This window comes from Lepidothrix coronata, unplaced genomic scaffold, assembly GCF_001604755.1.
Source record: "Lepidothrix coronata isolate B3197 unplaced genomic scaffold, Lepidothrix_coronata-1.0 Scaffold46, whole genome shotgun sequence".
NCBI lineage: Eukaryota > Metazoa > Chordata > Aves > Passeriformes > Pipridae > Lepidothrix > Lepidothrix coronata.
The window spans coordinates 3,335,692-3,405,551 of NW_016690226.1; the positions used below are offsets into that span (position 1 = coordinate 3,335,692).

The following is a 69,860-nucleotide window of genomic DNA, read 5'->3' on the forward strand; positions in this document are numbered from 1 at the left end:
TTTCAGGAGACAACAAAGAAAACAAAAGGGACTTCAGAAAAATTGTTTCAAGAAAAAACAAAACCACTTGTTTCAGTCTCCAAAACAAAATTTAAGGAGGAACATACACATTAAAAAAAAAAACAAACAAATTCACACCCCTTTGTGGGAAGTTTTGGAGCACTTTAGCACCTAAGAAATATTGATACTGACAATTATCTCTGAAAATAACTCAGCAAGTTATTATCCAATATTTTCTTTGGATGACTTCCATTAAATAAGAAAGATCACACAAACTGGAGGATAAAATAAAAGTTGTAAAGACTGTATAAAAACAAATACAGAGATATAGCAGGCAGAACATGGAAAAAGCAACTTAAATCATAGCATTTGTAAACTTTCATCCAGCTGACGTTACAAGGTAAACAACCTTGTAATGAGACCTTACATTTTTGTAAGAATGTAAGAAAATCACATTTATCTTCTGTGTGTAAAATGCAACCTGACCAAAATACAATCCTGTGGACCTCATTTATATGAAAACTTAAGCAACCAAATTTGGAATTAGGGTTCCTCAAACTACCAGGTTTCTGAACTTCTACATAGGTTTCACCAGATAGCCTTTAACTATGATTTTCATAGGCACATAAGAAAAACTCACAGAAGCTTGCCAGACAACTATCAATACCTGTTTCTTTTTAAAATTTCAGCCTATCTTGCAAGATGCATCCAGTGATACAGCTTCCAAAGATGCAGCAATTAATTCTCATATTAAAAAAACCCAAACAACAAAACCCCACAGAAACAAATACCACACTGAAATACATGACAGAAGTATTACAACTCAAATTATAAATATTTGTGAAGGATAGTACGAAACAGGAGTAGAGAAACATGAGAATATGATACCATCAGTTTTGCTACCACAAAGCCCTTTTGGTCTTTATTAGTGAGCTGTCTTCTGGGAGCATCATATGCCTGTTCTCAAACCACAGTGAGTATTCCCGGTACAATTTATGTTATGAAAAGAAAACAGAACACAGAGGCTATCCAAATGAAATTTTAAAGAAATTTAAACAATTTAAAAACTTTTTAAACAAATCTGAATAAATGCAGAATAATGGGAAGTATTAAAAGTTAAACTTGTAGGACTAATCAAGGCTATGGAGTGAACTGGTCCCCATACATGCAGACATAATGGGTAAATCAGAGACATATTTTGAAATGTAGCAATTAGTTAAGTAATACAGGAGTTCTTCTCTTAGACCGTAATCACCTTGTTCTCTTCCTGATAATTCCAGAATTTAAAAGGGAGGGCACGTTAGTATGAGAAAGCTTTTACAAGACATATGATGTTTGTTTCTCATATCTGAAGGTTAAGAAATCAAAACATCATGATTCCCAGAGTCTCACAAAACAAACTCACCTCTGTTTAACTTGGTCTTCTGTGAATGTCATCAACATGATATAAAACACACAAACCCCAGGTTTAGGTCTCCTTGGAAACTCTACCTTTGAATATTCTTACTTCATGCAAACAAAAAAAGCCACAGGATATGTACAGAACAAAATATACATTACCTGGGAATCCATGACAGATTCACTAAGGATGGAAAGCTGACTGGGAGGATCACATTTTTGTACAATGGGTCCTTGAGATGATTCTAGGTCACAGTTAGGAGCCATTGTTACATTAGGGAAACCTAAAGGAATTAGATAACACAGGGAAGAACACAGAGGACTTGGTCCATACTCATGTCTTGAGACTTGGTATGGAAATGTAAGTTCCTGTACTTTGCACAAAAAAGGTCACAGGGATGTTATGTCACTTTAAACAACGACCAAAGACCAACCATAGAGTTATCTTAACCCACTTGGCCATGTACCGGGCTTTTGTCCTCCTCACCTGTGTAAATACACTTGTGCAGAAGCAGCATGCAGGATTAAACAGTTATTAAGAACAAAAGAGAATGGCAGCCTACAGAGAAATATCCTTAAGATTTCGTGTGCAAACAGCCAGTCCTGCTTTCCAGCAGCACAAGGATTCACAAGCCAAGCTAAGAATAGGAAAAGCCTCAACCAGCAACTGCTGATAAATCTTTAACAATATCCAAGAGCAGGCAGTCAGTTCATGTAGCAATGAGAACCAGAACTAGTGTTCTGCATAGGCCAGCAGCTTGGCTGTCGAATGGTAAGTTTGAGGTGTTTCACACTATACGATGTGAAATTCCACAGTGGACCAGTACAGTGGAATAACCACCCATGGGTCACTCTGCCCTGCCATGGCAGGTGTTATCCTCATCTGTGTTCCATCCAACATGAACAGGATAAATTGTACTACATTAGATGATGAGATGAAAGCAGTTAGAAAGAATACTCTGCAAAGGAAGACTATTTATGAAAAGCAAGGAGATAACCTTAGAAATACTACCACGTAGAGATGAGATGATCTACCTGTTCGTGTGCGAGGAGCATCCCCAAACAAGTCTTTTGCCACAGCAATAACCTGATCAGATCGATCCAATACATCTTGCAAATGGTATTGATCAGACAGAATCTGAAATTATAGTGTATAAGGAAACACTTCACACTGAGCAGATTGATTTTTCCTTTTTTTTTTTGTGTATTGTTCTTCTAACAGTTATTGAGGGAACAGCTGACATGACAACATTTGCAATGTTGGTACTGTGTAATTAGATCCTAATTAAGATAGATCAGAAAACCATACTGCATTCTGAGTCACTAGAATTCACACTGTTTTTCTGAAAAATTAAACAGTTATTACTTCTGGGGTACTGACTCTTTCTCTTTAGAGCCAATTCTCTCATTCCCTTCTCCCTTCTCCTCCCAGCCTGACACAAACAAGAAACTGGGTGTTTATGATATGCTTATCAAAACATAGACATATCTGGCAATAAAAAAAAATAAATCAGTGTGCACTCTCAAATCATTTGATCTCAGTGTTGTTGAGTCATAGAGCACTTATCTACATCTGACATCCAAAAAAATGGATCATTAGAAACAAAGCAATTCAGGCAGACTTGTTTCATTCAGCCTTGACTCCTGAAAATCCTACCTAACACTTAAGCCATATACCACCCAAAAAGTTTCAACAGACATAAACACAGCTGACTGCATCTGGCATTGGAAGACATTTTGGGAATCTCCACACATTTCTCACAAGACACAGCTTCTGTATTCAAAGTCTCTCTCCCCCAGTGTCTGAAGTCCATCGCAACAGCTGAGTCCTAAGGAAGGAGGTCTTGAAGTGCAAAGCAAGAGGCATCCAGCTACTCTGAGCCAAATGGAGCTGACTGGGGATGTGGCTTCGTGAGCAGAACACAATTCAAAACTCCTCACTAACTCCTCAAGTTATTCACAAAGTGGAAATGGAAAACCAGTAAAATTATAACCCTCAACCTGCAGAGAAGATAGTTATTCCTAAACACCAGAGAGGAGACCAGATATATAAATGACCTCCACTTCATCATGGTTCATCAAATTGATCCAGGGAGACTGCAAGTACTTTAGAAGATCCCACAAAAAAGTCAGGCTCACATATGCCCTCCTACTCAAAATTTAAGAACTGAGTGACAATTTTTGCCCCTCCAGGAATCATAAGAGGGACTGTTTTGCACGAGTTTCAGAGCACCCGATGCCATTATCTCCACAGAGTTTCTTTCAGGGTTCATTGGTAAGTTTGCTGGCTTACATTCAGCCTCATACAAAAAATTCTAGGCAGTGGCATTTCACCTGTTTCTCCCCAACCCCTATTTTACTACACACTTTGTTATGTCAAGAAGTTTCCCTACATATCTGGTTTCCACATCTTTCTAGTTTTCTTTTGAGCTTGAATTACTTTGCAGTAAATTAGACTTCTCCTCATAATTTATTTAGCAAATTCATTTTTCAATCATCTCACATGATCTACTTTTCCAGATCACTATTCAGTTTTTACATTTGATACTAACTAAATCTAGTCTTTCCATTTAGCCATCTGATGTCAAAACAATGCAGGCTTTAGACAAAGCTATGCCAGACCTGCAGAAGAAAAAAAATATAGAAAGAAAAAAGGGAAGAAAGAGTTTATGTGATCCCTTTCCCTAAGGCAATTAAAACTAAATTGATGTGTATCATCAGAGAAAAATTACCCTGATTAATTTGTTTTCAACCTCCCTACATTAGAACCTTTTCAGCATCAGCAGGTTCCTAAGCTTTGCCCTCCTGCTGAACATGTTATGAACATTTCTAGAGCTTTGCTCCCAAGGTAGATTAGCTCGCCCTTGCTTGTGATCAGAAGAAAAAATGATATCAGCTTGTAAACCCCTCTAGGCCCATTTACATGCCCTCAACAATTTCACCAGATGGTGTACTTTGTTCCAGTTTGCTATCACCTATGAATTTTAGTAAAAATCATTTTTGCTCCTGTTTCAGATTGTTATCAAAGATAAATAAAATGGACTAATCCTAAAATCTCCCCACTACAATAATCCCTACTTTTTGGGATTATTGCACCACTACCCTTTGGTGCAATACACTGACATTATTTAAAAAATAAGTCGTTACAGGACCCATTAGTGTGGCACCTAAACATTCACAGCCCGCAGTTACAGAGGTGAACTTATTATTTTATCATTCAGATTTTCAGGCAGAAAAGTCATCAGAATAATAAAATTTTGCTTGTCCATTTTATAACTTTTGCTCTCTTTCTCTTCAACCTACAACTACAAGAGAAACCACACTAGTAGCAGCACTTTCATAGCTTTTGTCTCTGAGTCTTTGGCAGTTGAGCAGGATTCAAGGGGCTTGGGAAGTTACACTCACAGCAGTAACTAAAAAGATCACCAAGGAAACAGAGACAAGGAGATAATTCACAGTGGTTCTGCTCCACTGGGAGACACAGAGTCCCCCTAGTTACTCTGAATAACAGGATCTGGCAATTAACAAGATTTAAGCTAAGGACAGGTCAAAATGGTAACTCTCTTCCATCTGTTTTATTTTTCTCTACGCACAAGAAGCTGCCAGTGTTTCAAACAGCAACAGCCAGATGGTTTTCATCTTGCCTGGAATCATTTCCTTTTGTCTTCCTATCTGGAAGCATCTTTTCTCTAACTGAGAAGTAGACACAGTCTATATCGAATAAAGTAATCTTTTAAATTATAAAGGTAAAGCCATTCAGGAGGAATTGAGATTTGTGCACTCTCATCAGAAACAGCAACAAATATAGAAGACTATTTCCTAAACATGAGTTTCACAAAGCCACAGAATAGGTAGTCCAGCCAAATCTTAGAGAGGGTGGTGTAATGCATCTTTGTGATACATAATTTGTTTCTGCATGGAAGTCTTATTGAAACTAGCCTGCTATTACATGAGTGAAATTCATATAGAAGTCCACAGGTCTTTTGAATACTCTGCTGAAATGCATTTGGCAGGAAAGTATGAAAGTAACAAAAGTCAAAATTAAAGTTTGAGGTTTAATTAGCACAATATCCTTAACACAAAAATTCTACTGTGATTGGAGAGAAACAAGGGTCAAATAGGGAACCAGGCGGTGATCTTCAGTTCTAGGTACTTTGATTTGTTTCTATCTATGGCTGAATGTTCTCAGAGATCAGAAACAGACTTCTGAAAAATTACAGAAGATGAAACAAAGAGGAGGTTTGTGATGGTTAATCCACCGCACATTTACAGGACTACGAGATCATGTTTAACTGCTAGGCAAACATTGTTCATCATCATTCTTTACCTATAATTCTCAGTTTCTTCAGGTACAGAGGTCTGAAAGCTAATTTTCAGATTAGTTTTCATAACATATGGCAAAGAGTGACCTGCCATGTGAAACAAAGGAGATCTACCACTGAAATACCTTTTCGGACAATGACAGTTACTCACTCTGTTGGCTAGGCTTAAATTTACTGCTACAGTTCAATATTCAAAAGCAAATTAAATAATATATTTTCAGTCAGAGTGCTTTAGAATGCTGAGAGAACAAGCTTTTTGATTGTCAGATGACAAGCTTGTCAGTCATAGCTCCAATCACTACATGTGTGCAGCACAGTGTGTCTGCATACCTGACATCAAATTATCCAACAAGAGGAGCAAACGTTGCCGTATGTGCAAGAGCAGTTTTCCAATACTGCTGCAAATCACCCAGAGCAGGCTGCAAGTACAGATTTAGCTCTCACCTCACGCATCAGAGTCAATTTCATTTTCTCCAAGGAATCAGCATCCAGTTGCTTTTGCTTCTTCCATTTTCTGTTCAGTGCTTTCTCTTGCAGTTCCAGATGTGCCAGTGCTTTGTTTTTTGATTTGTGTATTTCACGGCGACGCAGCTACGCAAATATAAAGGAAACAATTTCAAGATCAAGAGACAACCTAAAGCAAAATTTGCAGGCTAATGCTAACAAGTTCCTCTTGATTTTAACATTTGTGCATGGAATATTATCTACGTTAGTTTCATGGTAATACTAAGGACAGTCTCATAAACATCCACAGGTGTAAAATGCCATCAGTACCAGCCAGACTTAGAGCAGCTCCAAAGGTGATCACCATTTCCATCTGCCTTACACCACTGACTCAGCAAGAGTTTCTTCAGCTGTAAAGGGAGGCAAAACCCAAACACTACAACCTATAACATGCATAAAAAGACATAAGGCATTTTCCTGTTTTAACGCTGTTGGGTCACCACAGATATTCTCTCTCTTCTAACAATGAAACATATAAAAAGATAACAGTCTAAATCCAAATTAGAGAAATTAAATGTGAGGTGCTTGCTAAAGTCTCTGGAAGCTACCAAGTCAAACATTTATAGAATCAAGTTTCTATTGTGCCCATCTGTCTTGACTTCCCTGCCAAAATTTATAAGCAACAATAGCTTATACTGCCTATTCCATCCTGGTAATTAATGCTATCAAGAAATATTAAATGTAATGCACATATTTTGCAATGAACAGATTCTTTAGCATAAAGAAATTATACTTAAATTGTTTAAATGAAAATTGTTTTCAGAATTGGAGAGACTCCTCAGATAAAGCACTTCTTTCAGTCCTTCCAGCAGAGACTTAACTTCAACCAGTCAACTGAGCTTTTACGTATTTACGTTTTTATGCATTTATGATAGCATACAGTTCACTGAAACAAAAACTATGGCTACTGCTTCCCAACGGGAATAGAAAACAGAAGAACACCAACTGCCAGACCTGGGGTTGCTTGATATCATAAAGAACTAACACTAAAGAGCCAACATGTTCAGAAGCTGAACATTCCTGTAAGTGTGGTAAACACTTATTTATGTCAGACAGGCAACTAAATGTCCTTGCAACAGGGAAAGAGAGGTGGTTGCTATCAAACTTACAATATCCTCAGGAGTTGCACGGTGCACTGTCAAGTCATGGACGGTACTCTGTGAACAGGAACCAGGGAATTCATCAAAAGTCATAACTGAGGACAAACCGTTTGGGTTTTAAGTTTCGTTAAAAAAAAATCCCCAAACAACCCAACGTCTAAATTACAATTTAATCGGCATAACACTATTCAGCGGTGCATCCCCATGGCGCTGGGGAGCATTCCACCCCCGGCGGGAGCCAGCCAGCACAAACGGCGTCGCCCCCAAGCCCCGGTGCGCTCTACCCCCTGGAGAGGGAGGAGGCCTGGCATTCAGCAGGGCCATGGAAGCCAGCGGGGACATGTCCCCCCCGCACACGGCGTGTCCGCCCGCCCAAACCCACACGCAGCCCGGGGATCTCCACGGGCGAGCCCCTACGAGGGCAGTGGCCCCCGGGGGCCCCCCCAGCCGTGGGGACGGAGGCTCCCCGGCCCTCCTCCCAGCCGAGGCCGCCGGCAGCAGGGAGCACTCACATCCCAGTCCCGCTTAGCCGCCGCCGCCTTCCTGGAGCCCTTCCTGCCGGCGGAGCGGGGCCGCGGCCCGCGCAGCACCGACATCACCGCCCAGGGAAGGGGCGGGAGCGGTGCCGCGGCCGGGTCCGGTTCTATTCCCCGTTCTCCCCGCCCCTCGGGAGGAGCGCGGCCTCCCCTCCGCCCTCCTCCGCCCTCCGTCCCTCGGGCCGCGCTCCCGCCGCCGGCCCCGCCACGCGAGGGGGGCAGTGCCCGTGCCCGCGGCTCCCTCTGTTCTCGGGCTTTCTGGGAGGAAGCAGCCTCTGCCCCCGCCCTCCCTCAGGGCTGCACACGGGTGTCCGCCCCGCCCTCTCGAAGTACGGGGCAGTGCCTTGGCAGCTCCAGCCAGCTCCGCAGGGAGATGCACGTGAGCTGCTCCTGGCATTGTCACTGCACGTGTCTTCCATCTCTCCTCGCCTTAATTTTTGCACTTGCTCATTTCGTTAATATCACTCCTCGCTGCAAAATGCCCTCCCAAGCCATCTCTCAGTGTCCCTCTGAGGAAGCCTTGGGAATTAAATGTCTTTCAGATCCTATTATGAGTGATTCAGAGCACAATGTCACACAACCTATGAAATCAAGGCAATATCAAATTAAAGAGTGACCCTTGTTTCAATTTAACACAGATTTCGTTAGCTGTGCCACTGGGGAGGTGTGTATGTCCCTACCCACGAGGAATTTCTGGTTTCCACAAAGCAACTGGAAGTTCTGAAACAAGTAATTTAACTTGCACATAGGTGCAATATATTCCCTATAGACTTACTCCACAGATCCTCCACTTCCCTGACACACAGGTGAAGACATTATGTAAATTACTCTGAAAGGTTAAAATTAACATTTTATGTTAGAGAAGGAGCATAATATTTTGTCTGTAGGAGCTGGAAAGTGAAAGCAGAGTGTTTATCAGACTTTCATTCAAAACTTTTTCCTTTCTTAAAAAGAAAAATTTTCTTTTACCAAGATTTCCTGTTGCTTAAGTTCCTCATCAGTGTAATTCTGGCTTTGTCCAACATCACTGTAAAAAGATTCACGTGAAGGTGCAGGTGGTAATGGTTCATGTATTGAGGGAAGGAACTGCGTTGCATGTGATACGAAAAGAACACTGAAATCATGAGGGGAGAAAAATGTGATAGAGTAATACTACCATCAATTGCCTCTGATGAAGTGCTGAAAATGTAGAGGTTGTACCCAGGGTTCAGTTTCCATCTAGGCACTCAACATAGATACCACACACAACCTGAAAGCGAACATTGGAGTTCAGCCTATGGGAAGAGAAGTTCATGCAAGGCAATGCACTGGATTCATTAATCTCTGTTTATTTGGAAATTTGGAACCCAAAAGTATAAATCAAGGGCACATCTGGAATTATCTCCTAACGTGGCTTCAAATTGTCTGGAAGAACAAGGTCTACCGAAGAAGAAAGAAATAAAGGCATAATTGGATCAATACATTATCCACTTTGAAACCTCTTCAACCTCTCTGCTATTATTAATTACAAACAAATATAAATGTTATATACCTAATGCAAGCAAATATAGTAGAAGCCAGAGACACTTCTCATACAAGCAGCCTATTTTCAAATACTTTAGCCACATATGAGAAAAGTGAGAGTAAGTTCTATCAGACGTCTTTAAAGCCTGTCTACCTTTCACTTCTTGTTGCTCTTCACACTGCATTTACAGCAGTCTGAAAATGTGACATTATCTCTGCAGAAGGCAGCTGAGCATCTACAGCATCTATTAACTCACAGAGGAGCTTACATAAGACAGAGAGTACATATGCAAACAGCAGTGATTTAAAATCATCAGGTTTCCAAACAATGTGGTCTGTTATACATTTATACTCTTTCCCCTTCTAAGCTAGTATGATTTGGGGAATTCCTTTGTAATTAAGATTTTTCCTTTATCCTGGATGTTTTTGCAGCCCTAGTTGCTAGGAGAAACGTAATTTCTTTATGTGTTTTTTTTTCCCCCACTAGCAATTAGATTTTCTTTGTGCTGTAGAGGAAAAAAACCCAAACCCACAACAACCCAAAACCACACTCTTGTGAGCCTGTGGTTCAGCACAGTTCCTCCTTCCCCTGAGACATTCACAACCCAGGGCTTTGTTTATACTGGAAAAACAGGTCCTGTTAAGAAATATATGCCCTCCACACAGCCAGAGGCAAGGGCCCCAAGAACATCATCCCCCTTCCTGGAGGTCTGGCACCCTGGGTTTGCAGCCAACCTAGAGATAGCACAGCTGAGGGCTGCCCCCCTTCCCTTTGGTGACCCTGAAGGCAAGTCTGCAGGGAGACTTCAGCATGGGCAGACCTCCCCCTCCCAGGGGAGCTGCATTTCAGGTGAGGCTCCAGTGCTTGGCTATGCTTGAGCTACAGCTACAGCCATGTCTGTATCCCACTGACCCAGGACCTGCTGAACAGCTTCCTGGCCAGCCCTCACTGTTATAGGGACTTGCCTGCTGATGACAGGACTGTGTCTGTCCCTGATTGCTGTCACCAGACCTGACTCACTAATTTATATTCCCATCTTGACCTCAGACCTATCCCATTGCCATGGACTTGTCCACCAATCTGGATTCTCTCTTGGTTCCAGCTGCCACCTCCAGGCCTGCCCTGCTTGCCTTGTTCAGATCCTGTGGGATGGAGCCCTGGCCAGTGAGGTCCCTGCTCTGCTGGCTGTGTTATGGCACTCCCTGTTCTTCAGGGAGCATCCAGCCCCTGCTGGCTCCTGATGCCAGAGACCTGTAGCACATAAAAGAACACCAAACCACTTCCACTGACCCAGACCCATAGTCTATCTGGATCAGCATACTGCCTCTTACAGGGACTAATTCTTTCCTCCTCCTTCTTGTCCTTCAAGAACAAGATCCAAGTGTAATCAAAAGGGAAAATGGGATACTTATCTTTATCAAAGAGTCTGAGTCAAGTGTTATAAGGTAGCCAACCTCCGTTTGTTATCTGGAAAGATAATGAAACAAGCTGTTCGGCAATCAGTGTGCAAGCAACCAAGTGATGAAAAGCAGGCACTGTGCATTTGTCCATAACAAATCATGTCAAACTAACCTAATTTATTTTTTTGCCAAGATAACTGACTTAGTGAGTGCTGAAAGGAATAGATGAAACATATTTTGACTTCAGTAGGGCTTTTGACATTACCTTGAACACCATTCTTATAAAGGCAAATCGGTCTCAAATGGTTGTTAGCATGAGAGGAGTGTATGATTAAAGAGCAATTCCCAAACTGGTGCAGTGGATGTTTTCGTATCAGTAGGAAGATATATCAAATTAAGAGACCTGATCTGTCTGCTAGGATTGATTACTTTCATTAGTGACTTTTGACTTCAAACTTTGCAAATAACACCAAGTTGGGCAGTTCCACACTTCAGAAGCAAAGACTGGAACAAAAGTTAAATAATGTTAAACCACAGAAAGAGCCTCAAAATATTGAGATGAAATTAGGATAAGAACAAAGGATTATACTTAGAAAACTTGAATTCTCAAATTAAAAATCAGGGAAAATGTGTAGCCTTTGGTAAGATACCATAATGTACATCCACTCAGGGAAAGTACTTTAAGAAATCCATAATTCTGCATTGGAAAGTGTGGACTATATGAAGAGCCACTTCTTTGTCATAAAGACAACAACTAGGGAGGAACAGTGCACTGATCTCCCAATCTGAAATATGCATGGCACCAAATGACACAAAAATTATTTGCAGCTGCCACACCTACCATGGTTTGCAGAACACCATCTTTGTGCCTTTGGTCACATTGCCCTGACATGCTTTTGCTTTGCCATACCTCTTCCTGTTTGCCTGAAGCTTCTCCTCTCTGGGAGAAGGCGTGTTTCCCAGTCTCCTCCCTCCAGCACATGCTAGAGGGCTGGTGGCCCTGAGAGGGATCTGTGGGTCTAAAGAGGGCAGTGGGTGAGAAAGGAGCTGTAGGATTCAGGAGCCCTGGGCTCTATGGAGTGGTGAAGGGAAGCCACAAGTCTCTCAGTGCCACCACTACTTGAAGTCTCCCAGGACAAGTCACACCATGTCCCATTAAGAGGCAAGATAGAGTCACAAGGTCTCTTGGTCTGCAGACCATGATATTCCAGGCTGACAGGCAAAATCTTGGTGTTGGAGTGTCCATCTTCCAGCAAATCCCTAATGTTTTGAGGTTTTTCATCCTTAATGACACTTCTTGGGACTCTGACAAAAGGCAAGGTGACTTAAACAGCACCCTGCTTCAAGACAAACACAGCAATCATTGACAATTGGGTTTTTTTCCTCTTGGCAGATATCACACAAAGGCCCGAAGATCAAAACAGCAGCATAATGCTTCTTTTGCTGAGCTTTGCAACTTTTCCTCCAAAGGCAACGAGTGACCCCTCAGGAAATCTCTCAGCCTTGAAAATGAACCCCACAATTTGGAAACTTTCTGTGGCCAGAGTCACTGCAGTTGGAGACTGCAGGCTGACTTTATAAAACTGTGGCTCCTAAAAGTTCATCCTCATTCTGAAAAACCTCTCTGGTTGCTTTCTAGTGATGCTCTATCTTCTCTGACTTAAAAGTGCATGCTTACACCATGGAATCTGACACATTTCCCAGGTATGTCTTCAACATAAAAACATAGGAGAGTTAAACCATGAGAGATCTCTTGTCTTTTCACAGCCCAACTGTATCGCTCTGGTATTTTTGAAAAGGTTAAGACCATCACAGTATTGTTTGTAGCCAATTTCACGAGCAACTCAAAGGATCTATTTATGCACCGAGCCATGCTGAAATTAACAAAATGACATTTTGCCTTTCACACCTTTAGACTGAACTAAAAGACGAACAAAGTTATGAGCAGCCAAAAATAAAGGCTGGGGAGGGCCCTATGGAAGATCGCAGGTGCAAGCTGCCGGTCCAGCAAGCCGGCAGAGCACGGGGTGAGGACGCCCCTGACTCGGTGGGCCGGGAGTGTCGAAGCCCTGTGGATGCTGATCCTCACGTGCCTGACGATGCCGGCGTGTCCCTGAGCTCACGGCACCGCTCCTCGAGGAGAAAACCTCGCTTACAACCGTCTGCCAAGACAGGCTCAGAATTTGGGGCCGGGCACAGAGAGGAGACCCTCCTCCCCTGGGCTGGCCAGCCCGCCGACCGGCCTCCCTTCCCTTCCCCTCCCCTCCCCTCCCCGCCCCGCCGGCCGGCGGAGGGTCCTTCCCGGGTAAAGTTGCTCGGCGCCCCCCGGGCGAAGGGCGGGGGTGTGCGGGGCTGACACCCGCCTCCCATCCGCGTCGCCGAGCTATTTATTTAAATCGCAAATAAAGCGCCTCGCCGCCCGCCCTGCCGGGAACACGCAGTCCGGACGCCCCGCGGGGCCGGCGGGACCGAGCCCATGGCCGGGAGCGCGGCCCCGGCCCCCGGGGCTCTGCTCTGCGCCCTGCTCTGGGCGGCGGCGGCAGCGGGGGGCGGCCCCGGGGGCAGCCCCGCTCCCGCCGCCTTCGGCCGCGTCTACCGGGGCGCCGTGAACATCAGCGCGGAGCGAGTCTATGCCTTCGCCTACCGCAGCGAGCCCGGGCAGGTAGGAGCGACCCCGGGAGCGCCGGGTCCCCGTGGCGGGGGAATGCACAGTGTGCCCCTCGCCCTCCTGGGGGTGTGTGGGGGTGTGTGTATGTGTGTGGGGGTGTGTGTATGTGTGTATGTGTGTGGGGGTGTGTGTATGTGTGTGAGTGTGTGTGTGTGTGTGCGTGCGTGTGCCGGGGAGCTGCCGGCGCCGCTGCGGCTCCGCCGCTGTGCGGGAGCGGGCCGGGCTCTCCCTCTGTCCTGCCCGCATCCTCCCGCCGCCGCGAGGGTCGGGATCCGCAGTGCACCTGCGGGCTCCCTTCGCCGTTCCCGGCGCTTCCCTGGCGCGGCCAGGGCGCTCCGCAGCTGCGGGGTGGGAAGGTGGCGGCGTCCCAGAAGGCAGGGGGTGGGCGGGTGGTTTGGTGCCCTCTCCCGAAGGGGCTTTTGGTATCCAGAGCTTCTAACAGCAAAATGGGTTTGAAGTCTGGAAGAGAATTATGAGGAGATGAGTACTATATGAAAAAAACACCAACCCCCCAAAAATACCCCATAATAAACCAAAACCAAAACAAAAAACCAGAAAACCCCCACAAAACCCAGAAAAAAACCCAAACCACCAAAAAAAAGTGTGTGTATGTGCGCACTTAATAAATCTTCTTAAATACCGTTTTTCGTGCTGTGTGTTTTTGTAGGATCAGGGTGCTGTCCCCTGGTAACCTGGGAGGTGAGGCAGGGCTGTGCAGGTGAGGAGGCTGCAGGGCAGCACGGCCAGGGCCATGGCTGTTTGATGGTGGAAGGAAACCTGTCATTTATGTATGCCTAGTTACTGCGGGTTCCCCCCTCCTCCCTTTTTAATGTCGTGTTTATCTCAAGTAGCTGAGTGGTACCTTGGAAACTCTGCCCCTGTTGTTTGGATTGGGCATTAATTGCTGAGTAAGATGTTCTGATGTACCAAAAGATGGTGAACCAAGCAGATGAATCTTCCCTCCTGTCCTCAGTTGTGCAGGACAAGAGAAGATGGAAAACATTGCTTTTTTTCCACACTATATTACTAAAGCTTCAATATGAATGGAGGTGGTAGAGAGGATGTTGGGTGGGAGAGTAGGGGGAGGTGGTGTTAGTCATCCCTTGCTTTACTGAGAAGTTTCAAAATATCCAGACTTTTAAAGACTTGTCTTTCTTTTATTATGCGTGTTACTATATAATAAAATGCACCTGGTATTTATGGGGCAGCAGTTGGGTGTTTGGGCTATGATGCAACTGAGCCCAGCATTACTTAACTGTTGGGTGTCACCAATGATCCCAGAAAGTCAAAAGCACACTTTGGGTTTGAGCCTCCCTTTAGAAGCTGGTCGTGGTGTAAGTTAGGCTTCTTCAGGTGTTACGGGGTATTACAATGAAGGCCTGTTGACAGGACTGAATGCTGTCTGGGGCTTGTTAGCAGAGACAACATGAATATCAACTTAAGTTAAAATTAATCTAGTTCCTACAATTTAATGTGCTCTTTGAAGTCGTGTGGTTTTGCTGGACATCTTCTACAAAGAATTTTTCTCTCCTGGGGAACTAGGGTTAAAGCAGAGTGAAAGGAGGCAGGGAGGAAGCATACAGCTGCTCAGTGGTGTTTGCAGGTATCTATGGGTCAGACATAGGGAAGAAGTTTTTTTATGGTGAGACACTGGAACAGATTGCCCAGAGAAGCTGTGGATACACATCACTGGGAGCATTCACAGTCAGGTTGGATGGGGCTTTGAGCAACCAGACCTGGGGAAGATGCAGCAAGACCCTGTGGCAGGGTGTTTGGATTAGATGATCTTTAAAGATGATCTTCCAACTCAAACCATTCTATGATTGCTCTAGAGCTCTACAGGTGCTGTTCCTGAGCTGAACCAGTGGAAGCCTGCAAGAAAGTGTCTGATCTAATTGGGGTAGTTGGCGGTGGGTGTGTGTAGCCCCTTCCCCAGCTGCAGCCCTGAACTGATGAGAGGCAAACATGACTAGGTCTCTTCTTGCTGGCTTGGTCAGAGGCAAAGGTTGAGCTGTCCTGGTGGTCCTGCATTTTCCCGCAGTTGAGGATTGCTCAAGATTTAGAAGCTTGCTAGTGGAAATCTTGACTTTAATGTGGAACTGAGCACTTGTGGGCAGGGTTTTCTTATGCAAGAGTTGGGAAGATATTTAGGGATGTGCTGTCCTCTGGGTAGTTTTGGGTCTTCTGAAGGAATGCTAGTCCTGCAAAAATTTAGTGTGGTAGTCCTTGCCTTTCACTGCAGTCTTTAGCCTCGAACTCCTAGTGAGTGCAGCATTAGCCTTTGTCTGCCACTTGTGAGCTCTCTGCTCTTCCTGGTCTTTTCAGTCTCTTCCTGTCTCTGTGCTGATGGCAGTTCAGCCAGAAGCCTCTGAAACCTCGAGGCAGATACCACATGGACTATTAACCTTAGTTACAGGAAAGTTAATTGAATAAAAAGAGCATTTTCCATGTGGAAGGGCTGCAGTGGGTGAGTTTAATTGCTTTCCCTCTGAAGCAAAGTCAGGTCTGGAGTGGTCTGTCTCTGAAGACAAACATTTCTTTTTGTGGTGCTGTGAATTCTGGTGTTTTCCCCTCTCTCCTGCTCTCTCTCATGAGGGCAGACCTACAGAGCAAGGGAAAACTTGGGGCCAAGGACAGGGCGTGAGGCTGGCTTGTAACCCGTCAGCCCTCTATAAGTGTTCTGATTGCTCACGTTTTATGGCTGCCCAGGCACATCTGAAAATGTAGCTGAATACAGCAGTGCCTGAATGATGGATGAGGGAAAGGAAGGAGCAAGACTGTTACTCATATTTGGTGCTTTAAAGACTTCCTGCTTTCTGAAAAGTGTTGCGCTTGCCTGATCTCAGAGGATGTTCTTCATCCACATAATCTTCCTTACTCCTTGGGATACAGGGATGCTTGCATGAGGGGAGGGGTACAGCAAGTCCTATGAGAGCACTCACAGGCAGCTGTATACAAGATAAAGAAAGTACAACTCAGGCCTCTGGAGCAGAGCTTCTTTGAGATGGGCAAGTGACTTCTCTTCTGTGCAACTGATCGGTAAAATGAAAATAAGGATACTTACATGCTGACAAAATCATCTAGTTGAAACTTTTATGCGTATGTATAATGCCAGGTCTCTTCTCTTTGCCTGTGGAGGGGGAAAAACCCTCTTAAGTGCTGTGCAGAAACACTTCACCTTGTGTTTTCAGGCAGGAGAGCTGTCAGACTTTTGTGTGCGAGGATTTAGGCCTTAATTCCTGAAGTGGAACTGTAAAAGTGAAGCTCTGCTGAGGAGAAGCACAGCCACCTCTGCTGCAAGGGTCTTCTAGAGCTGGCCCGTGAACCAAGGGACATGAGAAACTCCTTCCTTGTGGTGAAAAGTCTTTGTAATGGAGTAGTCTTACTGCTTTTTGAATTCCCCTTTCCTCCTTCTAGCTGCTCTTTAAAATTTTCTGCTCTATACAGCTGTTTGTTTAATGTTTAACTGTGAGTGTAAAAAATATAGAATAAAACCAGCTGTTGCACTTGTTACTATGCTGTCATGCTCTAACAGCAAAGGCAGATGTGCACTGTTAGAAGTCTGGTAAACAATTAGTTGGGCAAACAGGATTATCTTATTTTAGGATTATTTCAACTGGAGACATCCAGGATGGGTGAAAAAAATGAGCACACTCTTGAGCATCTCCAATTCCACATATTCAATATGTTCCTACTTGTGAAGGAGAAAGGAAGGAGAATTGATTTGCTGGAGCTAGCTGTGCAGTGTGTTCCTACCCAGAAGACTGAAAAAGAGTTGTAAAATGTTTCTGCTGGATTTACCACTGACTAGAGAAGGCTTTATGTGTGAAGTGAGAGAACATGCTTAGTTCCATGATTGCAATAGTACAGAGGCTTTCAAACAGAGAAGTGTGTGGGAGTACTGAAGTAATTCAAAGTGAATGACTCTCTCCACCACTGTAAGCTCTGGCAGTTGCTAATGGTTAATTTGCTGAAAACTCAAATTACACTAATACTGTGCACGTGGGTATGTCCTGTACCAGGTCCTAAGCAGTCCAGGAGAATATCATGAGGAAGAAGACAACAGAAGTTCTTTTTCCTAATTGGAGCTCAGATTAGCTGAATGTATGATTTGGGAGATACTTGGGCTATATTTATAAAACCAAGTAGGTCTCAGGAGAACAAGTTTCCAACTTTCCATTTGTAGGAAAGCTGCTGCAATCCAGACACGGCTCTTGGACATTGATGCAGATGCACTTTGGTTGTGATGAGCTCAAAAGCTGAGCAGTGGGATGCACCTATATGATGAGCTCAAAAGCTGAGTAGTGCACTGTACCTATTTCAGGAGAAAGAGTGGGTGATATTTTCCTCCTCCTCCCTTGCCAGGACTAGGAACAGAGCCCCAGTCTCAGTTCCCATATGGCCCAGCTTACTGTAAGCTGTGATTGGCAGTAGATTTAGCTGTGGCTTCTCTGCTGAGCAGTTGTGCAGTGTGAGGGCATGTAGCCCTGGAGTGACTGTTCTGTATGTGAAGTTTATCTGAAGGGTGATGAGTAAAAAATTACCCTCAGTCAATGAGTGAGAGGGGCTGTGTGCCACCAGGAAGTGTTGCTGCCATCATTACCACTCCTTTCTTTCGTAGTTGCAGATGGGAGAAAGTTGACTGACCTAAGGGGGGAAGAGGGATATCAACATTAGCAGAATGATCAGAAGTCTTTCAGTTAGATGCTTGTAACCTTGTGACCAAGTGCTTTTTCAAGCCCAAAGAGCATGATGCACTTGTGTTCCTCTGTCCCCTAGTGAACGGGTCTCTTGGATTCTAGGTGTGGATGGCACTTGCACTTGCTTTTTCCTATGCAAGGAGCCAGAACTGGAATTCACCCGTATGTTCCTGTGGGATTCTGTGATGAGTCACTTGCTCAGACCCAAGCCATCTGTCCTGGCTGCAGGGAAACTCCTTGATCTGCTACACAGGGCAACCTGGTTTAATCAGTGGCAGTGATCAAGTCTGTGTTCGCTGTTCTCTGCTGTTTGACACGCGAGTGTAGGTTCTGCTCCAGCAGCACCCATGTCTGTTTTAACAACTCTAGGAGCAATTTTTTCACCACTTGTTTCTGAGCTGGTTTTGGATTTCGCACGTAGGACCCGTCATGCTGGAACTAAGCTGCCTCAAAGTAGTCCCATGGTCTCCTGCACATATTCTTCATAGTGTTAGTCTTGGCTCCAGCCCAGTTTCCAGTCCACAGCTACACCATGCATGCAATAAAACTATAGTCTACTGTTTAGAGAAGGCTGAACCTGAGCTATAGTGAGGGGAATAGGTTAGGTTCTGTCTTTCCTTAATGCTGAGTGGAAGCCCACCAGTTTAGCCACAAAGATTCAGGTAAAAACTGAAGAAACTAGGAAGACTATTTGGATGAGATCTCCTGAGGTCAGTAGAGCTGCTGTTATTGCAGGATCTCCAGGGCCTCAACACTGTTGCTTTTTGGTTGCTGGCTCTAGTCTGTTCACCACAGTACACTGGAAGGGCCTCAGCATACCATTTCTGGAACCTAATAGTGAGTGCCTTATGAGACAGGAATGTAGGCACAATATCAAATCCAGAAAAATCAAAGCAAGTTATAGTATATGATGTCTGAAGCCAAGCAAGGTTCAACAGAATCCCTTTGGACTAATTTGTGTATTTAATTTATCTTTTTTAAAGAAAACAACCAACCCTAGGAGGTGACAGTGTAGGCAGCATAGAGCACACAGCACTTGGAATGTACTTGCTGCTTCTCAGTGGGTTCTCTTGACCACTCTTCACCCTGCCCAGTCACATGGAAAGCCCTTGCTTACAGGGGAAAACAAAAATAAACTATGAGAGAAGTGGTGTGGGGATCTGCTGAAAACACAAGCTTGGCCATTGTTTTTTGCATCAGAAAATACAGTATTGAAAACTGTCTCTGACAAAAGTGGGATATCCTAAGTGAAAGAATGGCGTGGGAGGTGGCTTTGCTTTGAGCTGGGGTTAGGAACATGTGTTCAACTGAGATCCCTTTGAATTTAAATTATTCTTTATCTTTCTAGGATTTTGCTCTCTGTGGGTTTCCCTTCCTAGAGGGGCAAAACAAAGTACATCTTGACACAGGCTATCAGTTTGCAGGCTTTAGGAAAAAAGCCTGAAAGCTGCTCTGGTTTCCTGCAGGGTAACCTGCAGACCTTCAGATGGTGGCTACAGTGCTGGCAAGAATTTTATTTTTATTTCTGATGTGTAACCTAATGCTGTCAAGCTCGATAACTTGTCCTTGAATTAAAGCATCTCTTTTGAATTTGCATGTCGTTCTAAATCTTAAAATCACTCCCTTCTTGTTGGGTTGTCCTGTTGTTTAAAATCAAAGCTGATCAGGTTTTGTTGTTCCTCCTGCTGCCCCCTCCCCATCCCTAAGATGTTTAGATTAAAAAAGAAAACAAATTCTGAAGAAGAGTAACTTCATCAAATTGCCTCTCCTCAGTTTGAACTCTTTCCAAGAACAGTGCGACAATTTATTATACATTTGCATTATAAGTAGAGGCTGAAATGTCCTTAAATAACTTGTGCAGAAGTTGTTGGGTAAGAAGGTATGATTTTCCTATATGGACCTCATCTGCTATTTCAGGGGATATTTAAGGAATGAAAATGCAGACCTTAGAAGGTATATTGCAAGGGTGTGCCATCTGCTCAGTTTGAAAATATAGTTTAGTATATTTGCATAAGCAAACATAATTTCCTGCTGTGTATACTTGGAGAACCACAGAGGATTTCAGAAACAACCTTCCTTACTTTTTTTAAACTGATGTTTTCCTTTGGGCATAGAAATAGCTACTTCAGTGTGGTTTAAAACAAATGAGAAATGGTTAAAAAAAAAAGACAACATTAATTACAACACGTAATTCAATCCATATCCAAGATGTTACTGAGGTGAGGAACTTGGGAACCAAGAGAGAACCGGGTATCCGTGTTCTGACAGCAGTCCCTGAAGTTATTTGCTTGGGGTTGCAGCAAATTTGGAAAGGTTATAAATCTATTTGGTTCAAGGGTTGTCCTGTTTCAGAGTACCAGCTGCTGTGGGTTAGGAAGATGCAATTATTGGAGAGTAGTTTGTTCCTTAACTGCCTGTTAAAAAAGGATTTGTTTATTTTTAACATCTTCCTGAAGCATGAGGGTGTTCAGAAACAGGTACCTATTTCATCTGGCATGGCAACGCCACGTTTTTCTTTCTGGCTGTCCTGGAGACTCCCTAGTGGCTTTGGTCAGAGGACAAAATTTCAAAATTGGAAAAAGATAAATATTATCATGCTTTGTATTTGTCTTACTTCCATTTCTGCTTCACAGATACTGTTGCAAACAAGTGAACTCACCGGAAAATCCATGCCAGACTGTAAGGCCACACAGCATGTTTGCACAAAGTGAGACATTTAAATGAAAAATACTAATTCTGGAACAATTACGTTAATGTGTCTGAGGCTGTGCTTGACATACCCAGAGTCTGTCGCTTAGTTTATGCTGCTTTGGGTATTTAATACTCCTGGCAGAAATGCTGGAAGAAAACTGCAGGCTAAGATTATTGGACAGACTGCTTTTGGCAATTAAGACTTATTGACATTGGAGCACACAGTTAGACAGAGAGGCTAAAAGGGAATGATCCTCTGAGCTCCAGTTATTTTGTTGCCAGACAGGAGTACTGCTTATAGCTCATAAGAGGGCAGAAAAGAGAATTTGTCGCTGTCTCGTAACTATTTTCTGTCAGGGTCTCAGCTTCCCCCAGTTGCATTATCAGTGGGAAGAGCAGCCGAGTTCAGCATGGACAGGTACGTGCTTCAGTGTCTCAGTCGCTCTAGCCCATCTGGCTGAATCCTACTTCACTTAATTTCAGGGTTTCCATAAATATGAAGCGCCTCTTTCTTGTGCAACAGCAGGCAGCAGCAGTTCGGTGGCTTTTGTACACATACCCTGCGCTGAGACCTTTCCTTGTGACTGCAGCTGGTGTGTTTGCTTGCCGGATGTGTTCCCTGCCCACTGGCTTGGCTTGGTGCCTCGTCAGGCCCACGACCAAGTGCTGTCGCAACGTGGACTGATAATCCCCAGCGGCCTCGCAAGGAGCGGCTTGTATGTGGGTGTGGTGGAGAACATGGTGGAGCCCTGGTGTGATTCAAAGGCTTTGCCTAGCAAGAAGTTTTGAAAAGGAACCCACAGTGAAGCTCTTGGAAACCTTTGCTTGCAGCAGAAACTGTTGTTGCAACCTCCTGCCTGCCCTTAAATTCACATATCCACAGCCTTAAACTGGTGTGCAATCTCTGTGGGAAATGCAGATTTAATAATCAGTCCAAGGACTCTTTCATGTCAACAAGAGCCTGGTTTATTTTGCTTAATGTTTGCAGCCATGTTGGTTCTGTTCAGCTGTGTGAATTTGGGACCAGCTCCTTTCTCCTGTTCCTATCTAGAGAATAAAATTCAGTTGTACTTTTTTTCCTTTCTTTTTTTCCCTCCCCCCTGTCTCCATGGTGGTGGTGGAGCTGAAGTACAAATATTTGTCTTTCCTGGTGTAACGTTTTTATATAGTGCTGAGAGCTCTCTCTTTATTCAGCTGTCTTACTGCTCTGTCCACCTTGAAATACAGAAGAAACCTCAAGGTCATTCGTCTGAGAAACAAAACTATCATGATCTTGTTTGGTGAATAGCCTCTGCACATGGCAGAGGCTTGGCGTTGGGAAGGAATGTGAGGAGCAGAAGTCTCTGAAGCAGTCCTTACCCTGCCTCAGCCCCACAATGCAAAAGGCAGCAGTATGGTTAGTGATGGCAAATATTTGTGCAGGGCCTGGCTGTCAAAGGGAGCATTTGATACGCAAGGTTGTTTCCCAAGATCCAGCCTGGACTGTCGAGGCTGCGGAGATTTCAGCTTGGAAGGTACAGATGAAATCTAGAAGCATATTACAGTACCCATATAGACAGCCTCCTTCTCTGTGTGTACAAGGAAGGGGAAAGTGCAACTAGCTTTCTGTGATGCTGGGAATGGTCTGCTCCAAAATGAAGTACCTCAGCATGGTAGAGATGCAGGAGTGACAACAGCCTGGTTGACCCTCTTACTGCCCAGGCAAAACTTCCTCCTCATTTCACCAGTGCTGAGTGAGTGAGGATGGATGCAGAGGAGGCTCATAGTCTTCGTGATGATTATAATTTTAAATAAAATTATATAATACTTTTTAGCTGGAGTTTCTCTTGTCTCTACATATGAGATCTCATTTATGTGATGAGAGCCATAGTTCTGTAGCAAGGAGGGGTTCTTGCATTAGAACTGCCTGTTTTTAAAACCTTTGGAAAGGTGTGGAGGGGAAAACATGTTTGAGGTAAATAAATCACCTTTTTTTCCTTCACTTCCTGATTTTTTTCCACTCTTTTAAAAATACTTTGCTTGAGGCAAATGCCAAATGCTGACTTTCAAAGGGGAAGATGGGACTACTAACGCTGGCTTAGAAGTGAATTCATTATATCTGTTGTGTGAAAATGTATATATTGTCTATCAAGAGAAGAGAATCTAGAGGCAAAACATAGATTAAAAGTTTAAGGTAGGTTAATTAGAGAAGGCCTGAAAACCCACAAACATCAGTTCATAGGTGTTACATTTTTATCCTTGTCCCTTTTGATGCTCCTGCTAGACAGTACATTGTGCCAGGGAAAATGGGTTTCTCCGAGACACTAATTAGAGTTCCTTCCACTCTGTAGCACTAAATTGGAGAACGAGTGACTGCAGACCAGAGAAGCCCTGTTTGCAGTTAAGTGGTAATCCTTTCTCCACTTTCCCAAGCTTCCTTGTAATTGCACTTGGATTCTGCTGGACTTTGTTGCTCTGAAATCTCTGAGCTCATTTACAAGTGCTGAGAAGGATCTGGGGGGACCATCAGTTGGCAGCTTCTTGCGCAGGTTTGGCCAACAAGCAAATCCCACCTGTTTTATTGCTGTATTTGTAAGGAATAGCTTTTGTGTCAGAAAGAGGCACATCAACCAAAGCTTTATGCTGCTGGCAGCTGCTGCTGCTGTATCCCTGAGACCTGAGAGGGGGAGAGTGGAAGTGCATCCCTAAGACTGAATCTGGCCCCTCCACTGGAAGTGCAGGATCTGCTCACAAGAGGCCCTGTGTTACTGTGGTGATGGCAGCAGGGTAAATAACTGGGTGGACTGGAACCTCAATCACCGTCTGTCCAACTTCTCAATCACCCTGTTAGTTTCTTGGACTTTATAATAAAGATTTTGGTGGGTTTAGGGTGTGTGATGCTCCTGATTGGTCTGGGTATGTGCAAATGCAGGAGAAGCAGAGGTTATTCGCTGCAAGTGAATTGTTGATAAATTGACATGGAATTTAAAGTACACAGGGTTCTTCTTAATGAGCTGCTCTGTAAATGCTGCTTCTGACTTTCTGATGTTCCTCTCTGAGGCACCTTATTTGAACGTAGCCTGAGAAGCAGCTTTGCCTGTGTAGAGTACAGAGAGAAAGGTGAGACGGGTGAAAGTAATGGGATCACACCTGTGATACCATACTTAGGCTATAGGTGGTCCTGCCTTGATGCAGCTGGATGCTGCCCAGATATTATCAGACCAAAAAGAGCTCAAGGCGCTTGAATATGGGCTTTCATAGGAACAGGTCAAAGGAGCTCTAACCAGCTGTTCCAGGCAGCAAAGACAGAGTGCTGAACACAACAGAGAAGTCATGTATAGTAGTAATATAGCATATACAAGTTTTCATGTGGGTAAGTGCTTAGATTTAAAAGAATATTGAGGCTTGGGAATCTTGCCTCCCTCCTAGTAATCCTATTTCTTACTGGTATTATAAGATAATGGAATTGGCAGCAAAGCTGAGTAAGTGTTGTAGATGGTATATAGTCAGCTTAGCTTTGTGGAGAGAGGGAAACCAAATGAATCTGACTACTGGATCACAGCAGAGGGAAAGGACCTTCTCTCCCCTCTCAGGCTTTTCCCTGTCAAAGCATTAATCACAAATGCTCTTTTTTTCCTTCCGTTGTCCTTCTCTGGGATAGATGAGGAAACTTTTTCTTACTGAGAGTGGTCAGTCACCATAACAGGTCTCCCAGAGAGGTTGTGGAGTCTCCATCCATGGTCAGCTGGCTCTAGGTGATCGTGCTTGTGCCAAATTCTGGTCTTCCCAGTACAAGACAAGCATGGACTTGCTGGAGTGATTCTAGTGCAGAGCCACAAAGCCAATGAAGGCACTGGAGCACCTCCCCTATAAGGAGAGACTGAGAGGATTGGGAATGAATTGTACTCATTTAATGTACTTATACTCCTATACAATTAAGTAAACCTGACTATCTGCCACATATGCATAACCCGTGTTATGGGTTATGTTCTGTATTCGTGAAGTCAGTGAAGAAGAGAATTTCCCAATGTCTATCTTGTATTCATATGTAGTTGAGGATGTATAACCCAGTAGTGCTATTTGCTGTGAGCTCCCTGTTGCATTGAGCTGATGTGCTGAGCCCTGGAGGGTTCACAGACTGGTGTTTAACCAGAGGCAGTGAGAATGACTTCACCTGTAGAGGTGGGTGTGCTTTGACTGTTTCATGGGCAAAAAGCTGCTGGGTGCCGAAATGTGTCTTTTCTGCAATGATAGTTGGTTTTCCTGTGGATGGAGAATGGCTCCTTGCAGAACTCTGACTTGACTGTCGTTTCTTCATGCTCCTTAGATTTGTTTTCTTGTTCAGTTTAAACGTTGCTTCGTTTGTGTCCCTGTTCACAATGACTACAGCAAACACTGACAAACAAACAGCAGCTTGTTCAGCCCAGTCCTGTGTTTCCCAGTTACACCAGCGTGTGCTGGCACGGCTCCCCCAGCTGAGCAGGGCTGGGGGAAGACTAAGACACAGAGACTAAGGAAGCCACCAAATATCCCTTCAATGCTGTCTGTTTGTGGTGCCTTCTTGTGTTGATACCTTTAGGTGTTCCTTGTGCATTTTGCTTTGTGATGGTGTTTTTCTTAACTTCATTTTAGCACCCTATGGCGAAATTTACTTGGAAACAAAATTGTGTGTGTGGTTTTTGTAACCAGAAGAAAAAACTGGAAGGCGTGCCAAAGGAGTATTGCAAAGGTTTAGAAGCCAGAAGACAATGGAAAAAGATTCCAGTGTCTGCCCTTCTGTCTCAAAGGGAGCTTTAATGGAATTATTTATTATTTTATTTTTTGTTGAAGCCTTTTTAATTTTTAGGAAATGGTGGCTGTAGTCTCTGTATCGTGATGATAATGGCAGGAAATTTGATAATGATTATGGCTTTGAAGAAGGTGTTTTGTTCTAGTAGGCTAAACTCCCATGTGAGCTTAGAATCGTTAAAAATAAATAGGACATTTTCTTTTTGACTTGAGATTGCAAATGTAAGCCCTTTCTCTGAAATTGGTGTCCTCGGTGTAAGAATAAGCTGCCATCTCAGGTAGCTCCCCTCCTGGTACCTTGCTATCTTTGTATGTTTTTTCAGAAGGTGAAAAAACTTCTACCCCTTCTACCTTTATTGTTCTTGGAGGGTATAAAGTCAAAATATCTGTGAAAAGTCTTTCACTAATCTGGTGGGAATCTGTTCTAATCTTTCAAGATGTGTTGGGTTTAAAATGTGCGTATCTTACCTATTTAATATGCTTTCATTATTTAAAGGCATCTAATCAAGATGTGCTGTCTCTTACAATGAGTTATGCATTCTCATACTCTGTTTTCTTCATCAATGTCTGCATTCTGGAGGGAGAGCTGAAGGGATGTTCTTTTCAAATGGAAATGGTGACATTTCTATTTGGTGCAGAGAAACTGCTTGCTGGCTTCTCAAAAGGTGAACTGAGGGTGTTATACCCCACAGCTGTCCTACCTCTGCTGCCATGTGGTGGCCAGGTAATGTAAGGAAAAATTTCAGTTGCTGGTGCAGTGGACTGCATTAAAACCCCTGCTCACAAGGCTAAGCAGCCTTCGTTGTCCACTTGAGGGCACTCAGCAGTGTGTTCCTGTTTTGATAGGTGGAGTATATATAGGTTATGGCTATCTGGGTATCATTTACATCAGAGCCAGGTGCTAGCTGCTATCCTGCTTTTTTGTCCTTGGCTATTGATGTAATCTCTGTTGTATTTGTGACTTTCCCAGTAAGTTGATAGAGGAGGGTACATAAGAGTCCAAGCAAGAAAATTCTCAGTTGTAGCTTTGGGTCTAGGTTTTGTGTGTGTGTGTTTAATTGATTTTATAGCACAAGTTATTCAGGTTGCTCCTAGCAGAAGCTACTGAACTCTCTTCTTATTATGCCTTGTGTATTGGTCCACTGTATATTATCTGACAGTCACTTCTGACCTGGGTGCAGGGCTGTGGTTCTGGGTTACAGCATCAGCAAAGAGGCACTTCTGTAAATGACCTCTGGATCTGAATAACCAGTCTATTGACAAACACTGTTGATCTCCCTATGGATATTGTCAGCATCTAGGTTAGACTGAGAAAGGGGGACAGGCTCCTCCCACTTAGATTTGGAGCTATCTTATTCTTTACCTTCAGCTAATACTTACCTGTGCTCTCCTTTCTCTTCCCTCAGGTGGATGCAGTGCGGGTGTATGTGAACAGCAGCTCCGAGAACCTCCGATATCCTGTGCTGTTTGTAGTTCGCCAGCAGAAGGGAGTACTGTCATGGCAGGTCCCGTTAATTTTTCGAGGCCTGTAAGTACTGAAGTCTCTTCTTTGTAACACGCTTGCCTGCCAGCTTATCCACCATCAGCTTTCCTCAATTGCTAGGTCTTGTAACCTGTGTAGACTGCAGGGCTTGGTAGCAAAGCGTGCTTGATCACTGTCAACAGGAAGACCAAGATTTGGTTGGTAACCTCTTACTTGGCAGCCTGCTCTTGTCTCTTAGTTTCTCAAATATGAACACAGAGTACCAGGAGGCTTGTCTCCTGGGAATCTGCCTGTGAATCTACCACATGTCAGTGTTGTTATTCCACAGTTGCTTACCATGTGTGCGGGTAGTTCTTGGGCTCTATTCTGGAGCAGGGTTTGAACAAGCTCTTGAAAGAGCACTCTCAATTGTTGTGTTACAGTGCATTTAGGAAATAAGGGCTCTCCTCTGTTTTCCACCCCAGGTAAACCCAAGTGTTAAGTCTATTCTTGGGAGGTTGTTTGGGAGGCGTTTTCTTTGCAAAAGGGACGCTGCTTTATACCTTCAACCTCAGAGCTCTTTGGGCTGCAGATACGGAAACTTTGCAGGCTCCTTAGACCATCTGAGATTTGAGGTTTTGTCCTGTGACTGAGTCCTGGTGCTGGGCAGCAGATCCCCTGCAGTGTTTTGCCTGACAGAAGGGTTGGTTACAGCAGCGGCTGCTCTGGGCTGTCATTGCTCTTTGCCTCCAGTAAATGGCAGATATTAAAGATCTACAGATGGCATGGGCATCCTCGAGGGAAGAGAAACGTTGGGGATGACCAGTCCCTCGTGTGGACCCCAAGAGACAAGTGGAGTTTGAGCTTTGAATAAAATACTGAATGCCCTTGGCCTTTCAGATTACAATTGCAGTTATGCGAGCAGGGGAAAAATGATGTCATTCTTAGCACTGCTGAACAACTTTTTAACTGCTCTCTCTCGCTCGCTTTGCCATCCAACTTTCCCTTCCCTCCTTCCCTTGGCTGTTGTAGCTATCAGAGGACCTACAACTACCAAGAAGTGAGTCGCACCCTCTGTCCCTCGGAGCCGACACCTGAAACAAGACCCTCTGACCAGATTATATTTGTGGATGTTGCTTCCATGGCACCATTTAACATTGCCTATGAGCTGCTAGTCACCAGGCTCAAGAACTTCCAACTTGAGTAAGTTGGGATGTGAGAATACAAATGTAATTTTCTTCATGGATCTCTTATACAGGGATTTGGTCCGTCTGCCTACTCTTCCCTTCTTTTTCCTTCCCAGAAAAAAAAATTATTTTTTCTTTTGTTTAATCTGAGGGTACTTTGTGTATATTCCAGCTCTGAAAGTTTTAGACTTCAACATACTGGCATTTGTTTTCTAGGACCAACAGAGCCTTTAACTTCACTGCCAGCCCTTCCCAGCCCCAGGTAAGGAGAAGTCCCATGTAGCATTATTGCCTGTATATCTTACCACATCCAAGTGATTGATGTGATCTTTTTATAGAGATAGAAAAGATCTTATGTGACTAGGTTGTTTCCCTCTTAGGATGCAGGGAACCTTCCTTACTGTTGAATTTTCTGTGGATATAATGAAGAGATAACTGCTTCAACCGCTCTAGGGACACATTGGGGTCCTCTTGCAAAGCAGTTCAGTGAGCCAAAACCCATGAGCAGAGCAAATGAATGGTATTGGCTCTCCAGGAAATGTCAGAAATGTACAAAAGTCCAGAGGCCATTGGTCTGCTGCACTTCATGGGAAGTGAGGTGGTGCACACCAGTGTCTTGTTCCAGGCAGTGCTGGTTCAGTTGCCTGACCGTGACTTGTCAAGATGCAATCTTTACTGGAAAAAAAAAACAAACCAGAAATAAAGAAGCTGTAAAGGTGCAGCAGAACTCACACTGCTATTCCTTGCTCAGGGCAGCAAGTCAAGGTGTGAGGTGATAAATGAAATGCCTGATATGTCTATAAGTTCAGAAGGAAGCACGTATGTGCGGCACCTCCAGCTGGACAGCCTTGTTTAGAGCCCTGCAGATACAAATCCTCTCTTGAATGAAAATGCTGTTAGCAGTAGCTATAGAGATAAAGGAACTTGTAGAGCTGGAAAGGTATGTAATTTACCCAAGCTGCCTGTTACTCTGTTTTTGTTGTTGCTTTCACTGTTAGTAATACCACTTAATTTTAGGTTTCCTATTACCAAGCATCCTAGCTAATCTTTTTTGTTGTGAAATGTCTGAAGCTGGTTTGCAGATACACGCAGTATTTTATACTATAGAAGTGTAGAGAATGGTGGTGACTCTCTAGAAAAAAAACACTCATTACTTAGGATTTTATCTTTTGAATGTAGACTGTTTAAGGTCTGGCCTGGAATTAACTTTGTGACTCTGGTCTGGTTTTTTTGTCACAATTAATAATAAGAGATTTGTGACTTTTAATTAAAAACCAGCTGTATGGAGTAGAAGATGAGTGCTTCTTAATTGGTATAATGCTGAGATTTTTGTAAATCAAAGTATTAAGTAATCTACAGGAGGAAGGAAAAAAAAAGATATTCAGGATATAGATGGCTGTTGGAAAAAGACAAGTGTAACAATTGAAGGAGGTGTTTTGTGGAACACAGCTCACGCCTGAGGGCAGAAGCAGAAATTGGATATGCTTGTATAGGTCAGAAGTGTTGCTGGATATGTTTATAACACTCACAGTCTCTGCAGCAGAGAACTCTAGGTCTCAGTTCCCCTTGTATTAACTCTGTGCTTTGGTGTAAGTGTGGCTTAGAGAAAACTATAGAAGAATCCTCATGGGTGACTTCCTCAAGGACCTGAAACTTTCCAAGGGCAGTGTTCCTGGGAAACCCAGGAGCTCAGGCTGCCTGGTGGAAATAGACCATGCTCAGCTAAAGAAACCGGCTTGGTGAGTTTTCAGTAAGGACTTGCAGTTGGAGCCAGCGCTCCCTCAGCAGCGAAGGCAACCTGCTTGGAGAGGGTGATGGGAATAATACGCTTTAGTAGAAATGGGCTAACTGGAAAAAAGCTTGGGTGAGTTCTTGCTTTTCCATGCCCTTCCAGTAGGGGGCCTTAATTCCTTGGGAATGGCATGTGGGAAGGGAAAAGGGAAATAGCTGGCCCTTGCTCACCACTAAGGTTTTATGAGACATAAAGGGAGCTCTGCAGTTGGGAAGGTCTTAGGACTTGGGAGCAGGAGCTGTGGTAGCTTCCAGTGTGGTGGCAGTGGCTGCCTGGTGACCATATGGAAGGAAGGAAGGTGGCTGGTGGCAGTCCTCAGCCTTGTGTACCCTCTGAGGTGAGGTGTCCATCAGCCCCTCTTGGTAGCTGTAACAGCTCTCAGAGTCTGGGCTCCAAGCAGGATGGTGGGACCCCTTGCAACAAGCCTGCCTGCTGAGGCAGGCACAGAAACCCTACTTCTCCAGCAACTGACTGGGGCAGTACATCAGACTTTTTACTGGAAAAATCTTTCTGGCCCCACAAACTGTCCTGCGGGCCTGGTCAAAGCATGGAAGCACAAGCACACCATTCCTTGCCTCCAGAGGAAAAGTAGGAATATTGGCAGATGTTAGTGTCTCCCAATGTTTTTCAGAGCTACAGATGAGTTATTTGAAAAGCTGAAGTGAGAAGAGAAAACCTCCATTACCGTTTGCATTGGAAATGAAAAAATCCTAAATCCTACAACTAGTATCAATCATTTATTAATGAAACTCTTGACAGAGTTTCAGCCATTTGACCTAATACTTTTCACAGTCTGTCTTTGAGGCAACACATTTGAGGTAAACTCCATGATGTGTTCCGTATATAAAGTACGGCCAGCAGTATGGAAACAGCTGGAAATTGCTCATATCAACATAAAATGGAATGGGGTGTAAAATGAAGTCACTTTAGCTTCATCAGGTGGAAAAAAGCTTAAAGGAGCAAAAGCTATGCTGTATCTTGCATGTCGAAGATGTTTATGTCTAATAGCATGATGTGCAAGGGGGAGAGTTGTGTTTAATCTGCTCTTCTGTAGTTTAAGGTCCTAATGTTTGAAATCTGAATTTTTGTGAAGGCCATCCACATTCAACTGCAAAGCCCAGCTAGGCCTGCACAGGCAGTTTAGGAAGGTGCTGAACCTACTGCCAGGGGTGATTTCTGGATCATAACTCTCCGCTCTCTGCTTTCTCCTCAGTATTTTCTGTACAAATTTCCTCAGGATGTCGATTCAGTCATTATTAATGTGGTGTCTGATGCAGCGTACCCATGCTCGGTTGTCTCCGTCCAGGATATTGTGGTAAGTCTGAGCAGAGAAGGGTAAGGAGCTGCCTGAAGGAGTTCTGTATCCTGTTGTGAGGGGTCTGTGCCCTACAGAGAGAAAAGCCCTATGAAGGACTTCACCCTGGTGGTGGTGAAGAGAGCTCCTGAAAGAGGAACGAAAATTCTGTGGGAAAGAGGCAGAGATGCTGAGTTCGAGCAGCTCATATGGAGATTTTTGTTGCAAATAGGTGAACAAGCTGTTCCTTTCCAGCCTGTCCATAGGGCATTTGTTGTGTTCCCCTTGAGATTTTCCCTGCTGCCTTGTGATGTAAGTCTGTCTCTCCATGGAGTGGCATTGGATGGGATGCTGGTGGCTGAGGGAGGAAACAGTGCTGTTCCCTTGAGTTTCCCCTGTCTCAAGGCAGCTTGATTTTCAGCTATAAGGTCTCTCCTTTCCAATTCAATTTTCTCTCTATGTAGTTACTCATCCACTTTCCTGGGAAGGGGAGAATGGCTGTTGCTTGCAGCTGGGAAATAGCATGATATTTATCCTCCTTTCCCACGTCCCTGAATGATGCAGGGACCTGCAGTGCAAGAGCAGCAAAATGGTGACAGAGGTACAGGATGCCTTGGGTGCTGGCTCCGAAGCCCTGGGAGTTGCCTTTAATACCTGGGGTGAAGAAAGAAGTGGATGACATCAACTCTTGCCCACATCCCAATGTTTGAATGGTGGAAGGGCAGGAGGGAAGACTGTGATAGATGATTCAATCTTTCAGGTATTGAAAGTAGTGGGAAAGTAAAATGAGGGCAAGCACTTGGCATATAGTACACACTGTGAAGTGTGTCACACAACCAGTGTACAGCTGAGTGTTTGCACTATCCTGTGGGAATGGTGGAGCGATCAATCTGGCTGAATCCTCGTTTGGCATTAAATTGCAGTCCTCTTGTGAGAACACCAAGATCAGTGAGTGCAGGCCACAACTGATGTCTTCAGAGCAGTCTAACTTCTTAATGGATTCTAGTTGTTTTGTTCCCTTTTGATACCTTGGCTGAGGCCTTCTTCTGCTGTTCTGCCCTGTATTCTCCAGCTGGCTTCCTTTGAAATTAGTTCAGATGCTGTCCCTGGTTTAACCCTTAGTTGTGTCTGTTTTAGTGCCCAGTGTATGACCTGGACCATAATGTGGAGTTCAACGGTGTTTACCAGTCTATGACTAAGCAAGCAGCCATAACAGTGCAGGTGAGGTGCTGATTTTTGTCCCAGTGTTTTTTGTAGGGTTTTTTTTCAGTGGCTTTTTCTATGCATTCCTAGTTTTCTTTTGATGATCCTTCTATGAGTACCAACCTTTGCTTTTATCAGATCAGCTGATGTAAGTGGAAGAAGTGACAGTACTTATTACTACAGAAAACTTGCTTACATTTGCTTAGGCAAATATTTTGGGTGCTGAGGCTCTAGATCAGAGTAGCTGAAGCCAGGTGTCTTCTGTTTGAACCTTGGCTTTTCTACCACTGAGTGGTGGTAGTAGGGCCTCTATAATAAGCAAAGCTGAGGTAGATGGTTTTCACTAAATAAATAAATAAATAAATAAATGCATCAGTATTGGTTTGCTTGTACTGGGGTACTGCTGTACTGCATACTGGTGAACCCAGCTTATTGTCAGCAAGGATGAGGGGCGCATCCCCAGAAGCCAGGCTCTGTCCAGAGTAGGTGGGTCTCTGTAAGGCTGGTGCCTGTATAGCAACTAAAACCTGACCTCTGGCCTTTTGGAGCACCACCCGTGCTTTGCATTAGAGGGAGAGGCTTCATGTCTTGTGGATTCTGTCTTGTTCCGTCCTCTTGTGCAGAGAAAGGACTTCCCAGGTGAGCAGTTCTTCGTTGTGTTCGTCATCAAGCCGGAGGATTATGCCTGTGGGGGTTCTGTGCCTTCTTCAATTCATGGTAAGTTGTTCTGGGAGGTGGATTTAGTGCTGCATCTGTGTGATGAAGTGGGTGTCCTTTGGGACCTTCCTGTGGGCTGACATGAGATGGTCATATAGCTCTGTCTTATCCAGGTAGCTATGATTTCCCCCCCCCGCCCCTCCCTGTCCCAATTTCCCCATGAGGGTGTCTTTCTCTTATCCTAAAGCTGTCAGCAGAGCTGTACTGGCCAAGTTTGCTAAGCCCTGGTGAAACATAGAGTTTCTAGCATGGCATCCTGCATGGAAGTGTTTTACTCACAGAGATTTGTCCAAAGGCAAAAATTGTGTCCCGGTATCTGTAATGAGAGCATCTGTCCTTTGGGGACTAAATGAATAGAAGAGATGCCTTTGCGATTCAGGCACCCAGATTTCAGCAATGTATGGAAGGCTGAAGCAGCGATTTCTAGTCTGAAAAACAGGTTGTGGATAGAGAGGAGGGGGGAAACATTTGGAAAAGTCTGTATACTGACAAGTCTAGGAGCAGTTTAAAGCAAAACCACACAAAGACTGCAGTGAAAAGCCAGATCCTGTTGTTTTTTGCAAGTTCAGAGAATAAAGATCAGGGCAAGAGGACATTAATGTTTGATTGTTTTTATAATTGCTGTACACTTTGCCTCTCACAGGGAATGCCAACCGTACCTGGAACCTGCAGCGGACAAAGAGCCTTCAAGTGACGATTGTGCCCTCTATTAAAAGTCAGTGTCTTTGGGCAGAGCAATGCAACTTTACAGGGGAACTTGGCACTTCTGAATAGAAGGGTATGACTGGGCTAGCAGCCTCTGATGGAATGGTGCTGAAAGCACCAGCAATTGGAGCCCTGGTCCTTTCCAGGAGGTGCTGTGTGGCACAGGGTGATCTCATGGGCACACCAGCTAGCACTGGAGGTGGAGAAATGGAGGGAGATCTTGCAACAGGTTCTGGTAACTTCTTTTGAAGAAAGGAGATGGGTTTTGAAGGGCTGTTTGGGACTGGGCATTGTCACCAGGTGGTATTGGGAAGAGCAGGACATGAGTGCTGTCCCTGGGAGGTGCTGTCCCGGCTGTGACTGATGTCTTCTCTTTCCTCAGAGTCCGTTTATGTCCAGGCCATGTTCTTCAGCTTCCTGGGTTTCCTCTCCTTTTACCTGGGCTCAGTGGTTGTTGCTTTTGTGCACTACATTAGGTGAGTTGAGGAGTTATACAAGAATAGCCTCTCTGTTTCTCATCATCCTCAGGGATACCTCACCCTGCAGTACATTTGGGGTGACAAGCATCTGAACAGAGCAGCTAAAGAATTCCATGACTGCCCAGTGGGCTCCTACTGACCATCAGCCAGAAAATTTTTCTTCCTCTGCTCTGGGGACCATGGCAATGATGAAAACCTAAGGGTCTGGCCTTCAGATCTTGTACTTCCTCAACCCTAGGTTTCCTTATATGAGGACACTGGGGCACAGGTGGGAATTGTGATGCGGCCAGTCTGGGATATGGAATGCCAGAGCATTGAGGAAGTAAGGTACTTTCTTGCTGGACTGATTACTGCAATAAGTGGCAATGACACATATGGGGCCTTGGAGTCCCAAGAGTGCTGTTTTCCTTCCTTACCTGCCTAACCTGCCCCAGACTTTGGTGTCTGGGCTTGTGTTGAGAAGAGTATCTGCATAAGGTGGTGGAGATGGTGGAGTTTGTTGGGATCACTCACTGCTGCCTGCGTAAACAGTGAAAATCATTGAGCAAATCCTTTGTCCAGACGTTTGGAGGCTTGAGAAGAGGGAGGCCCCTTCAATACTCCTCCCTGCCCCTGTGGACAAAGGTTGGCATGGCAAGAAACATATAAAGCTCTCATCAAGTAGCAGGTTGGTTTTGTGGGAACAGTGCTTGTCAGCCACCTCTTCAGACCCCAATGTGAGAAAGAGTTCTCAGCCCCTCCAGAACATGGAATCATTAAGACTCGGTGCTCTGAAACAAATGAATTTCAAGATGGGGACATGGCTTAACTTCAAGACACATTAATCAAACATTTCATTGGAACAATTCAATGAAATTACTTAAGTGTGTGCAAGTGTGCAGTCTTCTTTGCTGTTATTTTTTCTTAGTTGTGGGAATATGTCGTTGTTGTTTTTTTCACCATCTCCTGCTTGACATCTGCATTGAAGGAGGTGATATGGGCTTCTTAAGCATTGTGCTGATGAGCACCTCTAGCTCCTGCTGCCCTTTCAGTAGATTCTTATGTGCTTGGTTCTCTAAGTGGTGAAGCTGGGTTTGGGAAGGTGTTGTGAGGGTCTCTCCCAACATGGTGAGCAGTGTAGGATGGGATAGTCATATAACCGGTTGTCCCACCTCTGCTGGGTAGGTGAGGGCATAGAAAAGCCCTCTGTTGCTTTGGGAGTCAGAGAGGTGGACAGCAGGCAGTCATGGCTAAGCTGTGTTTCATCCAAACAGTATTTTTCTTTTTTTTTGTTGTTGTGTGTGTTTGTTTCTTTTGTGCTTATTTTTGTTGGTTTTATTTGTTTTTTAGAGCTTGCACCATGTTTACCTATTAGTGTCCTAGATAATCCTGCCATGGCTGGCAGGTGATGGGGTTTGTTGGGTCTCTCATGAGTGCTGTCCGTTCCTTTTCAGGGTTCAAAGGAAGGCTTCTGCTGGGAGATTGAGTCCCGAGCATGGTAAGGTTTCTTTTCTGTTTTGTGACAACTTCAAGCAACTTTAAGTGAACAGCAGAGGTCCTAGGCTAGGCAAGGGACAGGCTGTCAGTCAAGTACCTTCAGTCTCTGCAAGCCATCTTTCATGTACATGTACCACAGTCTCTGGTGCTGATGAAAGATGTTAGAGCTTCCTCACTGCCATCATAAGAGAGGGCATTTGAAGCCAGCTCCCCTGAACTTGGTCCTGACCCCTACTCTGAGGAGCTGGCTTTTAAAGGGGTGGAGGAAGGTCAAGCCTTGCTGAGACCTAGTTACAGGCTAATGTTCCTGATGTCAGGTCTGTTGATTTTAAAGCAGGGCACTTCGGGTATATCTTATGCTTTAAGAGCTCCTCTGCATGAGGTATTTTAATACTCTCCTTAAGCATGAGGTATTTTAATTTTTTTAACTGGAAGTTGCAGACAACCAGGTGAATGAATGACTAATAGTTAGGTAGTGGCGTTTGTGATATTTACTTTGGCATTGGATTCAATTTACTTTATGCTGCACCCACATCTCAACATATTGCAGCTTTCTGCCTTACAAAAACATAGCTGCATCTGAGAAGCTACCAGTGAGAGATGGAAATTTTTGTCATGTGGATGGGGAGCACTGAGAGTTTCTGCTTTCTGGCGGTGTGGGAGTCTGGCCTTTTCATTTTGATTAAATATTTAGTGCCTGCAAAGTAGTTCAAAGCATTGGTGATGAGGTAATTTGTACCTCTCTCCTAGAGGAAGGGAGGACATTGTTTTGGCACTATTAAGGTTCTTGATGTGTTCCCTTTTTTCATGCTCAGCTTTTTCAGTCTCTCTGGTCTGCTACATATCATCAGATAAGCATACTAGTATAATTGAGCTGTGCTTAAAGGATCAGCAGTGGAACTTCACTCTGACCTGGCATTACTTGGATTAATATTTCTGCTGAGGACCTGGGGGTGTTTGGATTCTCAGGAGTGGCTTCTTGCTTCTTCAGCCACTAAGATCTACATATGCATCCCTGTGCTTGGAATATGTGTGAAAGATTTTCTTCACCACATGAACAGGAGACTGTAAAAATGTCCTTAAATATATTCTTATTTTAAATAATTTGGAATGGATCCTTTTGTAAAACAAGAGCAAGTCTTTGGGCACTGGAGAAATGGGAAGGGCCTGTGTGTTGGGGAGTTGGGGGAAGCTGAAGAGACCTGGCTGAGGCTGTGGAAGAGCTCCAGGGTGGTGACAAAGGATCACTGGCTAAGGCAAGGAGGCACAGTCTCAGCCAGGTGAGACCAGAAATCCCAGGGAGTGCTACTGGTGCTGCAGCTGAGGTTTAATAGCCTGCTGGCAGCCTAGAAGCTGCTTTCTAAGATGCCCTGGTGAGAGGTAGAAGTTAAATTCTGGTGCTTGGGAAGTTCCCAAAGAAGTTGCAGGGCACAGATGCTGTTCTTAGTATGGACCTGGAAGGCAGAGAACTGGGTTGGTGAGTGGCGAGGATTGCTGAACAGCATCTCTGTGAACGGAAAGAGGAGCACAGTTCCTGCACAGTTTTCCTCCCAGAGGCACCTGCTGCTTCTGTGAGCTGTCCTTTCCCTCGTAATCCATGCCACCCCCACGTGTCTGGCACTGCATGTTACTGCTGTGTCCTTTCCTCTGGGGAGGAACCGTATTCTACCCATATACTGTTTCTTTCTCTATTGTGTTTATTCAGGGTGTGTCTGACTGATGCCTATAAAATGGTAATTAGCATCTTCCCTGTCTTGCAAGTCACTCAGGACATGCTGGCTTTTTCTGTTTTTCTTTCTCCTCTTCCAACCCACTGGAATTTCTCTTCCTCCAAAGTAACCCTGGGTCTTGCCTTCATAACTCCCCATTCCTTTCCCCTTCCCCACCAAGAAACTGTGGATGGGAGCGTTGAGCAATCTGTCTCTGCCCTTTGTCCTTGAATATCCTGCAACTCCATGTGCCCCTTTGCTCTTGTCTCCCATCTTATGTCTGACTTCTGCGGTTCACTTTTTTTTTTAATCCTGTGGCACACCTTCCCTTCCACATCATCACTATCTGGTGGAGGCAATAGCTGGAAGAACCACACCTGGTACATTTACTTTGCTGACTCACTCACGCACTGGGAAGTGGGACTGAAATTAGTGGGTGAATTGGATCCAAAGTGGCTGTTAGAGGCAGGGCAGAATGCCTTTTCTCCCTGGCTTCCCTGCTTTGTCCAGATTTAAATGTTCCTTTGGTTACCTGGGAGAGAAGGTTTGACAGCTCATTTTGAGACAATAAAGCCTGGTCTAAAATTAGGAGAGAGCATCCCTGTGGGACAGGACTGACAGGACTAGGATTTGCGCATGTGGCATGAACATGGGGAAATGCTTCTTCCCCGTGGTCTGGATTTCCAAGTGATTTTAAAGCAGCAGGAAAAACTGCCATGAGAGAGAGAGTTTGCATGGGAGCTGATGAGTAGAAGCTGGATTTTGTTCCTGCAGTGACTTACAATATCTTGTTAAGCTCAGCTCAGGGCTCAAGGGGTGGGCTAAGGTGTGCCAGCTCTTTCCCTCTGGTGCTCAGTCCATGCCACGTTGTTCACTTTTGATGCTCCTCTGAGCTGTTCCTTTGCCCTGTTAGAGGGACAGGGCAGGAGGGTAGAAGGAGCTGAAATTGAGAGCAAGTATTAGCCCACAGTGCAACAAGCAGAATGAACATGCCAAAGGAAAGCAGTCACTGGGACTTGAAACATCAAATGTCATTGCTGTAAGGGTGCTTCTTTGATTTGGGCTCAGGCAGGGACAAGTTTTAAGTCCCTTTACGTATGTGGCTAATGGAAGTGGTATAAAAACCTACGCAAGGTGTTACAGAAGTGCCCAGAATTTCCAGCTGGAAAGAGGAGTCTGCCTCTGCTGTCTGAGATAGATCAAGTACTGGGAAGCCAGAGATGCAGCTTGAGAAGCCAGGCCATTTCCAGGCTGCAGTAAGGTTGCTTGGCTCTAAGTACTGTGCCACGTTCATTACTTTGCTGCTGACTGACCACATGATGTTGTTGCAAGGGTGAAGTTTTAAAGTAACTGAACCTGTCTCATTGTTTGCCACCACTGGAAGACGTGGTCCTGCTCCTGCTGCTCTTTCTTCTCTCGGTTTTGTGGAGATGGGTGTCTCATCCCTCAGTGAAAGGATTCAGCGGGCTCTGTTTCCTGCCATGTTTGTCTGCTGCCAGTTCAGCTGCTGAGCTCCACCATGGGAAGCAAAAAAAAAAGGAATGTGGAGGCAGGAGGGTACAGTCGCAGTGTAACCTGACTGTGAGGTACAGTCCTCATTGCTTCAGATGTGTGGGCAGGAGCTGGGGACTCTCCAGCCCTCGAAGGCTTCTGCTCTTATCATCAGCACAAGGTTATGGCCACTTCTTGCATGGGGTATCTTTTGCCTTCTCCTTGCTTGGTTAAAACTATGTTGCAGCTGCCTTGCTAAAGTCTATGACTCTTCCAGGGGTATCTGGAGGTAGCAATATTTGGAGAGGTCAGTTGCATGAAGATGGGAAGGAGAAGAATTAGAAATTCAGAAGAGCGTTCAGACATCATGAGACTTGTTCTAAAATTTACCAAGTCTTGCAGCCCTAGTGTGTTCCCTGCACGGTGCTGGAGGGGGGCTCATGCTGCCAGGCGGTCTCTCACTGGCAGCCTGTCTGAGGAGGCTGAAGGGAATGGGTTTGCTTCACACTGCAAAACAAGGGTTTTCCTTTTGCACAGTATACTCTAGAGACTGCCATCTGTTTAGAGAAATGTTGCTTTTCCCAAGCCCCTCCAGCTCTTCAGGCTGTTTGTGTTCACCTCAGAGATGTGTTTTGGAGCACTGACATGAAGCTAATGGTCCCTCTTGGGTCTGTTTGCATTGCAGGATCTGGGATTATGACTTCTTCACACCCCATCTCAGCCAGCACTCCTGAGGGAAGCAGCTATGGTGCTATTGGTACAGTACATTCCAGAACTGGGGGCATGGGGAAGGTTCTGCCTGGGGGAGGAGAAGGCACTCTTTTAAGGTGGTTTAAAGTCAGAAAGGAATAAAGCTGCAAGCTACTTTGGGAGCATCTTGGAACTACTTGAAACAAAATAATTGCAGTTTGGGAGGTTTAGGTTGCACTTCAGGGAAAAGCATCTACATGATAAAGGTGCAAATCCGTGATAGAGGTGCTCAGAGAGACTGTCATTGGAAACGTTTGTCTCAGCTAGACAAAGCCACAGTCACCTGAGAAGTGTTGGTGACAATGCTGCTTCAGACAGGACATTTACTAGGGACTGACAAAGGTCCCTTCCAAGCAAGCTTCTAGAAGCCTGCTATTAACTCATCAAGCCTGCCTTTAGACCAAAGCATGCCTTTCTCTGGAAGGCTGAATGGCTGTGTGCTGCAGTGCAAAACAGAATTGAAGCTTCCTGCACTCCAGAGGTTTCATTAGGAAAGAAATAATGTCATGCTGTCAGCAGGTGAACCATGCCCTGGTGGCAGAGGAGGAAGAAACTTCCCAAGGGTCCTGCTAATCTGAGATGATGGGAAATTAATTCCTTTACCAGAGTATTTCTAAGTCTCCTCCTTACAGCAGTTTCCCCTCCTGTGAGGGTGTAGGCATTGAATAGCTCAGTGGGCTTTGGGACAATCCTTGAATTTGACAGCTTGTGGACCCAGATCGCAGGGTGAGGCTTTGCAAGTGCAGGGCAGTGTGAGGCAGCTGCTCAAATGAGAGTAGAGCAACTCTGTGTAATTTTTGGTCCCTGTTCAGGATGCATTTGCTCACTGTTGTGTAATAACAACCCTGACTCTCCAAATACCATCCAGTTGTTGGACTGTGAAGATGTGGTATCTCTCAATGCCTGACAAAGAAACACGGAACTTTTTTTTCATGAGGTTTGGGAAAAATTCAGGAAGATTTAAGTCCTGCAGTAGAGTTGAGGGCTTCAGCACCACCCTACCCCCCCCTTCCCCAATTACCAAGGAAATGCTTTAAAAGCATTTGGGAAATGAGGAAGAAACTCGTGTTCTGCCCGTGCCAGCATGGGCAAGGGGCTGGGAGCTTGGCCAGCCTGTGAGAAGTGCAGGCAGATCCTGCTGACCCACAGGTGACCGATACTGTGAATGCAATGGGAGCAAAGTTGGTGCTCTGCTTGCTTTGAAAAATCGACTTACTTCTTCTTTGGCTTTTGTTCTACAATATTTTTAGAAAAGCATATATATATAAATCTTACATAAAATCTGAAGGTTGACTAGGTCAGTGTGGTTTTGACCCCTAACAGTCTGCTGCTTTCACTAGAGCTTTTTGGCTTGTCTCAGAATTCCAGATTTCAGAGCCCAGAGGGGGAGATAGTGATCTTTGAAAGTGCTCTTAGATTATAATTTCATACTTTTAGGAAGGTTTGGGATCATGGAAAAACTTGTTCCTTGAAATGGCTGTATCAAATCAAGTGCAGCTGGTATCTGGGACAGCTTTATTCTTGCTGTGCATAGAGGGATTCAGCCTTTACCCTGCCTATTTCCTTCTCCCCACTCTGGTCCAGATGAGTCAAGCTCCAGTGGTGGACGTCAGATGTCCTCCCCTGAGCACAGGCCACCAGCTGGTTCTGACACAGACAGCTCTGTGGAGGAGGAGAGTGACTTCGACACCATGCCAGAAATTGAAAGTGATAAGAACATCATCCGCACCAAGGTATGGCTGGTACTGCAGCTGTGGCCCTGGTGCTGGGCCATGGGCACATCCAGGCGAGGACCAGCACTAGTCACTTACCAGGATTTTGAAGTTTCCTTTTCCCTGTTAGGTGGATTTAATCTCCTAAAGCTGAATGTGCTTCTTAGCATTTTTTCTGTCACTGGAAGTTTTCCTGCTGTGCTAAGTGTTCTGCTGAAATGAGTGATTTAATATGGAAACTCAGAATGTATTGGGGACTATTGAGAAAGGAGGAAGAATCCCAGAGAGTGTCCCAGAAAGTCCAAGGAGGTGTGACAGATAGCGAGAAAATAATCTGCAGTAGTAGGTAGTTAATCTGGTACAAGTATGACTACAGTGGATGTACAGAGGGGCTTTAAGCTAGCAGCTCCCAAGCTGCCTCCTTTTGTCATCCTGCACTGTTTTGTGTGTCTGGAGCCATTCCTGGAGGTCAGAGGATTTGGCAGAACTCAACTCCATAGAATCAAGGGACACAACAATCTCACTGAATAAAAACAGTCCAAATAGCGCCAAGCTGCAGGTTGTCTGAATACATAAGGATCTTCTACTGGCTTCTGTAATCTTCATTAGTTTTCTTCTGTTTTCTTCCCTCTTTCCCCATCCACTGATGTTTTAGGTGTTCCTCTATCTATCAGACTTGTCTAGGAAGGACCGAAGGATTGTCAGCAAAAAGTACAAAATCTATTTCTGGTAAGGAGAAGGCAAACTGGTAAGACCCAAGCTCTGGAAACTGTCTTTAGTTGTGGAGTTTGTCCACCTGCCCTTCTTAACCACACTTTGGATGTGGGGATATTCTTTGAACCATCCTCTTACACTTTCTCACCCTGTTCCAACCAGTAACTGCAAATCCCACATCCCTCAAATAATGATATTTGTGGACCAGTGCACGCATGATCTTGGCAATGGATTTTGTTTTGCATCATTGCTTTTAAGCGTGGTAACAGCTGGTGTGCTGGAACATAGTGGGGAAGGGGAGAAACTGGCACTCAAACACAGGAGCTTGTGGTCAACATCCTGGCTTTTCTTGTGCTCTTAGTATTTGCCTCGTTTGCACTAGCACATGTGCTCTTCAACTTCAGGAGAGCATAATGAGATCATAACCCCAGAGAGCAGGATCTGTGCCCTTGGGCACTGAAGTGTACATGTTCCTCCACAAGCACCCTGGGCCTCTGTCCCAGGTGTGCACTTGTTTTGGTGTGTGTAACTGCTGCTGCTCTCTCCTCTCTGCAGGAACATCATCACCATTGCAGTGTTTTATGCCCTGCCGGTCATCCAGCTTGTCATCACTTACCAGACGGTGCGTTTGACTCTGTGGCTGTCCCCTCTTGCCTTTAAATTTGCTCTGTGGTTGTGCTGTGTAAAGATGACAGTTGCAGTGAAACTGGGATCACCCAGGAATTCTGCTCTGAGTGACAGTTTACCTTAGCTGCTCTCTCTGTACTGTGTGCTACTGCACGCTTGGCTTGCTCAGCTTGCAGTTCTGCTATTTCTGCTTGGGAAGTCGGAGTCCAGCTGTTTTCCTGCTCAACTGATGTCTCATTTGGGTCCTGTTTCATTTTAGAGACAGGAGGAATCTGCTGTTATTTGTAAAAGACAACTGAAAGCAAGTAGGGTTTGCTGTGATACAAGTGATTTCTCCTCCCTTCTCCCTACCCTTGCTATCCTGCTGTTAATCAGATGTCTGCAAGAGAATCTATTAGTGGTGGGGTTGAGAGCACACAGTGTTACCTCTGAAGACTGTTGTCAGGTTTGTGGCCTTTGCCAACACCTTATCCCATCCTAAAAGCTTCACTAACAGATGTCAGTACTCCCCTGTGCCAGTGCTAGAGCTAGGCTGTGTCCCGGTATACCTTGTGCACATGCAGTGTTTGCACGAAGCAAACCCCCAAGAGGAGGGAGTATTTGCTAATATTGGGTTTCCCACCTCCTCTCTGTCTAGGTAGTAAATGTGACTGGCAATCAGGACATCTGCTACTACAACTTTCTGTGTGCTCATCCCCTTGGGGTGCTGAGGTGAGTGAGCCCTGTGGTCACTGCATTATTGTCTCAAGCTTCTCGAGTGTTTGTGCTGTGCCCACGTCAGGATTTTATCCTTGTCAGGCTCGCAGTAACTGTGTTGATAGGACCACTGGGAGTTTAGGACTCTGAGCTTTGTGTTTTTCTCAGCAGTGGCACTTTACTGCTGTGAGACACATGCACCCAGGAACATATGGCACCTGGGTGCCCCTACCAAATCTATGACACAGCAATGAGGTGCTCCTGTGCTCTATTGGATGCTCTCACTTGTATCCAAGGAACAGTAGCTCTGCAAAGAAGTTCAAATCAGTCCTTTCAGTGCAGCATTTCTCTAAATTAATGTGAGAGTGCAAAGAAAGTCCAGAGTTGGGCATCTCTCAGAGGAAGTGCTAAATTCACTGGGGTAAGTGAGCTACTTGACCTACAATTGACATCCAGAGAGTCAAACTGGCACTTTGGCAGCTGCTGAGGTGGAGGATGGTGGAGGGGGAGCAAAATGGGTTCAGCTTATCATGGCCCAGGATTCAGCTTTCTGCTGCTGTGCTGCCTTTGTCTTAAACCTTCTTCTTTCCTGCAGTGCCTTCAACAACATCCTCAGCAATGTGGGCCACATGATGCTGGGCTTTCTCTTCCTCCTCATTGTGTTGCGCAGGGACATTCTCCACCGTCGGGCCATGGAGATGAAAGATATCTATACCCTGGTAGGAAGCATGATTGCATGGGGCTGAGTGGAGGGAGGGAAGACAGGATGAACTCAAAAAACAGAGTGATACGCAATGTGTTTCCACTTGCCTTCCTTGCTGGAGAATTGAATCCTCCTCTTTTTAGCTCCTATGCAAAAAGGTATAGGTGAGATGCTTATGTTCTTGCATACCCCAGTATTTTGCTACGTATAGTACGTCCACACTGCTGTGGTGATCCAGCCTGGGCTTACGAACACAAGGAGGTTAATAGAGGAACAACTCCCATGGCTGTGGCTTGTCCACTAGTGCTCACTGTGGAGGAACTGGGGCGGTAGGAGTGTCCCAAGATGCTTTAGTTATAGTGAAGTAGTTGATTTCTCTTATACAATTAAGAGTTATTTCTTGGCACTCTTGTTAGCAAGGGGGGATAGAGATGCCTATGATAACTCAGAGGAATTTGGCTGCCTCTACTCTGAAGCAGAGCTGCTTGTAGCCAGAGCTTCTGCATACTCTTCCGAAAGAGGATGGAGAAATCTGCAGCCTTGTGGGCAGTGGTGCTGGTAGTTCTGGAGACAAACAGCTCTGTTTTCATTGTCTTGGTAGCAAGTAATGGCCTTAGCAGTTGTAAGGGTCTGCTGCTTGTGGTTTTCAGATGATACCTTGGCCAAATTGTGATGGAAGTGCCCTCTGATGGGCTCTGCTCCTCAGGTGCTTCTAACCCTACTGACCACAAGAACAATTCTGGGTCCCCAGTCCTCTCTCAGTTTTGGGCAGGATGTAGTATGGCATGAGGTACAGGACAGAGATTTTCAGTCTCACAATGTTGGTACCAAGACACTGAGGTCTTCAGACCAGAAGTTTCAGCATGGTTAGCTTGAGTTTGCTGCCTGTGGATTCACTGGCTGTGCCATGTGGCTAAATCCAGAGCCTGTGGTTGTGCACAGCACACTGTGCTGCACTGCAGACTAAAGGACATACGTAGGAATTAGGAGGGATGAAGTGATGGAGAGTGGAAGCTCACCTGTCATCAGGACAGTGAGGGTACTTACTCTGCAGATCTGTTCTCTTCCAGGACTATGGGATCCCAAAGCATTTTGGTCTCTTTTATGCTATGGGCATCGCTCTGATGATGGAAGGGGTGCTCAGCGCCTGTTATCACGTCTGCCCTAATTACTCCAATTTCCAGTTTGGTAAGCTGAGTTTCCTTTCTCCTTTTGAGCTGGAGCTAGGAATTGCCACGCTTTCTCTCCTGCTGAGTTACTGATTTTTCCCATCCCTCTACCCTTGCAAACCTCCCTGGAGACTGCCTGTTTCAAAGCTCAGTCAGGAGGCAGTGAGGCTTTTGATTCTGGGGACTAACACATGTCAGCCTCCTCTCCAGTCCTTAGGACTCTGGTAGTGCAGTGCTGGCAGGATCTCACATTGGTTTTGCAGCTCAGTGCTTGAAGGTAATAAGTGCACAGCCTGAGGAGCAGAGTGTTCAAGCCTAGGAAGCCTCTGTGACATCTCAGTGGAAATTTTGCTCTGTGGGCTCCGTCCTGGGGAAGAGAAGACTCAGGCAGAATCTTGTCTATGAGTGTGAATACCTGATAAGAGGGAACAAAAATGAATGAGCCAGGCTCTTTTCCCTTTGAGGGTAGTCACAGACTGAACAGATTGCCTGGAGAGGTTGGGAATTCTTCTGTGGAGATATTCGAAGCCTGACTGGACATGGTCCTTGACAACCCTCTCATAGCTGACTTTGCTTGAGCAGGGGTTGTTGGACCAGATGACCTCGAGAGGTTACTTCCAGCCTGCACCATTCTGTGATTGCCTGCCTGTTTCTGTGCTGCACTGTGGGCACCTATTTTCTGATCCCCTTTAGTTTTTGTTGCCCCAGAGCATGGTACATGTGCTGCAAGATGGCAGAGCATGAAGTGCTGTACAATGTAGTGCAGCATCATGGATTTGTGCCTGCCAGCCTTGGGATTGGCCCTGCTGCTGCACTACTTTGTGTGCACTCAGAGGAGCTTTCTCAGCCCACTGGCTGTACCTGTTTTCACTGTTTGTTGTGATCCCTCCACAGACACCTCCTTCATGTACATGATCGCAGGACTGTGCATGCTCAAGCTCTACCAGACCCGCCACCCAGACATCAATGCCAGTGCCTACTCTGCCTATGCCTCGTTTGCTGTGGTGATCTGTCTGGCTGTCCTTGGAGTGGTATGGCTCCCTCTTACCTGCTTCTCTGGGAAGGAGATGGTGTGGCTGGGAACATAGCTTAAGTGGGGAAAGCAGCAGAGTAGGATAAGAGTGTGTTAAGCAGCTGTTGGCATTTGAATTCTCAGTTCTCTTGGGTTTTCCTCCTCTCTTCCCCTGGGCTTTCAGGAGGGGGAAGAGCAGAGCAGTTTCCTCTAGGTGGAGTCTTTTTTGGACTTTTGCTACCACATACCATCCTTCTCAAGAGAAGAACTTCACACATCCAGGTGTCCATGTCCCAGCATGCAGATGGTCTTCCTGTGAGGTGACTTACATTGTTGGGGACCGGGATGAGGCTGGATGAGCTTCCAGGACAAGTATCTGATACCTAACTGCTTGTGCCTATTTTTCCCCTTCGGAAAACTCCATCTTGTTGGGCACAGCTCCTGCAGTTGGCCTTGCAATCTTTGGAGAGATGGGGGACTAGGATAATGTCTGAGGAGCTCCCAGGTAAATGTGTGGAGTACCTGCCTATGGAAGGGCACTGTAGCAAAAAGAATCAGCCAGAGTTGCTGGACTGGTACAGGGCTTTGCCCGTTAACTCACAGCATTGCAAATATTGAGCTGGGCTCATCTGAGTCCCCATCCTGTCCTTTACTTTGGAGGTCTCTGTTTCCCTTCTTTTGAAGGACTCATTTTTGTTCATCAGTAACCAGGCAAAATTCATTGAATTCTTGATCTGAAGTAGCAGCTAAGTCCCACTGGGCTGTCAGCCCCTCCCTACCACACATAGTGTGGAATACCAATTGATACTGCAAAGGTCTCTGGGTAAGAGACTCTGGGATAAGGCATGCAGGAGCAGCTGGTGAACTTGGGACTTCCCAAAAATCTCTTGATAGGTGTGGTAGATCTTGACAGCCAGGTTCAAAACACTGGGGCTTTATTATGGATTGCTGTATCTTTTCTTGAGGGGTGCTTTGAAGCTGTTCAGTGGAGCATATAAGCTACATCTCCCTTGTTTAGTTCATGTAGAGGTGGCTTTTCTGCTTGATTTTTGGTGGTGTCGGGGCTTTTTTTTTTTTTTTTTCGGTTGGTTGGTTGGTTGGTTTTTTTTGGTTTGTTTTTTTTTTCCCCACACATGTAAAGAGGAAAGTTCATGCAAGTGCTTTGCCCCAGGGAAAGGGAGTGCTCACAGCCAAATAGATCAGAGTTTCTGGACTCCTTAATGTATAACTGAAAGATTAAGGTTTTAATATAGCTTTAACGTGCGCTTGTAGGTCACTTCCAGTCCTTAAATAAAATGAAAATATACAGTAGGAGCAGTTGCCTGCAGAGCGGTTTTCTCCTTTTTGTTCTGCAGTACACTTATTAAAGTAATAGTTGGTTCCCTTACTGCCTTTGTGAAAATACAGCTCCTGGCCAGAGAGCTGCTGCCCAGCTCAGCAGAGAGAGCTCACCTGGCCTGGGTGTCCCTGCGTTTCTGCTCCCTGGGCCAGTTGCAGCCCTTCCAAGCTGCTGCTCTTATCTGAAGGAGCATTCAGACAGAATGGTCTCCTCTCCAGAATGCTGAGCTCCTCTTGCCTCTCTGGACTTTGTTTTGAACTCATAGATATGTTTTCAAGTGGAAAGATTTAGGGTGTTCTTTTCTGTATTCAGTGAGGTTATCTAATGACCCATGGTGATATAGGACGGGAAAGGATTGTCCTGCTGCACAGGGCTCAGTTTGCTTTTAACGTGTCTTTGCTTTCAGGTGTTTGGGAAAAATGACATGTGGTTTTGGGTTGTTTTCTCAATAATCCATGTTTTGGCCTCGTTGGCTCTCAGCACCCAGATCTACTACATGGGCCGCTTCAAGATGGGTAAGTGCTGTGACTGATCCATCTCCTCCTGGGTGTGCAGGTGCCTCCTGTCGTCACCTGCGTGTCACCTGTGCAACGTGTCTGTCAGCACAGTCCTGTGGCCTGTGTTCTAGGTTACCCTGTCCTCTCATCCATCCGATGCCCTTCCTGGCCTCTGAAATCCTTGTGCTACTGCTTCCCAGACCAATGGGTCTGTGGAGGCAGGAGAGCTGGGCTTTGAGGGAGCCTGTCCTTCAGCTATAGCTCTCCCTAGTGCACACTCCCTAGTGCTGTGCTCAGAGCAGAGAGCTACACTCGGTCATAGGGTGAGGGGCAGAGGGACTGGTGGGGAAACTGTGTCTTGTGCTCTGCTTACAAACATATTTCTCCTTCTTCTTCTGCTTCTGTTTGCCTCAGATGGCCCTGACTCAGGTAACTGTCTGCAGCTCTCCTTTATTTCTGCTGAGTTGTGCAGCGGTGTGGCAGCCAGGGGTTGCATGGATGTGTGTGGGGAGGCAGGCTCGGGTGCCACCTGGGGTCAGCTCTCCAGAAGAGAAACCATTTTGCCAGCAGCACTGCCAGTCCTGCTCCTTGGCAGGAAAGGGGTGATACAGTACAGAAGAGCTCTGATCTTGGCACAGGAGCGTTTTCAAGCTCTGCATTTATAGCTAAAGAAGGGCATGTGTGTGCATGTATGTCCATCCATCCCCACTGCCACTGATGGCTCTGCAGGGAAGCTTCTGCAATGATTTTGAGAGCCGGAGTGTCTTGAGTGCACTGTGTCCCTTTGGGACCCTCTGAGGGCTGTGGGATCTGTTTCTGCTGTTTTCCTGCTCTGGCAGCTTGTTCCATGGAAGGTGTTTTTCCTGTTCCTGCACACACACATCTCTTTCCCAGAGATGGGGTTGCAAAGTCAGCCTGTTTATATGTACAGACAGGGCCTGTTTGAATTCTGGGTAGTGCTAGTGTTGAGAGGATTTTTGTTTTGATTTTTTTTTAACCTGTTGTTTTGCCAAATGCCATCCACATGCTGTGGTGGCTGTTCTGCTCAGCACAGGCTGCTCCCAAAGGGCGAGAAATGCATCTGCTGACACCTTGGATTCTCTTGTCAGCTGGTGGGTGTCTGTGTCTTTCCCCATTTTGGGGCTCACTCTGCTGGCTGTTCTGGCTTTTTATCCTCTTCTTTGACAGACCTGGGCATATTTCGACGAGCAGTGATGGTGCTATACACAGACTGTATCCAGCAGTGCAGTCGACCAATGTACATGGTAGGTGACTTCTTATCTAAGCAATCGCTCACCCTTCAGGCAATGTGCAGAGGAAAGAGTCTGGTCTATTTGAAAAAGTGATGGTCCCTGCTTCCCTTCTTCTCCCTCCCCCAGAATGGTTGGGGTAAGTGTAGATCTCTGCTACAGTGGTTTACCCCCAACCTCCAGACTTCCCCGATCTCAAACTTGGTGAATAAAACATCAAAGCAAAGGTGATACAAGCATGACAGGATTTGCCTTTGCACTTGCTCTCTGGGGCATCTGTTCAGAGGAATGGGTACGAGGCTCTGTGCAGCGCAGCCTCTCTGGGGAAGGCAGCAACTGTTTTGGCTCTGTGGTTTAAGCAAAAGCAATTGCCATTTCTGCAGCACCTTGGGGCAGACAGCAGAAAAGTAAGAAATGGTGGCTGTTACCTTGTGTCCCACTGATGGCTTTCTTCTTGTCGCAGAGTGCTAATTAAGGATTGAAGCCAAATGGGGTTTTTATCCATGAGCATCTTGTTTCTTTCTTTCTTTTTTATTTATTTTCCCACCTCTGAATAAACAAAGTCCACTCAGGCAGGAAGTAAGCCTGGCCAGCCTGAAATAGCTGCATCATGAAAGCAGCTGTAAGCATAAATGCACATCTCCCACAAGTGTAAACCTCTGCCTGCTGTAGTTACAGGGCTTCTCTAGCTAATGGTAAGATAGGAGAAAAAAAGTGTCTCTAAATACATGTGGGATGCTATCCAAAGCTTCCCCTGCTGCGTCTTTCAAGCAAGTCCTTGCTCTCTGCAGTACTTTTTCTATAAAACGGTGGGAGGGAAGGAATCTAACTAGAAAAACAGTAGTTTTTGACTACTTCCTAGAAGTAGTCAAAGGATTTGCAGAACCTCCTGAGGCTGATCCCTTAAGTGCTGAGATTGTTCTTTTTTTGATGTTCAGTCTCCTTCTTGCAACTCTTTCTTAAAATTTATGAGAGTCAGAGCAGTTTCCATCTGATAAAGCTCCCACAGAGCAAACTACAGAGCCAGGTGCACGTGTGTTTGCAGGAACCAGACTCCAAATCCTCACATAATGATATCCTGAATTTCTGAGGCAATGGCCTCTTTTTGCATACCCTTCTGATTTTATATGATCATCAGTGCCTTTCCTCCAGGACAGGATGGTGCTGCTCATTGTTGGAAACCTGGTCAACTGGTCCTTGTAAGTAGTTACATCTTGGTGTCCTGTGTATTTGTGCACGTGGGCAGCAGGATTCAATACTGGAACACAGGGGGCCTGAAGTGATGAGAAAATGCAGCAATGTCTGTGCAATAATCCTGTGCTGGGGCCCTTCTGACATGTTTTGGCGGGGAGCTTGATCTGAGGAGTGCTGACAGTAGGCAGATCCGTAGGATGCAGTGCAGCACTACAGAACGGTGTGAGGCATCCCTAAGTGTTTCAGCTGGGGCTGTCTCATGGCTCGTCTCTAAGCAAGCTTGTGTAGGGCTGGCTTGGTACTGTGGTGCTGTGCTGTGCTGTACACCTGCTTCCCACATAGCTGGGAAGTCTCTGGCACAGCCAGGGTGCGGGAGACCTGACAGACACTTGTTAGTCACAGAGCCTGGCTGAGCAAGGAGGTATTAGCTCTTAGATGAGACCTAAAATCATTGCCCCAGGCTCTTGCTTTTCACTAAAGCTGCTTAGGGACATGCTTTCTGCCAAATGTACAGGTCTGGGGCCAGCTCCTGAGTGTGTTTGGAAGCAACCCAGGGCCCTTTACTGTCCTCTGTGGTCTCAGTTGCTTCAGCAGCTGACCATGGCTGAGTTTCCTTGGCTGGGGGCAGTGTTGCTGTGTCTGTGGGGCAGTGGGTGGCTGTACCTTGGCAGTTTGGGAATGTGCCCTGTCCCTAGTGAAAGAGGCTGTCTGATATCCCTTCTTCTCTCTCTCTCTCAGTGCTATCTTTGGGCTCGTGTATCGGCCCAGAGACTTTGCCTCCTACATACTGGGCATCTTCATCTGTAACCTGCTGCTGTATCTGGCTTTCTACATCATCATGAAGGTAGAGGGAGGCAGCTGTAGCTGTCTCTGGGGTGCTTATCTCCAAAGGGGAAGGGATGGGCCTCTTTTCTGGATGCAGCTGGGGTTCCTGTGGTGCTGCAGAGGGATGTGGAGGGGCTGTTGTGGGGCTCAGGGTGGGACAAGGTGTTGGGGAGGGATGGTGTGTAGCCATTTCAGGGGTGGCTGGGTTGGGCAGCCCTTCCCAGGTGCAGATGGTGTGTCAGCCCTGTGTATAGCTCTGTCCCTTGTGAAGAACTCAGGGTGTGTTGTGAGGCTGTGTCCCTGTCTGCAGCTCCGCAGCTCTGAGAAGCTCCTGCCCATCCCCATGTTCTGCATTGTGGCCACAGCAGTGGTGTGGGCAGCTGCCCTCTACTTCTTCTTCCAGACCCTCAGCAGCTGGGAGGTAAAGTTCCCCTTTCACTGTCCTTCTGTCCATCTCTGTCTCATCCTCTTTCCTTCCTGTTGTTTGTTTTGCACAAAACGTACTTTGGAGGAGAGTCTTGGCCTGCTCATGGAGAGCTGCTTATTTTCAGCAGACTGTGAAGGGAATGTGGGAAGCTGTGCTGAGCCAAAAATGACTGTATGCATCTATCTGTGTAGAGGCTATTTATGACCCAGGTACCTGGAGGTGACTGGTCCTCACCAGGGGACAGAGGACAAGCTGGGGATCTGAAAGCAAAACTGGGCAAATTGTGACTAGCACTGGATGGAAGACTTATCCCTGAAGCAGATGGCCAATGGGGGTGGTAACCTGCCTGGGATTGTGAGGGCTCTCCATGACCTGGGAGACTGAATGTCTTCTAATGGGATATCACATCCATCTCCATGGAGGTGAGGGGCTTGCTGCAGAGTGGTCTGGTAGAGGCTGTGCAGCTTGTGCTATGCAGGACCTCAGATGTGGAGAGCAGAGGGTTCTCCCCAGCTGTGGGTTATGGCCCCAGATCCATTTTCAGGTCTAACATTGCATTCCTGGCCTGCCCTCGCCCCATGTCTGGCCAGCATAGCACCTTTTCCTGGGTTCTGCTTGGAGGGTTAAGATGGCTTGATCTTTAGAGGGTCCAGTGTGATCAGCAAGAGCCCTGTCGGAGTGGGTATCAGGTGCTGACCCTCTGCCTGCTCCCCTAGGAGACTCCAGCAGAGTCCCGGGAAAAGAACCGGCCATGCATCCTGCTGGGTTTCTTTGATGACCATGATGTCTGGCACTTCCTCTCTGCAGCTGCCTTGTTCTTCTCCTTTCTGGTGAGTCTTGCTGAGTCTCCCACTCTGCTGTATGGCCTTACCCTCTCCTCTTCCACCTTGCCCCTCTCCATCCACATGGACCTGTGACTGCTCCAGGACCCCACAGAGGTGCCCAAACTCCTCTTCTTGGCTCTATCTCCAGACATCCTTTACAGTGGGATGCTCTTTGTCAGAGGGATCAGGTTTTCTCCTTTGCCTTATTTATCTCCCTATGCCTCTTGGCCTCAAATTCCCTTTGGGGCTGTGGGTCACACAGCTGTTGTGGGACAGCTGAGGGGCTGCTGCTGTGACCAGTGAATCATGGATTTGGGAAGACCTCCCAGGAAATCAAGACCTGAAGGTCTGAAAGGTAGAGCTGCCTGGCCAGCAAGACCTGAATCTGCCTTGTACTTTCTTCCTCAGGTCCTGCTGACCCTGGATGATGACCTGGATACGGTGCGCAGGGACAAGATCCCGGTGTTCTGAGTCCCCAGGGGACAGGGGTGCAGGGGCGTCCCAAACTGCTCAGCCAAAGGCACTGGGCCATTGGTATCTGTGGGGAATGAGCCTGCTTCCGTGGCCAACAACACAGTAGGAGCAGGGGAGCTGGATCCCACAGCAGGCATGAAGGGGTGCTGTGGTAACTGAGGCAGGACCAGAAGGGAAGACGACGTTTACTCCTTTTGCACCGCATCCACTGGGGCAGGCATGACCCAGCAGCCAAGGCCAGTGCACAGCCCTCTGGCTCACAGGTGCAGTGGGTGCTGGAGCCAGTGAGGGGGGAGGAAACAGGAGGGAGGTGTGTTTGAGACCTTTGCTTCCCTTCCTTCCTGCTGATGTGCTCTGCTTCCTCTCTGGTGAGCAGGCTTGAGAAGTGCAATGCTGCTCCTCCTGCATTGGGAGCTGATGCCTGTACCCTGCAGGCTGCTGCCCTCAGAGAGTCTCTTCAGCAGCACAGGGAGAGCATTTGGTTCCTGTCCTGCAGCCACCAAGGGAGCAAAGGACTCCAAACTGAGGTGGCAGTGGGGGGACAGTTTTCTTTTCTTCATTTTGTTGGAGAGACTCCTCTAGTAGCTGGTGGGGAGCCATGGGAACAAGACTGTGGTGTTGGAGGGAGATGGTGGACTTAGAGCTGCTCATGTGTGCTCTGCCAGAGCCTCCCACCTTGCTCCTGAAGGCTCTCACTCACTTCTTTTGAACAGCCACACTTCCTCTGGCAGCTCCGGTGCTGGCTCTTGTCAGCGTGATGGTCTCTCAGGGCACTAGAAGTGCTGTCCTCAAGCAAACCTAAAAGAGATGGCGCAGCAAAGCCACAACCTTGCATGCTGGGCAGCTCTTTGGCAGCCCCTTGGCTCCTGCTGCCTGCCTTGCCAAAGGGGCAAGGTGGAAGAGGCATGTCGTCCAGCAACCTCAGACTTTCTCCTTCAATGAATCTGTTTTGGAGAACTTGGCAAAGCAGGTTCCCTTATGGACCGGGAGTGTGGAAGAGGTTTGGGGACAGTTGGGGTTGAGCTCTTTAGCTAAAGATCTGGGCCAAACTTTCTTGTCAAACTTTGCTGCATCTGAAATAAGTTTTTAAATGGCTTCTGCGTTGTTTCTGATTTCTTGGTTATTTAAAAAACAAGAATTATTTCAGACCTTGCATCTAAATATGGGACCTGTTTTGCTAATTTTGAATTAAAAAGTGTTCTTTCAGGCCTGCTGTCCTTATTCTTGCCATTGTCTGAGCATTTTTGCTTCAGTGTATGTGCATGTACCCAGTGATGCGAAGGTTTCATTCCACTTCTGCTTACTAAAGCAAACACTCTGGTAACGTTTTACTCTGAGAGTCTGTATCTCCTTGAAAAGTTTTGCACCAGCTGATTTTTATTTTTTTCTAAGTTGGAGATTGTCAAGACTGTCAATAAAATGAGTGTTCCTGGTTCCCTGCTCTGCAGGTTGATGTGAATTCTTCTTGCTCCAGCTCTCAGCAGGAGCAAGGAGAGCAGCTGGGGCAGAGGAGTGCCCAGTGGTGTCACACAGCTGCTGTCATCCTTGGGACTGTCACAGACGTTTCCTGAGCATAGGTGCAGATGACCTGCTTGTTCTCTTACAATTGCCTTTGTGAGACTAAACAGAGTGAAGAACAGACACTCTTGTCAGTGTAGTCCCTTTGGCAGGGTGGGAGAGGGCTGGAGGAGGAATGACACAAGTGGCTGCTACCTGTTACCTTCCCAAGCAGAGCTGTTGCCGCTCTGGAGGTGTTTCAGGCAGGGTGTGCCAGAAATGAAGAAGGTGGAGGTGGTCCTGGTGTGCTGTGTTGTATGACAGTGCTTTGGGCGTGACTCACAGGTTTGCCATGCAGATGGAGTTGTGAATGTTTCATCTTGGAAACGGCTAGGTTTCTCAGGCTTGTTGCAAAGCATGAGCTTCTCTTGCTTAACAGTATCAGCAGAGGCTGCAGGGAAGGGGACGACACTTGTTTTTGTCTGAGTAGCATCAGCAGAGAAGTATCAAGCTGAGCATAGTTCACATTTTCCATTCAGCCACCCTGCAGCCCTGCCATATGTTCTTGGTGCATCTTAAATGTCTGAATCCAATATTAGCTACTTGGGCTTGCCTGCAGCTTCCTTTTTCTTCCCATAAGGAAGGACTGCCAAGAAGTCTGGGGTGCAAAAGAACCACAAAACAAACAAAACCCAAAGAACCCAAATCCTTACTGCTGAGTGCAGCAAGACTGAGCTGCCCCCATGGGGGACTCTGTGTGGGACTGTGGTGCTCTCCCAGCATGGTTAGAAACATGCTGGGCAGATGGAACCACCGGGGCTTCTGTATCCAGGAATGTTTGACCTGACAGTTTTATAACATGTGCTCTGTGCTGCCCTCCTTGCAAATGCAAGGGCCGCTATAGGAGCCCCCAGTGCTGTGCCAGACTGAAGAAGGGCTTGTGTGCCCCCAAATTTGTGCAGTGTTGGACACACATTTTCATAAAATATATTATTTCTCCCTGTGTCTTTCATAATCTGTAGTCTCAGACCTTGCTCCAGGCTCATATTTGTTTCTAGCCAGGAAGCTGGTTATCTTCAAATTGGAATGTGAGAAAAAACTAACGTTGAACAGCAGTTGGAAGGCTCAGTGTAGGAGGTAGAACAACATATGGGCTCGCTGAGCTAAGCAGAGATGGAACACAGTATATGAAGGGTAAGGCAGTAACAGTGCCTTACCCTTCATATACTGTGTTCCATCCAGAGAGAGAGGTTGGAGAAGGCTGGAGAACAGCACAGAACTAGCAAGAAAACCATGAAAGAAATTAAATACAAGGAAAGGCACCTCAAGCCTGAGAGATGGGAGGAAAGGTTAGAATCGTCTCCCTGCTGCTTCTGTGCTTCCAGCATGATGCATCACTTTTTAAAACTTCCTCTTAGCTTTGCCCTGCCTGCTGGTTTCTGTTTGTACTTCAGTTCTCCCACCTAGTGGCTGCAGAGCCCAGCCTCACCCGACTGCTCCAGGGATCCCTCTGGCTGCTGGCGGGTCTGGCTGGGCACCCGGGCAGCTCTGTGCCTCCCGGCTGTCCTGGTCACACTTGGCTGTGTAGCTGTTGGACCTGGAATGCAGCTTGAGTCCTGCTGTCCTTGTCCAGGCCATTGCCCTTGGGAAAGGAAGAACAGCTTGCTGGATAGGTGGGGGACCCTCATTCCATGATTTGCAGGTCATTGTTTTCTCACCTTTCTCTGCTCGCTAAGGAGCAGAGGTGTAAAGGGAGAAAAGCAGAACAGCATCTTGGAATTGTGTTAGGAGGTAGGGGGGCCTTTCTGCTGCCTGCAGGCCAGTAGTGGGGTTCCTGCTTCCCCCATCACAGCATAAACTGCTGTCACAACTCCTGAAGGGAAACAAATGGTTCACTTTTCTGGTGAATCCCCTCCTCAGCTTATGGTAGGGGCTGAGAGGAGCTTGAAGGAAGCAGGAGCTGGTCTGGCTGGAAGTGGCTGCCAGAGTACTTCTCTATACATTATGGAAGCTGTACCAGCCCAGGAACACCTGCCCTAAGCTTTCTGCAGTTGGTTATTCAATACTCAGGCTTATTTGCCAAATCATGAGCTTTGTTTGCTGTTTTTGCAAGAAAAAGAGCTGCTAACACTCAGCTCTGTATCATTTGTGTTACACCTTCTGCAACACCTTCCCCAGGCCTCTAAACATTTTCCCAAGTAAAAGCCAGTGCAGTGCTGCAGATGGGTCAGATGATTTTGGGTGGTGCATGGCCAGAAAGTTGCTGCTGAGCAGCTTCTGCTTTACCTCCCCTGTAGCAATGTGACCTGTCTCTTGCCTCTGCCTTGCTCTTCTTTTCACAGCTCCTGGGCACCTGAAGGGTGTCTCCCCTTTCCCACAGCTCTGTTGACTTAAGCCACAAAGAGGAGGTGGATAGAACGTTATCACTGAATCATGGAATGGTTTGGGTTGGAAAGGACCTTTAAAAGTCATTTAGTTCCAACACTCCTGCCCTGGGCAGGGACACCTCCCACTGGACCAGGTTGCTCAAAGCTAGGTTACATCTACCCTGCCCTTGAATGTTTCCAGGGACAGGGCATCCGCCACCTGTTCCAGTTTTTTACTGCTCTCATTGTAAAAAACTTATATTAAAAACCCTTATATTCCATATATTCCTTGTTTTCTTGGGAAATGTAGATAAAGTTGTTGTTCTACCCAGTACAACACAAGGGAGAAAGAAATAGCTTCTTTCTCCATAACACTAATACCCACTCAGAGGTTAGGAAAAATAGTGGGGTCAGGTGAGCTGACAGTCTTACAATTACCACTCAAACCTCTGGGCTGGCTGAAGACAGCCAAAGCAGGGGGAGTACTCTGCATTGTGAAAGGGGAAGGCACAGTTTTAGGAGAAAGGTGAACTTGTCCACAAGTAGATTTTGAGCCTATTAAATCAGCAGCACCTGTGTAGATGCTGGGGCGGGGAGAGTGGAGGGGCAGTTATCAATGACAGCAAGAGGGGGATACTGAGTTCATCCAGGACACTTGCAGGGTCTGTTTGAGACTGAGGTATGCAGCCCCTGGCTATGCTCCACCTCTGGCTTAAGATGAGAAGAGAAACATTGAGCCAGTTTCACTTGTGCTTTTGTCTGTGGTTTTCCTTATGTGCAGGTGGCCACACCAAGCGCTTGTATGTGCCTGTCAGGCCCAAGGACGCCCTGGCAGCTCTCAGGGCCAAGGAATGCCAGAGGGTGGCCAAGCAGGACCTCCTTGCCCCAGGGGCATTGCTGGGGCCTCGTGGAGCCCTGCTGCATCTCCCACAAGCAGAAGCACCTGCATCTGTGGCAGCTAGCCAGCAGTGAGGGCACCCACCAGCCCATCCTTGGAGGTATTCACCTGCCTTGTATCCTGTTTCCCCTCCCCTCTGCTCTGAATGAACTACACATACTGGCTGTCACTGAAGTAGCAAAATAGAAGGTCCTCTGTTTTAATACTAAACTTTAATTAAAAAAAACCCCTAAGGCCTTTCATACAGGCATCTTCCGTGTCTGTGAGAATTTTGATCTTTACAAGCAAATTTTTCTGGAGCCCCTGAAGACAATTGTTTCATAGTATTTCTGTCAACTTCTGTTGCAGCCTCCCGAAAATGCCTTTACTTTACCTTGCAACATCTCTGTACTGCTCTCATACAAACCACATCCTTTAGCTTCAAACTGTGACAAAAGTACTGTCTTAGAGCACTTCAAAAACAATGCAGCAGGCTGTGATGAGAAGCATTATATAAAACCAAAGTTGTATCTCAACTCAGTAAGCACTGTCACCTGGGCAAGGACAGCACCTGCCATGCACTATTTTGATACTTCATTATCAGTATGTTTCTTCTGAATTGTGTAGTTTTATATCTCCAAATAATGCAGTGCATAACTCTGGTCTATGCAGAGAACATACATCACTGGAAAACTGTAACTGTAAATTCCCAAAACTGTTATTTTTGCCTCTCTTGAAGAGTGAATGGCATGACTTTCCATGTGGAAAGAAACTGTATCAACAAGAACACAGTATCCAAAGAGTTTTTCTCTTTTTTTTAATAAAATACTATTATGTTCATATCTATACAAATAATTATTACAACTATTAAACAAAGTATTACATTTAACAATAGAAATCTCAGAACTCTGAACAAGATCATGGTTTGGGATATTTACACCTGAATGTAACACATTTGTAAAAAGATGTCAAAATAAACAGAGCAAGATCTTATTTACAATTGGAAGATGATGTTCCTGTTCATTCATTATAGATTTCTACTGCAGAGTTCCTTTTTTCCATTACAAAATAGTAAGGACTTTCCACTGGGACTGTATCCAAGTCATTTACAGCTGTATAAAACAGAAGCACAGCAGAAAACTCTGGACTGAATATAAATAATTTACACTGTGGAGGGCAACAGCATCTTTGATTAATCTCCTGTGGCAAAATCCGTATTTGCTTCCCTTCTCACAGTGAGCAGGCAGGAACAGGGCCCAACCCACCATGAGCTCCACTGTTTCACACTTGTGATTGCTGGAACAGCAGCACATATTGCAAACTTGGAAACCTGCTTGTAAAGATAATTTTGGTGTGGCAGAAAGAAATGCCTTTTTTTTAATTTATCTCATAAAAACTGGTATCAGTATGTAATAAATGGCTTTTGTGTAACTAAGCAGAGTTTGTTCGCAGAGAGAATATGAATTTGTATTGTCATGACCAAAAAACTCCACTGCATCTTTCACCAGTTCATAGAGTAACTTGCTCTCAGTGTAACTAGTGGCAATAAAGTGTTGGTGCTCTGAGGTTTTAGATTTACTTGGTATTGCAGAGGCAGTAGAAGTTGAAAACACCTTCACACGCAAACCTGTCTCTGCACTGGCACTCTTGTCCATGAGACTGCTACCCATGCTGGATCATGGCAGTGGGAGAAAGGACCAGTGGTGGACAATAACAGGCCAGGTGATGATAAAGAGTGGAGCTCCTTATAGCACTGTATCAGAAAACAACCCAAATTTGACTGATTTGTTATAAATAGACTCAATGCTATTCTGTCTTGCCAGTTAAAGTGGGATCATTATTAAAGTGATGAGCATGAAACTTATTAGGGGAATGGCAAAAGCTCTTAGCACAGCTGACTACACTCAGTCATCCAGAAACAGCATGAGTATGTGACGGAGTCCTTGAGCCAGGGCTGCACAAGTACCTCAGAATAACGTAAAAAGACAACAGGAGACCGGAAGTAATTAAATGGCCCATTTTCTCCAGCAATGCCCTCTACCGTTGCCCTGCCACACAATCTGTTTTCTGCAACAGCACTACAGTCACCAACCACAGCAGCACCAGCGCAGCTTTAAAGTGCAGTAGGAAATCTGTGCAAAATTCAGGAGGCTCTGGACTAGCACAGTATTTACTTTTTTTCAGAGAGGTGCTCTTCCACCTGGGCAGCAGCATAGTGACTGGAGCTGGGAGCAGGAGCTGGAAAACCCATTCCAGTACGGCTCGGCCACCAGCTCAAATCACTTCAGTTCTCATTTCCCTTAGCTGTTCTTAAATGAGGTCTTTTCTCTTAATGAAAAGGTGTATAAATATTAATGCAGTATTAATACTATTTTATTGCCTGCTTTCAACTTAGCCGGTCTCTGTTCTTATTCCTAGGCTGCGTAAGGGATTGATCATGGACTACACTGACATACATGCAATCCAGCCCAGTACTATTTGTTGAAGTCATTTAGGCCAAGCTGAAAGCCACAGCCACACAATGCTTGTCAGCTGTGGCAGTCTCACCCCAGAGGTAGTGCCCAACCTTTCCCTTCCACTGCTTATTTTGCTAAATTAAGCAATACTGAGTATTTTTCCTTCCTTCAAAGCCAAAACAAAAACCCCGTCTTAATATAAGTAACCTTCAAAAACATATTATGGAAGAGAAAATGGCATTCTCAGGCTAACAAATTGCAACTTTTCCAAGTATAGTCTTTTACAAATATATCTTGAAAACCAAGGGAACAGGTAATTCTTAGGAGAAAAAGGTAAATAACTGTTGTCATAGATGTTTGCTGAAGAACATGTATTTGCTTATCAAATTGTTATAACAAGTAAAACAAAATCATTCAATCTGCAAAACTTACAGAAGCTCCTTTTTCAAACTACTCTCCCAGGCACAGATTGAGGTAAAACGAGCGTTATCAACCCGATAGCTAAACACAACAGGTTCAAGGGTAGGAGAAAGGAAAAATAAAGAAGCAATTGTTTCCACTCCATGGTAAAGATGTTGCAATCGCTCCTCTTCCCGAGAGCAGAGCCCTGCGAGAGGAACTGAGCCACTGACCTGTCAGTGGCACAAACTGACCTTCACAACTAAGTGCAAGAAGGCTGGTTGATATGGAATGGCAGGTGGGATTAATTTATGGTGACAAGGAAAAAACCCAAAGCAATTTAATAATTAAAATTTAACAGAAATTACTTAACATCTAATTCCCTCTCTTTTGATGTGAAATATCCAGTCCCTCCACTGTTCTTCCTGAAGGCAAAAGAGAATGAGCATGTGAGAAGCTGAAATGCACAGGCTGATCTCAAACCAGCGGACCAGGTCAGATTCAGCATTCAAAGCCCATCTTGGACAGGCAATTAGACCAAAAGACTGCACAACAGAGCCAATCTTTCTTTAATAAAGTTATCTAAAAGCCAGTCTGCAGCGCAAATACCAGAATTTGGACGAATGTGTTCATACAAAGCTCTCAGTGAGTGGTCTGCCTACCTTTCTCTTCACAGTAGTCTTCCTGATCCCACACCAGGGCCACAGGATCATTTAGCATCACTTATGGCATGTAAAAAGACTCACACAGGTATGTGGTTGAACTTCAACAGAAATTGCCATGTTCAAGGAGGGGAATGAAATATTTCTCCATCCTGGTCTCGGCAGGGTTCAGAAAAAGCCCTGAGAAGGATGACAAAGTGGTGTGGTGACTACACAGGAATCGCCATGCCCTGTCAACACTGCAAGGTACAATCCTCTGGAGAAGACCAAGGGTCACACAGTAGTTACTTTTGAGCCACACACCACAAAATTGTGCAGTTCCTGCAAAATGGCAATAGTCTTCATATGGTTGGAATGCCCATGCTGCGACTACCTGCACTACAGGTGTCCTGTGAACAAGGGTGCTATTTTTGGTCATCTTTGTAAACAGAAAAGGGTGAAAGTTACTGACACAGTTACTGCTTCAGAAATGATGTACAGCATGAAGAAACCAAAACAAAACCACAGCTGACATATTCTATCACGAATACTCAGGATTGCATTTAACCTTGACACACCACCAGTAAAATTAATAGTGAAATCAACATAAAGGAATAAGAGAATAGAATAGTCCAACTGCCTGATCCCTTCAGGGCTGACCAGAAGTCAAAGCATGTTGTTAAGGGCATTGTCCAAATGCCTCTTAAACAGCGATGGCTTGGGACATCGACCACCTCTCCAGGAAGCCTGTTCCACTGTCTGACCACCCTTCCTGATGTCCAGTCTGAACCTCCCTTGTTGCCCCTTTGAGTCATTCCCATGTGTCCTGTCGATAGATCCCAGGGAGAAGGGATCAGCACCTCCCTCTGTTCTCCTCAGGGAGCTGCACAGAGTGATAAGGTTGAGCCTGAGTCTCTGTCTCTCCAAAGCAGACAAGCCCAGAGCCTTCAGCTGCTCCTCACAGGACACACCTGCCAGCCCTTCCACCAGCTTTGTGTTCCTTTGGATTCATTCCAGGACCTTCACACCCCTCTGAAATGGTGAAGCTCAGAACTGCACCCAGCACTCCATGTGAGGCCACACCAGCACTGAGCACAGTGGGATGTTCCCCTCCCTCTGACTGGCTGATGATGCCATGTTTGATGCTCCCCAGGATTTGCCAGGTTTTCCCTTGGGGCTGCCCGGGCACACACTGCTGACTCACACTGAGCTGCTGCCCACCAGCACCCCCAGGGCCCGCTCTGCAGGGCGCTCTCCAGCTACTCCTCTCCCTATTTATACTTGTGCCTGGTGTTACTTTGTCCCATGTGCAGAATCTGGCACTTGAACTTATTAAATTTCATCCCATTAGTCACAGTCCAAGGCTCCAGTCTATTCAGATCCCTCTGCAAAGCATCTGTCAACAGCTCCTCTCAGTTTGGTATCATCAGCAAACCTGCCAATGGTGTGTTCAACTCCTACATCCAGATCAGTGATAAATACATTGGACAGGACTACCCCTGGAACTGAGCCCTTAGGAACACTGCTGGTGGCTGTTCATCAGCCAGATCTAGCGCCATTCACTACAGCCCTTTGAGCTCTGCCCTTCAGCCCATTCTTCACCCAGCACACCATGAACCTGCTCATCCCACAGCTGGACAGCTTGTCCAGATGGATGCTGTGAGGGATGGTATCAAAAGCCTTGCTAAAATCCAGAAACATTCCATGCCCCACTTTCTGTTCACCCACTAAGCGGGTGACCTTATCATAAAAGGATATCAAATTGGCTGGATAGGACTTTCCCTTTGTGAACCCATGCTGACTGTGCCTGATGACTGCATTATTCTTTAAACTCGTTTCAACAGTACCCGGTATAATCTCCATAATTTTCCCAGGAACTGCAGTTAGACTCACAGTCTGTACTTCCCTGGGTTCTTCCCTCATACCCTTTCTACACATTAGAATAAGGTTGGCTACCTTCCTGTCAGTAGGGACCTCCCCAGACCTTTGGTAGATGATCAAGTAGGGTCCTGCCATATGTCCTGATTGCTTCTTCAGTACTCTGGAATGAATCCTATCCAGCCAAATGGATCTGTGGACATTGAAGTGTTGCAACAGGTATAAGTTGATAAGGTCCTTCCAGTTTTCACAGATATGAAGTAATGTAGTTTTCCCAGCAGAGAAAACTAATGTGGTACTGTGTGAATGTTTGGAATGAGAAGGATTAGCATCTTTATATATAAAGAAGCCAGGGCTTAATTTTTCACTAGTTTGTCTTGAAAGCCAAACCCACCACTGCACACACAATGCCATTTGAAGAGAGCAAGAACGGCGGGTTTGCTTCCCTCCTCAGAGTCCAGACAAACATGTAACGCACAGTGTGGCTGCTGCTTTGATCCCCGTGTATTTATCATCCAGAAACCATGGAACCACTCACTGTTATGGAACTCATTTCACCAGCTGAGGCAGCCCCTTTGAGAGCTACTGCATTAAGGAAATCAGTTTGATCAAGGGTCTCACCACAGAACACCCAGACCTGCAGTTGGCTTAGTCAGCTTGAGCCTGAGGACCGACTCATTCCTAACCTTCCTGCTCTCTGCACAGCCCAGTGGCTGCCACTCCATTGGTAACTACACCTAGGCAGAGATAAGCCGTGAACTGAAATAAATATGCAATCTATTATTTTTAAGAAACACAGAGAACTGATGCACCACTTAGATTTAGTGTCCTAAGATAAGCTCCATCTGAATTAAAAAGTGATTCCCAATCAGAATCAGAACCATTTTACTTCACCTTGCAGGAAAACATCAGACCACAGGTTACAAGAGCAGAGACACTGTTAGGACAGACTACTGACAAAGCCCAATTATTTTTCATGTCAAAGCCTCCTTACTTTTCTGGACCAGTGGAAAAGGGCTTAGCAAAAACAACATCTGGGAAGTCAATCTATGGAAAAATGTTTCGGGTCTGTCTTTGAGCGTCCTGTTCTTAAGAGATGGAGGAATATCTTCCTTTCCACCTTTCAAAGAAAAAAACCCCAAACCATAATAAAACAAAATCCCAGGGAGCCTGCGCCTCCCCATGCCCTCACCAGGTGCCTGTGACAGGTCCCAGGAGCAGCAAGACAATGTGCTGGTGGGCAACACACAAGCATTTCAAGCTTACCCTGCCCAGAGGAGAGGCCCTGGAGCAGGTTTTGTCACTCTGCAGCTGGTAGGGGAAGGACTGCATACAAGGGAACCTGAAGTTACTATGTTATTTGAAGAATCAAATGCAGAATGTTTTTTTCCAAGCACATAAAAAGACAAATATTTCTGCCTTGTTTGAAGAAAAAGCACAGTGCAGATCCATTAAATAAATACAATTTACCTAGCTCTTCCCTTTCCTTTAAAAGAAATGGGACTGAAATTTGTGAAAATACTGGAGACTCAGCCAGTGCACACACATTCACTCCATATCTCACACATGAACAAACACATTGTCCTTCCTTGTGGTGCACAAATCCCAATGTCTTCCTGGTATGTTTCACTCTCGACACATCCATGTTCCTCCTTCAGCCACAATCACACAGGTTTAGATAAAAGGTGCATTCAAGTGCAGAGTACTGATAATAACTCGGGCTCGATCCGGTCAGCAATATCCAGTGAACACTGCCCCCCAAGGATCCCCACTCATTTTGTGGGATGCCATAAGCTCAGTCCTCCTCCCATGTGCTGCCTGGTACAACAAAGGGCTGTTGGGCTGTCACTCACAGAAACCAGAAAGCTGGTGTTTGAGCATGGGCCAAAGAAAAGGAGAGGGGGGAAAAAAGAAAAGGACATTAAGAAGGTGCTAACCAAGGTACAGAACACACCCTGAGGTAACCTGCGGCAATGAACAATGAAATAGCAACAAACACAGCTGCTGTCTCTGCTGACTGCACCAGAAAGAGTCGTAAGTTACGTTAAAACGTTGACTGAGTTCAGCAGTAACTGAGGCCACTGTTAAAACAGATCCAAGCAAATTCTTCTTAGAAATGGAAAGTTATGGGTTAAAGAGATCTGAATTTTCTAAAACAGTATTTTAAACTGCTGACCATGTGAACACATAGTAATTTTAACCAGGTAAAGTCAGCTTTAAATCAAGTGCATATGGCAAGCTTAAAACAGACAAAAGCTGCACAACAAATGCCTTTTTCAATTAACACTGGGTTAACACAGACTTGACTCGTGTTGAGGCTCCTGAAGATATTTTACAGCAGAGAAACCCAAGCCACTTCAAGTTCCTCTGCAGTTTCAGGTAAACGTATCAGAAACAAACTGACACCTGTAGCACTTGTTTCCTCTCTCCCGTACGGATGCTCTCACTCCTTTCTTTACATCCATGTATTACTGAGGGCGGCCCTTACCTTGGAACAATCGGACATCAAACTTGATTGTTGGAAAATCAACAACCAATATTTGCACAGCTCTTGATGTTGCATCCTTACTGTTTACTAGTAAGTAAGCATTGCTTTAGGCACTGGTGCTTTAGAGTTAGTAAGGTGGGTGGAAATACAACATGTATATAAATACAGAAAGTACCCATATACATACATTTAGGCAAATAAACAGTGATGCTATGAATGGTCTCCACTCTCTTCTTCTTAAATATATAAACAACGCATCAGACTAGAAGTCAGTCTATTGGTTTTCATACAGCTGAGCTGCAGTCATGACCTAAAATATGGCTTATGTTGTGTGCAGGTCGGTTTGAGGACTGCTTGGAAGAATCTGAAGCAGATGTGTTTGCAATGGAAAGCAAAGGCGACATTGCTGAACCATCTGGAGGAAGAGCTGTGGCTATTTCTGGAAACAAAGACGTTAAGTTAAAATTGGATAAGTGCGACGTGTTGGTCATGTGCATTGGCGGCATATCTGGAAGCAAAGGAAAACTTGGCTGAGCAAAACCAACAGGCCTGGGAGGAGACAAAATGGATCCAAATCGATTATTTAAACTTCCACTACTTGGCTTCTCTGTGCTTGGGTTAGGAAACATTTGATTGGGAAAGTAAGGGATAGAAATGTCATTGGAGAGGGTAGGGTGGGCAGGAGAGTAAGGTGGATAGAAGGATGGCAGTGTATTCTGAGGATCAACTGGGATTAGAGCTGGTGTTCGAGTGGCACTAGGCTGAGTGACTGGTGGGATGAAAGAGGCGTTGGCATTTATTGGTGGATTCATGCCACCCTCTGGAATAAAAGGGAATCCAAAATTCTGAGGGAGAGTATGTTGGTCAGGGGCTGCGTTATCGTTAGACACTTGAGGGCCATCAGACATAAATCGGACAATGCTTCCTCTTTTTTCTATTGCGGACTGCTGGCGCCCAAGGATCATACTGCCACTGGTGGACAGGGGAAGATGGGGAAGACTAGGGTCAAAAACATTTCCATGTCTTTGATTTCCAGATCGATTCCTTTCAGGTTGACGTATTTTAGAACCTCCATTGTCTTGCAGAGGATGTCTTGACCGCTGAGTAACTGAAGAATTTGGCTGACGAACAGAAGGCTGCCCTTGCTCACCATTTCCGTGAGAAACTGCAGGGTGAGGGTGAGTTGGCCTCACGACTCCATGCATGTTGCTAGAAACGGGCGTATTCATGTGGCTCTTAGTTCCGTGACTGTCCGTCATCCTCATGGGATTGGACTTCTGCACAGAGATGTTTGGGCTTGTATTGCGACCCTGAATATCTCCCGAGGAAGAAGAACTCGAAAAAGGAATAGTCAAAGAACTGTTCCTTGTGTTAATTGCCCCGATAGACATGTCACAGCTTTCCCTACTCTGGCCATCACCGTCTCTTCGGATGTGGACGCTCTCTCGCGCTGGGGGACAGTTGTACTCTATTGTGGAGGAGGCGCCACACTGTGTGTTCCTTTGATGCTCTGGGATTGATCTTTGGCTTCCACTAACTTGATCTCCAAGGTGAGGGGCGAGCAAACTCTGCATGAAACTTTGGTGGCACGTGTTTTCATTTTCCCTTGATGGCAGTGTATTCCCCGTTGGAATACCCTGTACTGGCTGGTAGGGCAGTCTCTTCTGTCTCTCTATGGAAGGCCCAGTATTTTGACCGATTCGGAACGCTTGCGACTGCATGCCCCTGAGGGATGACACAGAATTGCCAATTTCACTGTTTCTTGAAGCCTGAACATCGAAATTGCCCGTTGGTTGTTGATTGGGTCCAGTGGGCTTAAATGTTTGGCAATCAGAAAGACGCTGCACATCTGAGCCAACTGTGTGGTCAACAGATAAGCGGCCCTGCATATTATGAATTGCCAACCCCTTATTTCTAGAAACATCAAGATAACTTCTCATTTCAAGCTGGTCAGAAACCCTAGGGCCTTGAAGAGATATTCCTATTCTCTGCTCTGAATTAGAGGGCGTTTTCCCAATGAGGGCCTCAGCAGAGTAGCTGGAAACTCTGTTTCTTTCCTGCCTGTGAGGGGTGCATGCCATATCTGATGGTCTGGTTACAATGCTTGCCTGGGACACCATTTGCTGCTCTAAGCCCCTTGAGGTCATAAGTCTTTGCATCTGATTGTGCCCTGAAACATGTTCAGAAGCGGAACCTTGCTGCCTGCTGCTAACATCTTGTTGCTGCTGATGCATAATATCCTGATTAATATGGCTCTGGGGGTGGTTATGGTGGTTTCTGCTTGTTGCAGGATTTTCACAGTTCTTTTCAGGCTGGGAAGCTCCGAAATGCTGCTGCATCTGCTGCTGCATTTGTTGGTGGTGAGGATGAGGCTGACCACCCTTTTGCCGTGTTTGATCACTTCCATGGTGTTTCTGCTGTAGGGAAAGCTGTGTGGCTTGTGTTCCCTGGATGAGATTCCTTTTCTTTTGCATCTGCACCTCCTGCTGGATTGTTCGCTGTTGGTGGACACTGTGGGGTTGAGAGTGAACTGAGTTTTCCCCGTGAGTGACGTGGTGCTGCAGCTGATACAAGTGGTGCCTCTCTCTTAACTGACCAGCCTGCTGTTGCTTTAAGTATGGGTGATTACTGTGAAGGTGAGAGATGCCTTGAGAAGGAACGTGTTGAATTGGCTGCAAGTGCTGCCCTGACTGGCCCGGCTGCTCTGAAATTGATGGCTGAGAACCACACTGAACCTCAGTTTGCCTCAAAGCTGGTGTTACAAAATTGCTATTGGATGGAAATAACCTATTGAGACCATCAGCGTGTCCTTGATTGCTTACTGACACTACCGAATTGGAAGAATTAGGAGGAATCTGACTGACCAGCATCTGTGTTTGATCAGCAATACTCTCTGGTGTCCGGTTCATCAATGCCATCCCCTCAAGCCTTATGGGTGCTGTCTGGCACTGCTTTTGCCTCTTTGCTGTAGAAAGCAGAAGGTCATCTTGAACGGCCCGCTTGGCTGAGTCTTTGCGACCTTCATGACTTTGATGCTTTAAGTGTGACTCCTGCAGCTGGGGAGCCTGCATGGTGCTTGCCCTAATGGCATTCAGTTGTTCCTGAGCATATTCACTCATCATAGCGGGTCCTGGAGACTGATTGATATACGTGCTAGATGGAAGGGAGAGGCTCACAGTTGCAGGGACACTTGCAGGCTCTGAAGGCTGGGATAAACTTGAGCAACTCACCAGGGGATGGACAATGCGACTCTGGTGTATTAGATTATTGACGCTTAGACTGGTTATGCTTGGTGTCTGGGAGGTGGAAATCTGCAAAGAAGGGTTCGATGTTTCCACACCTCCTACGGAGCAGCTTGGCTTTTCAACCTGCCTATCAACATTTGCTGGTGCTGTATCGTGGGCACCAAATTTGTTTGGTGCCGCTTCCAACGGCCCTGCATTGTTTTCTTTCACTGACTGAGGTTTAAAAGGCTGTTGCTCTCTCTCCAGCGGTGCAACCTCAGCTGACTTAGAGACAGCATCCCTCGTGTTAACCTGTATTCCTCCTCCACCTTTCTCAAGGTTTTCCTGGTCAAAAATAGCTCTGGCTGCAAGAGCTACAATGTCAGTCTGTTCTGAAAATGTGCAGCTGTTACAGGTACTGGTTGATGTGCTGCTTGTGACATCTTCTCTGGTGGTGTCTGGCAACATAGATGCAACTGAGAAGCCTCGACTGCTGCCAGAGCTGGTTGACATCGGGGAGTCTGCCTGCCTGCTAGCAATAAGGGAAGCACTGACTACTTCTGGATCAGAGATGCATGAGTGATGCTGGGAGAGAGTGTCACCTTCAGAGTTCATTAGCAAGAGTTCCTGCTTCTCGGGCAAATCAACATTTGATTCTGCTGATTTGGAGTTTTCCATAGGAAAATTAGAATGCTCGCCCTGAACAGTAAATGAAG

General features: G+C 45.8%; 3 protein-coding genes across 14 annotated transcripts in view; 1 reads left to right on the top strand and 2 right to left on the bottom strand.

Moving 5' to 3' along the window:
- Positions 1–8,002, bottom strand: part of SPICE1 (spindle and centriole associated protein 1) — a 21,237-nt gene extending 13,235 nt beyond the window's left edge. Inside the window, exons 1-5 of one of the 4 annotated variants that reach the window (XM_017814867.1) lie at positions 7,837–8,002; positions 7,334–7,381; positions 6,165–6,311; positions 2,434–2,536; positions 1,561–1,682 (exon numbers count right to left, since the gene is read on the bottom strand). In XM_017814867.1, coding sequence (XP_017670356.1) covers positions 1,561–1,682; positions 2,434–2,536; positions 6,165–6,311; positions 7,334–7,381; positions 7,837–7,920 — 504 coding nt within the window. In that variant the 5' untranslated portion in view covers positions 7,921–8,002. Of the gene's footprint in view, positions 1–1,560; positions 1,683–2,433; positions 2,537–6,164; positions 6,312–7,333; positions 7,382–7,836 lie in introns of those variants that run through there. The other 3 variants (XM_017814868.1, XM_017814870.1, XM_017814869.1) reach the window with 3 other exon arrangements.
- Positions 8,003–13,325: 5,323 nt separating this feature from the next.
- SIDT1 (SID1 transmembrane family member 1) lies at positions 13,326–54,753 on the top strand. Of its 5 annotated transcripts, XM_017814852.1 has the most exons (26): positions 13,326–13,426; positions 26,997–27,118; positions 28,085–28,255; positions 28,456–28,501; positions 31,245–31,346; positions 32,463–32,546; positions 33,152–33,245; positions 33,889–33,960; positions 34,333–34,426; positions 35,863–35,906; positions 39,791–39,862; positions 41,440–41,588; positions 42,223–42,296; positions 42,837–42,903; positions 43,546–43,619; positions 44,200–44,323; positions 45,378–45,495; positions 46,371–46,507; positions 48,234–48,342; positions 48,739–48,753; positions 49,513–49,589; positions 50,727–50,773; positions 51,507–51,612; positions 51,904–52,014; positions 52,737–52,850; positions 53,253–54,753. In XM_017814852.1, the coding sequence occupies exons 3-26, from the start codon at positions 28,194–28,196 to the stop codon at positions 53,313–53,315; spliced, it is 2,055 nt and encodes a 684-aa protein (XP_017670341.1). In that variant the 5' UTR covers positions 13,326–13,426; positions 26,997–27,118; positions 28,085–28,193; the 3' UTR covers positions 53,316–54,753. The 5 variants fall into 5 exon arrangements, with proteins under 5 accessions (XP_017670341.1, XP_017670345.1, XP_017670342.1 ...); XM_017814856.1 differs by lacking the exon at positions 48,739–48,753 and having other exon boundaries at positions 13,339–13,426; XM_017814853.1 differs by lacking the exon at positions 13,326–13,426 and having other exon boundaries at positions 27,032–27,118; positions 52,737–54,753.
- Positions 54,754–58,860: 4,107 nt separating this feature from the next.
- Positions 58,861–69,860, bottom strand: part of USF3 (upstream transcription factor family member 3) — a 35,731-nt gene continuing 24,731 nt past the window's right edge. For 4 of the 5 annotated variants that reach the window (XM_017814795.1, XM_017814794.1, XM_017814796.1 and 1 more), the window contains one exon: positions 58,861–69,860. This exon is cut by the window's right edge and continues 2,808 nt beyond it. In XM_017814795.1, coding sequence (XP_017670284.1) covers positions 66,205–69,860 — 3,656 coding nt within the window. In that variant the 3' untranslated portion in view covers positions 58,861–66,204. The other variant, XR_001874733.1, reaches the window with a different exon arrangement.

Excerpts from the sequence above, each read along its gene's own strand:
- SIDT1 (XM_017814853.1), top strand. The coding sequence starts at position 28,194 with ATGGCACCATTTAACATTGCCTATGAGCTGCTAGTCACCAGGCTCAAG. Across the intron at positions 33,246-33,888 it reads TGTGCCTTCTTCAATTCATG|GGAATGCCAACCGTACCTGG; the intron begins GTAAGTTGTTCT and ends TGCCTCTCACAG. Across the intron at positions 33,961-34,332 it reads GATTGTGCCCTCTATTAAAA|AGTCCGTTTATGTCCAGGCC; the intron begins GTCAGTGTCTTT and ends CTCTTTCCTCAG.